At 36.0% G+C, this 54,641-nt stretch overlaps 4 protein-coding genes across 5 annotated transcripts; 2 read left to right on the top strand and 2 right to left on the bottom strand.

The window, feature by feature from the left end:
• Positions 1 to 13,128: 13,128 nt before the first annotated feature.
• LOC107765599 (multiprotein-bridging factor 1b) lies at positions 13,129 to 16,268 on the bottom strand. The gene is made up of 4 exons (XM_016584270.2): positions 16,073 to 16,268; positions 14,305 to 14,388; positions 13,605 to 13,687; positions 13,129 to 13,480 (listed from the first exon to the last, which is right to left on the bottom strand). Exons 1-4 carry the CDS (start codon positions 16,203 to 16,205, stop codon positions 13,361 to 13,363), a joined length of 420 nt encoding a protein of 139 aa, XP_016439756.1. The 5' UTR covers positions 16,206 to 16,268; the 3' UTR covers positions 13,129 to 13,360.
• A 3,339-nt stretch (positions 16,269 to 19,607) lies between these two features.
• LOC107765605 (uncharacterized) lies at positions 19,608 to 24,308 on the bottom strand. 2 transcript variants are annotated; one of them, XM_075227081.1, is made up of 6 exons: positions 23,357 to 24,308; positions 22,448 to 22,600; positions 22,263 to 22,343; positions 20,515 to 20,667; positions 20,307 to 20,411; positions 19,608 to 19,952 (listed from the first exon to the last, which is right to left on the bottom strand). In XM_075227081.1, exons 1-6 carry the CDS (start codon positions 24,164 to 24,166, stop codon positions 19,905 to 19,907), a joined length of 1,350 nt encoding a protein of 449 aa, XP_075083182.1. In that variant the 5' UTR covers positions 24,167 to 24,308; the 3' UTR covers positions 19,608 to 19,904. The 2 variants fall into 2 exon arrangements, with proteins under 2 accessions (XP_075083182.1, XP_016439760.1); XM_016584274.2 differs by having other exon boundaries at positions 20,307 to 20,408.
• A 698-nt stretch (positions 24,309 to 25,006) lies between these two features.
• On the top strand, positions 25,007 to 27,163 carry LOC107765614 (peptide-N4-(N-acetyl-beta-glucosaminyl)asparagine amidase A-like). The gene has a single exon (XM_016584282.2). The coding sequence runs from the start codon at positions 25,161 to 25,163 to the stop codon at positions 26,922 to 26,924; it is 1,764 nt and encodes a 587-aa protein (XP_016439768.1). The 5' UTR covers positions 25,007 to 25,160; the 3' UTR covers positions 26,925 to 27,163.
• Positions 27,164 to 29,311: 2,148 nt separating this feature from the next.
• Positions 29,312 to 34,934, top strand: LOC107765624 (uroporphyrinogen decarboxylase 1, chloroplastic). The gene is made up of 6 exons (XM_016584292.2): positions 29,312 to 29,428; positions 29,547 to 29,713; positions 32,028 to 32,410; positions 32,546 to 32,830; positions 33,125 to 33,360; positions 34,489 to 34,934. Exons 1-6 carry the CDS (start codon positions 29,400 to 29,402, stop codon positions 34,652 to 34,654), a joined length of 1,266 nt encoding a protein of 421 aa, XP_016439778.1. The 5' UTR covers positions 29,312 to 29,399; the 3' UTR covers positions 34,655 to 34,934.
• Positions 34,935 to 54,641: the final 19,707 nt, after the last annotated feature.

Genomic DNA, 54,641 nt, shown 5'->3' with positions numbered 1-54,641 from the left:
ATGAAATAGACAGAATATAAATATAAGAAGAGACACCGGTAGCTGCAGAACGGCTCAGAAAGGCAGCTCACCACTATGCCTCGGGATGACGTGGGTATGTGACAATAGGTCCTCCACTAGTACCTGTCTCAGATCCTTCACAAAAAGTGCAGCAAGTGTAGTATGAGTACGTAAACAACGTGTACCCAGTAAGTATCAAGCCTAATCTCGAAGTGGTAGAGACGAGATGGCCGACTTTGACACTCACTATAGGTCAATAATAATTGAAATAAAACTAGGATATTTAAATCAACATGATTTACAGAATTTACAATAATTTATTTAATCAGCGAAAATAATCAAATTCCTTCAAATGTAACAATTCTCTCAATATATTAATTAAATTCCTTCAATTCAAATAATTTCCAATTTATCAATTAAACCTCATTTACAGGAGTAACAATTAATTCCTTAACAAGCAAGAATAATAATTCATTAAATTCCAAGGATTTTTCAATTTATTAATTAGCTTCACAAGCTGAAATAAATTATTAAAGTATCGTGTAATTATTATTATTATTAAACACGATTTCTGCCGAGGACGTACATCCCGATCCAGAGTGTCGTGTACACTGCCGAGGGACGTGCGGCGTGATCCATAGATGCATCTATCCTGCCGAGGCGCTCGGCCCGCTCCACAAGAAAGGAGGATATTTTCTTATGTGCCTCCAGAAGGAGAGTATATTTATTATAAGGTAAATTTGGGAGGAGAATAATTTTTTTTAATAATTAATTGATTTAAACAGAAAATCAAGCCTATGAGATTTCCATCATTTAATATATTTATCTAACAATTCACAATATATTCATATAGATATCAATTAATATAAATAAATCAAAGAATACAATTTATACAAGTAAGGCATGCTTTGAGTCCTAAACTACCCGGACTTTAGCATTAATAGTAGCTACGCACGGACTCTCGTCACCTCGTGCATACGTAGCCCCCCACAATTAGCAACAATTATTTAATTTTAATCACCTATGAGGTAATTTTCCCCCTCACAAGATTAGACAAGAGACTTACCTCGTCTTGCTCCAATTTAATCCACAATTTTGCCTTTTCCATGATTATCCAACTCTTTCTGGCTCGAATCTAGCGAAAATAATTCGATACAATCACTAAAAATTATAGGAAATAAATTCTATAAGGAAATACTACATTTTTAATAAAAATTCCGAAATTAATTAAAAGTTCGCCCGCAGGGCCCATATCTCGGAATCCGGCAAAAGTTATGAAATCTGACAACCCATTCAATTACGAGTCCAACCATACCAGTTTCACTCAAATCCGACTCCGAATCGATACCGAAATCTCAAAATTTCGTTTCTATGAGATTTCTAATTTTTTTTTTCAAATTTCAATCTCAAAACACTAATTTATGGTGAAAACAATGATATACTTGTATATGTAGACCAAATCCGAGTTAGAATCACTTACCCCAATATTTTCCCTTAAAAATCTGCCAAAAGTCGTCTCTACTCAAGCTCAAGTTCGTCAAAAAATGGCAAATGGGACGAATGCCCTCTTTTTATAAAACTTTGCCCAGCAGCCTTAGGAACTGCTCCTCGAACTGGGCCTCGATCGGGGCTTCGATCACAGGCTCGAGCCTGGACCTCGGTCATGTCCTCGATCAGGGCATCGAGGTTGGGCCTTCGATCATAGCCTCAATCATGGCATCGAGCTTGAGCCTTCGATCAGGGCATCGAGCATGGGTCTCGATCCTAGTCCTCGAGCCTTACCTTCGATCATGCCCTCGAGCCTTGCCTTCGATCGAGGCTTCGATACTGAGCCTCGTCCCTGGCTTCGACTCAGGCCTCGATCGTGGGCTCGATATCTGGGTTCGATCTGGGGCTCGATCACAGCCCAGAATATACAGCAGAAGAGAAAATTGCAGTAGCTTTTTAAGTCCAACTTTTGATCCGTTAACTATCCGAAACTCACCCGAGGCCCTCGGGACCTCAACCAAATATACCAACAAGTCCTAAAACATCATACGAACTTAGTCGAACCTCTAAATCACATCAAACAACGCTAAAACCATAAATCATACCCCAATTCAAGCTTAATGAAACTAAGAGTTTTCAACTTCTACATTCGATGTCGGAACCTATCAAATCAACTCCGACTGACCTCAAATTTTACACACAAGTCATAAATTACATAACGGAGCTATAAAATTTTTTGAAATTGGATTCCGACTTCGGTATCAAAAAGTCAACTCATCGGTCAAACTTCCAAACTTAAATTCTTGTTTTTAGTCATTTCATGCCTAATTTAACTACGGACTTCCAAATAAAATTTCGAACACGCTCCTAAGTCCAAAATTACCATACGGAGCTGTTGGAATCATCAAAATTCTATTCCGGGGTCGTTTTCATAAAATGTTGACCGAAGTCAAACTTAGCACTTTAAGGCCAACTTAAGGAACCAAGTGTTCTGGTTTCATCCCAAACACTTCCAAATCCTGAACCAACCATCCTCGCAAGTCATAAATCATTATAAGCACCTAGAATCGATATTAATGTGATTATTGAAATGTGTTGAAAGTTATGTACACGAGGTGACGAGTGTGTACACAGGCTAAATATGAAATATTATATTTTTAAATTGTGTAGATCATTGTTGCGCATTTATTAAATTATTTTATCTTGTTATATTCTTCATCATTGATCTGAGATATATACCTTAAATTTGTTTGACCTTTTCCTACTAATTGTTATACCTGTTTAGTTGAAACTTGATTTCTTTTATTCTGTGCATTACTTGAAGGGTGATTTTCTTTAAATTAAACATTATTAATATGAAGTATTTGGCATTTTAAATTTGATATTGAAGCAACATATTAAAGATTTTGAAATATTAGTTTCCTGAATTATTTATTCTTGAATATTTTGTAAGATTTTTGTACTCGTTGTGATGGAGCCGTGAACTCTTTATTGTGGAAAACTATTATTGATGATTTATTTTGGCATGAGCCGTGAGCTCTTTATTGTGAAAAAATATTGTTGTTGAATTATTTTGGCAAGTTACATTATTTGAGCACTTGAGGTGCAAATTGTGATATACTGTAATATTGATACGCATGCGGTGGTATAAGGTCTGGGTGTGAAAACGCATGCGATGAGATAAGGGTGGCTTGATATGCGTGGCTAGTAGGAGGAACTACTAAAAGTCATGCGGTGCGATAAGGATGGCTAAAACGCGGGATGCTATTTCGGAAAAAATATTTTCTTTCAAATAAATTGTGAAGGCTCCCGCGGTGAGATAAGAAAATGAGATATTGTGAATTTGTTTATGATTTGGGACTACGAGGCGGTACCTCGAGAGTGCCCTTGTTGATATTGATTATGGACGCAGTTGCCTTGATAATTTGATGTGATTTTCTTAAAGTTGAAAGAAAATTCGGTTTTGTTTTCACGAGATATTATTTGCCATTATTTTGCTTAATTAAATGGTGACACACTACTTGATTCATTTCCAATGCCATTTTATTTTGCTATATTGTTAAACATTTTATCATGCCATTATTTTATTCCAGTAGGGCCTCACCTGACCTCGTCACTACTCTACCGAGGTTAGGCTTGGCACTTACTGGGTACCGCTGTGGTGTACTCATACTACGCTTCTGCACATTTTTTTTGTGCAGATCCAGGTACATCTTACCAGCCTAGACGCCAGTGAGTTACCTGCGCACAGAGACTTCGAGGTATATCTACCAGCGTCCGCAGACTCCGGAGTCCCCTTCTATCATTTTTATGTTGCTTCCTTATTTTTCTTTAGACCTTGATATATAGATACATTGAGAATAAATTCTTAGAAGCTTGTGACTTATTTCTATCGGGTTTTGGGAGTTGAAATTATTTGAATTGTAATTTATTTATTTCATATATTTATTATTCTTCCGCATTGATAGGCTTACCTAGTCTTAGAGACTATGCATTATTTACCTCTTATACCTAGGTTAAAGAGGTTATATGAATCAATGAGTTTTGCTCCTCATATGAGATGGCACTTTGAAAATAGAAGACCACCCGGTGTTATGTGTCATCCTTTAGATGGAGAAGCTTGGAAGCACTTTGATAGGACATATCCAGATTTTGCTAGTGAACTAAGGAACAATCGGTTAGGTCTGTGTGCAGATGGCTTCACACATTTTTCTATATCTGCGACACCATATTCATGTTGGCATGTCTTTCTTACACCTTATAATCTACCACCTGAGTTGTGTATGACTAATCCATATATATTCTTAAATTGTATTATCCCCTGTCCACGTAATCCGAAAAGTTTGATTGATGTATATTTGCAACCTTTGATTGATGAGCTAAAACAGTTGTGGTATGATAGTGTTGAATATATGACATATCAACCAAGCAGAATTTCAATTTGGGTGCTAATTTAATGTGGACTATTAACGATTTTCCTGAGTATGGAATGTTATTTGGGTGGATGACTGCTGGGAAGTTAGCTTGTCCTTACTGCATGTAAAATGGTAAAGCGTTCACTTTGAAACATGGCCGAAAGCAATCATGATTTGATTGTCACCGTCAATTCTTGCCTGGTGATCATGAGTTTAGAAAGATGAAAAATGCATTCAAAAAGAATAAATTGGAATATGATTCTCCACCTACGATACTTTCAGGTGAGGAAATTTGGGAAAGGGTCCAGAACTTCAGTAAATTTACTGAGGCTCCACCTTATAGATTCCCCGGATGTGGTGTTACTCATAATTGGATGAAACAGAGTATATTTTGGGAGTTGCCTTATTGGAAGGATAATCTTCTCCGACACAACCTTGATGTCATGCATATTGAGAAGAATTATTTTGGCAATTTGTTCAACACAGTGATGGATGTTAAAGGTAAGACAAAAGATAACCCGAAGGCTAGAATGGACTTACAAGAATATTATAGGCGGCCTGAATTATACCTGCAGATAGCAAACAATGGTAATGTGTTCAAGCCCAAAGCAAGTTATACATTTACTTTGGAGGAAAGACGACAAATTTGTGATTGGGTTACGAAATTGAAGATGCCTGAGGGTTATGCGTCGAATCTTGAAAAAAAGTAGATATGGAGGTAGGGAAGTTGAGCCATTTGAACAGTCATGACTGTCATGTTTTCATGGAGACCTTAGTGCCTATTGCATTTTATGGTTTGCCTGAAAGAATCTAGAAACCCATCATAGAGATTAGTTTATTTTTCAAAGACTTGTGATCTACCACATTAAGGGAAGAAAACCTACTTCGAATGGATCAAAACATTCGTGTAACTTCTAGTAAGATGAAAAAAATATTTCCATGTGGTTTCTTTGATGTGATGGAACACCTTCCAATCCACCTTGTACACGAGGCACGACTTGGAGGGCATGTTCAAAGCAGATGGATGTATCCCTTTGAGAGGTAATATTATAAGTTTGATATAATATTCTATTTTATTTGAATGTTCTTGGCTAACATGAGATTATGTAGGACAATTGGCAAATGCAAACAATTTGTTAAGCAGAGGAATAAGATTGAAGGATCTATATGCAAAGCCTATCTTGCAAAGGAAACTGCACATTTTTGTTCTTATTATTTTGAGAGTAACGCGCCATGTTCTAGGAATAGGCCCAATAGGCATACGGTCGAATGTGTGAATGCCATTATATCCACCAATGTCCATATTCAATCAACCAGGCCGATGTTCTAAGGATGTTAGAAAGAGAGGTTTGAGTGATATAGAGTACAAGTCAGCTACACTTCATGTGTTGCTAAATTGTCCCGAAGTTGCCATTTCTCAAGTAAGTATTGATTTATTAGTTATCAAAATGTAAAATTTACTGTGATTACATATTGATGCAACTACTAAAAATATTTGATGTGTCACAGTCACTTTGTGGGTCAATTTGGCCACGATGTTGTATATACGAGATTTGATATGTGGTTCAAACAGTTTGTAAGTTTATCCGGATAATGTTCTTCTAATGTTTCCTCTATAAAAATTAATTCATAAGTTGTGCTAACTTATGAATTTTTTTAATACTGTGTAGGTAAATAATCCAAATAATGGTGTAAATCAAAATTTGAAAGATATATCTTGGGGACCTGGGCTTCAGGTCACAACAATGTCTAAGTACATAGTGAATGGTTATAAGTTTCATATAGAGGATTGCTCCAAAAATAAAAATAGCAACAACAACGGGGTGTGGGTTCAAGGTGGTGATGGCAACCAAGTTGGAGATATTGATTATTATGGTATGGTCAAAGAAATATTATAACTAGAATATACAGGTTGGCCATATAAGAAATTGATACTCTTTAGATGCAAGTGGTTTGACCCAAATCCAACAAGAGGTACAAGAGTACACCACCAATACAACATAATTGAGGTTAATCATACGAGGGAGTATGATCGCTATGATCCTTTTATAATTGCACATAACGTTAGGCAAGTGTATTATGCTCCTTATCCATTGCGGCAGAATAAGTCCGATTGGTGGGTTGTAATAAAAACTAAGCATGTAGGTAGGGTAGAAGTCGAGAATGTGTTAGATGTTACATATCAAAACGATATCTCTAGTGTTCACCAAATAGTGAACGATCAGTTAGAAAATGATTTGGAACATCCTGAACGCATATTGGAAGAAGTTGATATAAATGAAGTAAAAATTATAGAAAATGAGGACGAAGAATCAACTGATGAAGCTTAAACAAGTGAGGGCGAAGAATTCTCGGACGAGGAACAATACGTCGATGAGGATTAAAAAGTTAGTTTTTTAAAGCACTCTCGTTTTATAGCTAGTATCTTATATGTTTCAATCTAAATGTGTATTTTATTATGCAGATGGCAGGCAAGGGTCAAGGTAACAATGACTCTACTAGTTCTCGGGGTCGAGAAAAGGGTAGGAAGGGAAAGAGGATGGTAGATAATAATAGTCCCCTCTTGTCCACCCTTTTTAGAGATACCTATGTCTTATCCTCCACTACAGGGCTATACTGAGCTGCCACAGCATCACGAGCCGTACACCTTCATCAAGACACCAGGTCTTCCATCACAGAGCCATAGGACTATACGTCCGACATACAGTCCAGTTGCCTCACAGCCATCTGCATCGCAGCCATCTACATCACATTCACATGGATCACATCCCTACATATCATAGCCATATGGATCGCATCCATCCATGTCACAACCACTCGGGTCACAACCATCAGTATTACAGCCACTTGGGTCGCATCCAGCTATGTTGCAGTCACAGGGATCGCAACCATCTTCATCATCGACTCCATTTATTTTAGGCCTTCGCCTGCGAGGCAGTAGCTCTGACCCGCCTACACCGTTTACACATGCCTCTGATACACATGCTTCGGATGATGATGACGAGGTAGTGCATTATGATCGATATGGCAGGATCATCATAGTCCCTGAGGGTGATGGGTAAGTGTTATTTGTTATTATTGCGTCTATTGTTTTGTAACATTTTTACTAAGATATTAATGTATTTTTATTATTAAATTGCAGATTCAGGCCGGGTAATAAGACTACGAAGATAATCACCAATGCCATCAGAAAGCTTTATGATGGCCCTTATGCGACTTGGACTGATTTTCCATTCTCGCTGAAGGAGCAAATTTTAAATCAATTTAAGGTATAAATGTTCTTTTAAGCAGTTTAATAATTTATATTTATGATGTTTCCATCTAATATTTAACTTTTGAAATACAGAGCAAGTGTGTATGGGAAGAACGCTATAGCGCAGAAGTGGCTGCAAATTTTCATCATAAAGCTCGCAAGAGATTGGCGGATGCTTTCTCGGATGCTAGAAAGAAGAACAAGAGACCTGGCTTATTACTTGAGAATTTGTGGAATGATTTGCAAAGGCAATGGCTTGCCGCGGAGTTCTTAGAGAAGAGCGAAAAAGGAAAGAAAGCTCGCGCATCCGAGAAGGGAGGCTCCTTGCACATTTAAGGTGCGATCAGCCTAGGGACAATAAAAAAAGATTGGTATGTAATATCTTAAATAATTTTACTTTTCTAAGTATATCTATTCTGTTTATTAACTCAATTAATTTATTTTCAGAAAAATAAGTATGGGCGTACACAGGGCCGGCTGGAGGCTAAGGCTACTCAAGTCATTGCCTTGGGCCCCAAATTCTAGAGGGCCCCAAAAATATTATACTATATTATTATGTAGAAAAATCAACCCAAATAGCCGTCCACCCAACTATTTAAATCAAAAATAGCCGATGAAGGTATAACATATGCATAATTTATATATTATATATGAATAATTGTGTATAATCAATGTATAATCTATGTATATGACTAGAAAAAGTAAATAGTGAATATGACCGGCTATTTGTGTAAAGATCCCTATTATTTATTAGTATATATCTTATGCGATTACTCTTAAGAGTCCAAATTTTAATATTTGGTTAAGAAGGCACAGATGAGTGAGTAAAGAGCGATAAATCTCCGTCTTGTTAGTAGTATATTTATTTTCCTCTTCCGTTCTAATTTTTCCTCCTTCTTTCACATGACTTTGAGATTTCGCTTTCCAATTTCAAGCTCTGTTTCTTTGATTTAGCTACTTTCTAATATTTAATTGACCCATTAATTAGAACGGAAGATCTTTTGTGTCTCACTGTTACATGAATTTTGTGAAATAGGCCTCTTAATACAATTTGGCTTTAGGCCACTAACTTCGTTGAGCCGCCCCTGGGCGTACAATGAGCCATGATGAGCTATTTAAGGAGACGCATATTGTAAAGAAGAAGAAATAGGGGGATCAAGATAGGTGGGTCGAGGATCGGGCCTCGACTGCATATGTAAGCTTTTAATTTTCTTTAAGTATTATAATTTACTTTTATAAGAATTTTAAAATACTGATTTAATTTAAAATAATATAGGGTTGCTACCAAAGTAACGTGGAGGAATTCATTCGTAGTCATCCAGCTTGTGAATCGGGCGAGCCAACCCAACCTTCGGACGAGGATGCTGAAAGAATATGGTTGGAGTTTGGTGGCAGTACAAAATGGGGGAAGGTATACGGGCTTCCTATTAAAAAATTCCATTGCTATAAGTGTGGAATGTAAGGAATAGAGACTTCCTCGCAAGGCGAGCAACTTAATAGGGAGAGCCTCTCCGCTATGCGAGAGAAAGTGACAAAGCTCACATCCGAGCTAGAAGCGGCCAAGGAAAGATAAAGGCTCAGAGATGCTTAATTCCTTGGCATGCAAGCTCATATCAAAACTCTCCTATCTACTGGAGCTTTTTCGTTGCCCCGGTCTCGTGAGTCATCGCCATAGGGTCCACCTCCACGTGATCGTTCCTCCCGTCCTACTCGTGATCGTTCCTCCCGTCCTCCCCGTGATCATTCCTCCCGTCCTCCACAAGATCGTTCTCTATACCGTCTTGTAAATGAAAGTTCATCAGACGGTGATAATGATGTTGTAGAAAATACCCCTTGACTTTTATATACTTTGAACTAGACAAATAGAACCATTTTTGAACTTGTTGTAATTAGTTTTAACTTGGTTTTGGATTGTTATGTTCAATTGAACTTTAATTTGTTAGTTTTAAAGTATATATTGAATATTTGGTTATTGTTGTGTTGTTGTTGTTGTTGTTGTTGTTGTTGTTGTTATTGTTATGTTGTTGTTGTAATTCACTTGTTAGGGGTATTGGTATGCTGGCAGGTGGTGTAGCTACCAAAACAGGCATTTTATGCCAAAATTAAACCCAGAAAACCGACCAAAGTTGGTCAATTTTTAATTAAAAAAAATTAATTGTAAATTACCGACCAAAGTTGATCGGTTAATGAACATTGAATTCCCAAAATTCAACATTACCGACCAACTTTGGTCGGTATTTTTCCTGCACTGTTGAGGTTACCGACCAAAGTTGGTCGGTAATGTTTAATTTTAATTATTTTAAAAAATATATATTTTCAATCACCGACCAAAGTTAGTCAGTTTTTTTAATTTTAATAATTAATAAAAAAACATAAATTAATTACACCGACCAACTTTAATCGGTAAAATTAAATTAATAAAATATGTTTCCGACCAAAGTTGGTCGGTAAATAATTTAAATTGTCAGATGGTCATTTAAAGCTACCGACCAACGTTGGTCGGTAAACTATTCCGACCATCAAAATACCGTCCACACCCAAATGGTCGCGTTTTGATAGGTAATTGGCCATAACCGATCAACTTTGGTTGGTTTTTAGCGAATTTCTAGTAGTCAGGGTTCGGGTTCGAGCCTTAGTATGACGACCTCGTCTTTGGTATGGAACACTTTATTACAGCAAAGTGGAACTTTTCGGTGTTTATACGGATTAATCAAGTACCAAAACGGGTACTGAACGCTGAATAAGACACTTAGCTTTTAGAAGGATATATATATATATATATATATATATATATATATATATATATATATACACACTTGAGGAATTAGACCAAATAAATACCTTAGGAAATAGCCAAACATACATAATAGACATAATTAATTCCAGTGAAAGACGTTTACTTATAATATATATGACAAAAAAATAAAATTAATTTTGTGGCACCTGAAGTACGACTACAGTACTACATAACGTTGACGATGATAGGAGGAGGAGGACGTTTTTTGGAGCCACAAATACCCATAATATATGGATGATAAATATATATGTGAAACAAAAATGAGATTTTAAGGGTAAAGATTGGTGCAGATAGAAGGAAGAAATTAGAGGGGAAGATATATAGAAGACAAGTTGAGTTGCAGAGACGGACCTTACCTATGTGTAATATTGAGGGGTAAACGGATTCCAGAAACTTCGACAGAAATTATATATGTATATGTATATATCTTAAAAATATATAGTTAATTAAAATAATTTGACACATTAAACACTATAAGTGCCCCGATCAAGCAGAGGCAGAATATTATGCCGGTGTTGCGTAAAAGTCTTGGGGTCCGCTTCTGCGTTAGGAGAAGATAAGTTATTACTCCTAGTAAAGTCATGCGCATGAGCAGGTCGATAACTTTAATTCAAACTCTATATTTAATTTAAGAGCTCACTAAACAAAATAAATAAATTATAGTTCAGAATTCATAAACTAAAAAATTTTGCTTTGCTCATGAGATAATTACATGAGCATACAATATTTTCATCGCACCTTCTAGCGTGGTGCTGCGTTGGTGGTAGGTGTTTACCTACTGATTATATAATTAAGACTTCCTTTTGTTTGTATTTAGTACTCCTATTTGAAGAGTCAAAATAGTGTTCTTCTTTGACCATGTGTCTTCAATATTATTTTAATTTTTTGAATTACCTATCATTTTGATCTATAGTATTTTTTATGTAAATTTTAAATATATGAATTTTATTTCCAAAAATTTGAAGAATTTATGTCCGTATTCACACAAAGAATTAAATTCTTTGGCCTCGTACCGAACCGTGTCAAATAAAGTGAAACAGAGGAATAGCAGTATGTAATAGTATGTATTATGTTAGAATTCAAGTTATATATATATATATATATATATATATATATAGCATAGTGATGTCTTATAATATAAATTTAATAATTTATTATAATAAATATTATCAATCAATATTTATTAACTAGAGTTACTTTGCATGATTTAACTATGTAAATAGTTTTAATATTATTAATGCACATAAATTAATTATGAGATCGCTTTATCGCCTTCCATAGTGCGATATAATTTTACAAAATTGTAGGTACTTTACCTACTGGCGCCTGTAGGCAACCTCTTGGTGATTACGGCCAGCTCTTATATTTGCTAAACTTTTAAAAGTTAGAAATGCTTTCTAAAAAAAGATATTATTTTGAAAATACCAAAAGAAGTGCTTTCTAAAAGCAGTAGAGTATTAAATGGACTTATTTTGAAGAGTTAAAGGTACTTCATCAATGGGGAAAAGGTATTTAATGATGATTTTGGAAGAAAAAAAAACGTGGATTCTTTTCTCTTCAGCCGTTGGAAGCATAATGTTCGCAACGGTATGCACTAAATTTGATGTCCTCAGAGGACTGCACGATACACAAAGTATTCCGCACTCACGCAAAGTTCGAAGTGGCTGCTTCCACAGCTCGAACCCGTGACTCATAAGCCACACAAAAATAACTTTACCTGCTCCAAAGCTAAACCCCATGGATCAGCAAAGGCTTGTTCTGGACCAGGAGCTGGTGTTCGATGGTGAACGAGAGATAGAGGAGCGCACTCTTCTAGGCCAATGGGTAGATCAATGGTTATGATGGCTCTCTTGGTATCACACCTCGGCATGGTCGGACACAGGGCCACGGACATAAGTCGCACCCCCGCCGGCTATCTTTGATTGTCTTGGTCGGAAAATTGGGGTCTTTTGAGCAAGTTGTCTCCTCTCTGATGATCTTTTCTAAAAGAAGTAATGAAAGGAAAGCTCGGGTCAAACTTCAACTAAATTTGATATCCTTGTTACTCTTTTTGCCTTGTTAAGAAGGGATTTTTAAGTTAAAATCTCGGTATGTTTACGTTGTTATATACCATGATATTGTTTATGTGGGCTGCTTTTTCCCAACAGTTCTCTATCCACGCAAATTAAACTCAACCTTATAGGTCACATCACAAGATAATTTACTCAATAAGTGATTGACACCACATTCACATAACACAGAGATAACACTTCCTAGGTTCAGAAACTACACTGAGCTTACTGACACTCAAATCTGTTCATATTGCACACCACATAATGTTCCACCTTCACTCGCATTTGGTCATTTCGAATTTGCAGAGCTTAGCATTTACATATCTACTAATAGTACTAGTAATAATTAAAGTATCAATATTCCAACAACATTGACATAAGCAAGGGGAATACAAGGAGAGAGTTTGATATACGCACACTTCATAAATGGTTTACATCTTTGTGAGAAGGCAATATAAGTGTCAGTGCTGTTATATGCACATGACCAACAGACGGCCCTTGGACGTTCTTCTTAATAGAAACCAGGCATGAACATCAACTCTTATGTAGAGTTGATTATAGAGAGAACAAACTCCCATTTTCGGAAGTGTAACCTCAAATAATTTTGCAAAAAAGAAGAGCTCATTTGAATGATAGAGTAATCCAATAAAGTGGTCAGGAACTAAAGCAGAAAAGAAATCCGTACAAGAGGAACTTCAAATTTTCACTGAAGAAACAGCTCATTCAACAACCATATTCATGAATCCAGGCACAACGATAAGCAACGCAGTGATTAAAGAAAAGTTCATGTACATGACCACATCTTGGATTCAACCAGACAGTGAGAATCCATAAGGTTCACTTGTGCCACTACGCTTTATTTCTTTCCTCGAAGTTTCGCTCCAAGAGCTCTCTCCAGTTTAGAGATAATCTGCTGGTTTGGAATTGCCTTTCCAGACTCATATTCTTGGATGATCTGTGGCTTCTCATTTATCAACTGCAAAACAAGGAAGTACTTATCAGATTTATTTTGCAACAAATGGACAATCTTCTCTGTCTGTGTCAATTTTTTCTTTTTCCTTTTTTGGGGATGGAGTCAAAAGTGAGACAAAGAGGCATACTTGAGCAAGTTGAGCCTGAGTCAGCTTCTTGTCTTGTCGTGCTTGCATAATGGCTTTCTTGAGTTCAGTTGGTACCTTTTCATCTAAAAACATAAATCAAGCTATCAACGGACGCTTTCAAAGGAGAATGGTATTGCGGTGCTCTAGGGACAAAATAACTGTAAAACGTAGGCATAACTGCAACACTCTGTGTGTGTGTGTGTTTGTGGGGGTTGGGGGGGGGGGGGGGAGAAAGTAGATTTAAGAAAGGTAACAAAGGAAATAAAAAAGAAAACAGGAGAAACAAATACATCGTTAAACACTATGCTCAGGAGAAACATCATAGAAATGAATAATGAATTAATTTATTCTTCCTTCTTTGTTTTATTTATTATATAGATTGTGAACTAGCCCTGTCTCTAAAGTGAGGTTGATGCAGAGAGAGCAACCAAAGGATGTCAGTGTGCATTATTTCCTCAATTGACTTAAGAGACCATTAGAAATCATTGAAAATTTCAAATGCAGAAGGGGTACACACTGTGCTTTGGGAAACGTATGCTCCTTAAGTATTTCAAAAGGAAGATAATGCACCCATGCCAGACATCAGAGCAATTGAGAAGTAACTATGCCTTTTACTCACAGATATATCAGCAATTAAGCATGGTAGTTATCCCCTAGTAGTTTCTCTAGTTATGTCGTAAAAGGAGTAGTTCAAACTTACGAGACAAATTCTCAGTGTCTTCATCAAGCTTCCTGGTGTTCAAAGATGTACTACTTGAGGCAGCCTTGTTTGAGCCCGCATTAGCTGCATCACAATATAGGTATCGTGAGAACAATTTATCACTATAAGCAAATTCCATGAGGATACAAAAGCAGGAACATGTGACTTGACAACAGTAAAGGGGGAACAAAGCATCTGAATGTTTCAACTGATAAGTGAGCCAAAAAAATAAAATAAAATAAGAAGAACTAAGCCAGAAAGAGAACACTCCAAACAGTTAATTGTGTTCACACTTGAATGAACCCTTGTTTACAGAAGTTTCCCCGCTAACAATGATGTTTCTATCTTTTAGCAATTCACCAATCTCGAAATTTACATGAAAGTACGTCAAATAAGACCAAAACTTATATAGGTGCAATTCTGGTATAAGACTCTAATAATAATAAGAAACGACATGAACTGCTCAAGTGAGAAGGAATTCCAAGAGAGCTCCAGTTGGCAAATTCAACGTTCAAATGAAGAAATTAGCCAACTTCAGTTATAATTTGAAAGGAATTTCTTTATAGAAAAAAAAATACTTGAAAGGATTTTAACATATTACCACTTTCTAACTTTTCCTGCTTTCTGTTTTCCTAGTAGCAAATATTGGAACAATAAACTCTGAATACAGAATTTACTCTACCAGCACACCGGGATAATGATATAAATGTCAATCGACACAAACTTAAGCAGTAAATGCATGTTTAGTATTTGCAAAGGTAGTCTGAACGACTGACATTCAGGAAAAATCGATCACGTTAAGTATAAAATGCACCTAAAGCAGAGCATTTATTCTAAAATACCGCCAAGATTAGCATAATCAAAACTATTTTTGATACAGATTATAGTCATAGATAAACTGACATTAGCAATCATAAGCACAAGAAACAAATTGATCATGGATAAACTGACATATGCAGAAATCAGCTGATAATCTAACATTCAATAAGGACAGAAAGAGAAGTAGCATACACACGTCATTATACAGGTAGGCAAATTAAAGTAACAAAATTGCAAGAAATAGCTACACACAGACTAATAACAACTACAATTACACCTTAATCCCAAACTAGTTGAAGTCGGCTATACGAATCCTCCATGTCCATTAAGTTATACACATACTATCAGAAAAAAAGAGAGAAAATCAAGCAATACAAAATAAGAGTTAGAGATGAAAACAAGTAATTGAGCCAATTGTGAAACAGACTAATGATTACAACTACAACTACACCTCAATTCCAAAATAGCTGAGTTAGTTGGGTACTTGAATTAAAAAGGGACTTTTGAGTCTTTTATTGAAGCGACTCAAGTTTTTTCTTTTCTTTTTTTGTTTGTTGGCTAGAAGTGACTCTTTCGAGATTAGTGTTAATGACACATTTTAAAAGCCTCCAAAGTTTTCTTATTTACAAAATAAGAAAAGAGCTAGAGATGATAAGATGAACACAACCTAACAACAACTACACTACAGTCTCAAACTAGTTGAGGTGAATTCTCCAATTTTCCTTATCAATTCACTGAATACCAAAAAAAGGAGACAGAGAAACAAGCAATACAAAACGAGCTAGGGATAGGGATAGTCAGAGTGATTTTTAATTTGAAAAAATGAGTTCAGAAATCTTACTTTACAAAAACAGCTCAACAAACACTTATTACAAAAAGTATTACTACTATGCAATGGTAAGAAGAGGAAAGCGTGTTAAGAGAGAAGAGAGATGAAAAAATAAGGTACATTTTTTGACAGTTTCGATCTCAGCGCCGGAGCGACGGGCGGCGTTGACGGCTTTCTCGTCCTTGCGAGCGGCGGCGGTAGGCGCTTTCTTCCGGATTACGACGGGTTCCCAATCTTGTGCTATTCCGCTCATCGTTTTTTCTTCTTTGAAAATATCTCTAATCTGTCGCTGGATTTTTTGTTTTTTGGCTTCTTCTCTTAAGACTTATATAGGAACCCGGCCGTCTAATTTGACGTGACACTATTCATATAATCAAAAATTAAGAAACTAATTTGATATTGTATATTAAAATAGTTTGATTAGAAGTAGTAGTAAAAATTTAGTTTAGAAGACAAATATCGAAAAGTAAAATTTGATTTGTGAAACAGTGTTTATTAATATTAAGATTTTTGAATTAAAACACACATTTAATTAAGTAAACAACAATAACATGCTCGTGTAACCTGAAATTTGTGGAGGGTAATATTTATCTTTAATCCTACCATGTGGAGCTATAGAGATTATTTTTAATAAACCCTCGGCTAAATGAATGCATGAGCGAAACAATAATGAATAAGAAAAAACGGTAGTGTAGAAGCCATAAATAAGAAATAAAGTAATAACAACAAGATAATAAGATGACTGTGTATCTGGACGTGAATACTAGATAATTTCTAAAAAGTTAAAAGCATTTTTTTGGGCTAACATCAAAAAATGTTTTTGAGTAAAAGTATTTTTTTTATCTGTTAAGAAGAAGTAATAAATTTCTGTAGAAAATTAATTTTTATTAAAAAATTATATTTACCAAACAACCTCTCAAAACCTTATATTTACAAACAACTTCTTTAATTTCTTCTCGTAGTTGCCTTTAAGGACTTTCTGGTTGCGAGGTTTCTTTCTACTTCCGACCGTCTAATTTGACTTGACACCATTCATATAATTATAGGAAAATTAAGACACTAATTGATTTGTACGTCAAGATTATTTTTTTCGTTGTAAAAATTCATTTTGAAGAAATAAATCAATAACTAAACTTTGATTAGGTAAATAGATTAAACCCCATTTGGTTTTATTAAGATTAAGATGTTTAAACTCGAGTAGGAAGGAAAATTAAAGATAACTTATATTACCGACCCCAACTACTTTAGGATTGAAGGGCAATTGATTGATTGATCGATCCATCAGAAGACCCGAATCCTCAATCCGTATTTTTTCCATAAAAAATAGAAGAATTGGTGTGAATCGATTCTACATTGAATATTCATTGATCAAATCACACACCTTCCCAAATTCGACTTCTTTCCCCGGAACAGCAGCAGGAAGAGTGGACTTGCCCAGCGAGGGCCGAGACCAATGCTATCAATAAGGGGTGAAATTCAAAAATAGTCAGATTTACAAGTGGTAATTAAAAAATAGTCACAGTTTCAAAAGTAATCGAAATTTAGCCACGTTTCATGTAAAGATAAATCTGAATGAAAAAACTGTTCAAAATCCGAAAAATATTCCAGCATAATATACTGGAGTTCGAATTTTTTATTTGTGAACTTCCAGCATAGAAGTTCATACACAGGTGCTCCAATCTCCAGTATATTATGCTGGAACTTTCCGTGTGCTAGAGTTCCAGCATAATATGCTAGAAGTTCATACACAGGTGCACCTAAGGCTGGCAAGTGGACCGGTCCAGGCCCGGGACCGCGGGCCAAACGGGCTAAACGGACCAGGACCGTTAGGCCCGATTTTAGTGGGCCTGGGCCGGTCTCGTGGGCCGGTGCTATGCTTTGCGCCAGCCAGGCCCGAGACCATTTGGCTCGCCAGGGACTGGCCCGGGACCGGACCGGTCCCTTAGCGGGCCAAACGGCTATATTTAAAAAAAAAGATTACTGATTTTAGTATGCCTTGGCCGGTCTCGTGGGTCGGTTGGGTTGTCAAAAATAGTCGTTGGCTATTTATAAAATAGTCATTTAACCCCTAAACTTTGTTTTAACCCCAAACTTTTTATAATTATATATTCCCTATTTTCAACTATAAATACCCCTCATTCTTTTATTTTTCTTACAAAATCATCAATCTATCACAATCTATCTCTAATTTTCTTCTATAATTGCTACTATTGCTTACTTTATTGTTACTAAGTGTATAATATATAAGCTATATTCGATAGACACATAGGAATAAGTAGATCCTGGATCAAATAGAACTGAAGCATCTCTATGGAAAACTAGAATAATACATATGATCACAGCATCAGATGACTCGGCCTCAGGCCTAGCTGGAAAAGCATAAAATCGGGCTGGGCCCCACCACTCTAAACTGTGTCCCTGTGACGGCCTCTAACTGGCTGACCTCCACCTCTAACGGTCTGACCTCTATATATATATATATTATACTATACTATACTATATGTACATCTTATATAGCTTATATACTATACACTTAGTATATATATACTTTTTAGTAGTAACATGAAATGACCAAAGTATGGTACTTTTTAGCTGGTATAAATATGGAATGATAGAAGATCAAGTTTTAGCTCAACTCAGATTACAGTTTCAACTCATTTCCCACTCTTAGATATATTATCCTCTTTATCGGCTAGCTACATTAGTAGCATAGCTAAATATAATGTCTTTTATAATCACAGCATAGAATTTGGTAGTTGGTAACCCCATTAGCCAAATAAAAGATGTACAATCTTATATCGTATTATACTATATATAATACGGCTAATGGGGTCACCGGCTGCCAAATTCTTTGCTGTGATTTTAAGCGACATTATATTTAGCTATGCTACTGGTGTAGCTAGCCGATAAAGAGGATAAATATATCTAAGAGTGGAAAATTAGTTGAAACTGTAATCTCAGTTGAGCTAAAACTTGATCTTTTATCATTCCATATTTATACCAGCTAAAAAGTATAATACTTTGGTCCTTTCATGTTACTATTAAAAAGTATATATATACTAAGTGTATAGTATATAAGCTATATAAGATGTATATATATCTTATCGAATATAGCTTCTATATATATATATATATATACTATATATACATCTTATATACTATATATATTCGATATTAAATATTGAATATTAAAATTTAGGATGTTAAATAAAATTTAGGTCACAATTCTATAATAAATTTTACAAAGCATTGCCTTAGATATTTTTTTTAATATCCTTTTGTCTCTAATATCTATTTAATTTTTTTTAAAAAAAATATATGTTGGGCCCATTTAGCCCATTTAGCCCGCGGGCCGGGACCGTTTAGCCCGGGACCAAACCGTCCCGGTCCCTACAAAAAGGCCGTTTAGCTCGGGACCGTTTGGCCCGTTTAATTTGGGATCGTTTGGACCGGCCCACTTGACCCGTTTAGGCCCGGGGCCGGCCCACTTGCCACCCTTACGTGCACCAATCTCCAGTATATTATGCTGAAACTTTCCGTGTTGCAGCAAAATAGTGGCTATCTTTCAATGACTTTGCAAACGCCGACTATTTTTCAATTATCAATCCGAAAACTGGCTAGCCCGTGTTATTTTTACATCAATAAGGCGAGACGGTTTCTACTCCCTCAAGAGGCGAACAAATCCTCAGGTTTTTTCCTTTGGCTTCATAGTCCTTTACATAATTTCAGTTCCACAATAAAGAGAAATATCAAGGTATCATCTCATTAACAGTAATTTTGTCTTCTTAAACAAACTGGTTTACCTAGATCACTAACCTAAAGATAAAGTTGTTCCTCATTCATCTAACAATCATTCTCTATCAAACGCATAAACCATTTCACCTTGCAATCTCAGAGTTCTCGACGATTGTTGTCACTAATGGTAGTTGTCTCTTTAGAAACATCATCCTTTTTAAGTACTTTCTCCCTCTGCAGCATTCGTTTCCTCTTGCAACGGTTCCTGTATGAGATAAATTATCCATGTTTCAGATAAAAAGTAGTGAAATTATATGGATTTGTTAGAAGTCTAAGAGGGTAAAAGGGAACTAGTAGCGAATAGCGATATACAACTGGGAGAGTACAAACCAGAGGAAGTGAGAAATTCATACTGAAAAAAAGAATTGTATGCCTATTTAGTAACTTTTTATAAGTAGTTAAGTACATGCTTATCAGATACTATTAAAAGATGGAAAAACTGAGTTTCTGCAACAGATACACACAACAAAAGTGGCAGTTCACAAATTATTCATCTGAAAACCGCAACATAAATATGGAACAGACTTTCTATGAAGAAGTGCCTGACCAAAAGCCTTACCTGACAATTGGATGCACCCTCGGCATTCCCCTTTGCTGTTTCCAGTATACCGATGCTAACATCTTCCAAGCTTCTAGTAGCACTGGCTTCAATCGGAGGATTCTGCTAAAGACAAAATACACATCAGCTGCCACTAACATAAGTGCATCTAATTCTGTCAAATTTGTAAGGTATCTGACCAAGTATATAGAAGCTGCAGAAAACTAACCTCTAATGCTGTGGAACGACCACCATTTTCTTGCTGGTTTTCAGTACTGAAAGACTCTTTTCGCTGAGATAATTCGTTGCTGCCAACATTTACAGTATCTGTGGTATTGCTTTGACCACTCAAACCATTTATAGCACCATCATTCTCATCCCCCTGCAATATTTCGAAATGCTTGCAGATTCATTTTATGAGGCAACGCGATAACATGAACAGCCAGTATGCCAGTTTGCTTGGCCGAATCAATACGAACTATAATGGTTTTGAGCTTATACCTTCATCGTCAATCACGTCGGCAACTTGACCACAATGATGTTAACTTATTTATGTAATAGGGTTTGTTATAACCATGTTTCCTTCCCCCCCCCCCCCAAAACCAAAACCAAAAGAAAAAAAAACAATAAAAAAAAACCACCAAAGACTCTCTTTATGAAAATGGTCTAAACTCTCAACATTGTCAGCATCTTGACATCCAGGCACATTTTATTCCAATGCATATAAAGACAAATTAGGGGTTCTCTAGTCACACTTATACCCTACAAGACCTCATGTAGCTATAACAACAACAATTATGCCGTAATCCCAATTGGTGATGACTATGTCCAATTAAACCTCAATTGCATATCAGTAAACAACCTGAATTATCAGACAATCACTTATTCACAAACTTCGTGTGGGAAAAATAATTTTCATTTTTCCTATCTCATGAAGACCCTTTTCGCTCCGCTTAGCCTTATCCCCCTCTAGGGGTATTTTAGAGCCTTCACGATTTATCAGAAGATTCATAAAGCTTATAACCTGCAGATAAAACAATGGACGGAAGCTTATTAATGTCCCATACAAGAATTTCACAAATGACTTGACCATAGCGCTATGTGTCCGCCTTTTGTTCGTGTTGGTTTAGCATTTGAATGCTGAACAAGAGCCACACTATCCTTAAACCTCTTCCTCCAGCTTTTCTACCCCACAACACACAAGACAACCAAATTCCGCAATATCACTGTTCTTGTGGTAGCACTCACTCAATGCACCATCCTCCGCAAAAAAAATTCACAAGAAGGTTTAATCTTGACACCCTTCATCCACCTCCCTCACATACTCATCAACATTTTCAGTATCATCATTGTCCTCAGCATTTTTTGAGTACTCAATTATTCAGATACAGCCTTTAAAACTTGTTGATGGGCATGCTTCGCCAGCGAAATGGGCCAAGTCTTCAGCGGTGGGAAAATAGGGTTGTGAATTGGATTTGTGGATAGCTAACAAGGTCCAAGAAGCAAACCTCTCCTCACAACCATATTCACCGGCCACCTAACTCCAAAATCTTTTCTAGAATTGACTCCTTTTTTGTGGTGAGCTATTTATCATTGACAGCCTACAGGTCTAACTTTAGAAAAGGCCTATTCACTGTGGACTGCTAACCAGGTTGTAGAACCAAACCTCTTTCTCACATCACACTCGCAAGTCACCCACCTCCAGAATCTTGACTAGGATTGACTAGTTTTTGTGATGAGCTATCTCTAATCCACAGATCTAACTTATATTGGAATTGTTTTTAAAATATTAGTTAAACAACATGTTTCTAAAATATTAACACTTGATATACTGAGTTACCGGGAGAGATGCTCACAACAAAGTGGTAGTTCACAAATTATTCATCTCAGAAGTGCAACATAAATAAGGAAGACAACCTAGAAATAGATTTCACGGAACAAACTTTCTATGAAGAAATACCAGACCGAAACCCTTACCAGACAAGATGCACCCTCTGCATTGTCTTTTGCTGTTTCAGGAATACCACTACTGACACTGGCTTCATTGAAGGATTTGTGCTAAAGAAAGAATACAAGTTAGCTACAACTGACATAATCTCCTCCAATACTGTCAAATTTAGTATGGTATCTAACCAAGCATATAGAAGCTGCACGAGACTAACCTCTAACGCTGTGGAGCCACCACCATTTTCTTGCTGGTTTTCAGTACTGAAAGACTCTTTTAGCTGAGATAATTCGTCGCTGCCAACATTTACAGTATCTGTGGTATTGCTTTGACCATTCAAACCATTTTTACCACCACCATTCTCATTCCCCTGCAATATTTTAAAATGTTTACACATTCAATTTATGAGGCAATGCAACAATTTGAACAGCCAGTATGCTGCTTCACTTGGCTACGTCAATACTAACTATAATGGTTTTGAGCTTATACCTTCATGGTTTAATCACGTCAGAAACTTGACCACAGTGATATTAACTAATAAATGTAAACTGAGACTATAAAAGAAATTTGTTATGATTCTATTTCCTTGTTCTGGCCTCCCCCCACACCCCACCCTTACCCAAAGAAAAAGAACCACCAAAGAACTATCTTCCTGAAAATGATCTGAACTCTCAACATATTCAGCATCGTAACATTCAGGCTCAAGAACTAATGAATCCTCCACTGTCAATTGGTGATGACTATCATTCAATCAATTAAACTCAATTACTTGGGTAGACAATATGAATTATTTATATGTTCCACTCTTTTTGGGGCACATCTCATTCCAGTACATGCAACAACTACAACTACTATGCCACAATGCTAAACACGTTGGCGTCGGCTATATGAATCCTCACTAATCATGTTACTCCACTTAACCTCATTTCATGTCAATACCTACAGTAAAAGTGAGAACATCTATTTCATTCCAAATACATATAAAGACCAATTAGGGGTTCTATAAACTAAAGATTCTCTATTCACTCTCATCCATATATTACATAACACAAACTATAACAACAACGATTATGCCTTGATTCCAATTGGTAATGAGTTCAAACCAAATGGAATAACAGTAAATTACCTGAGCTTCGACCGGTTTATCAGAAGATTCACTAGTCTTATTATCACCTGCAGATAAAACAATCGACGGAAGCCTATTAATATCCCATCCAAGAACTTGGCAAATGACCTGACCATAAGCCCTATGAGCTCGTCTCGTGTTCATGTTGGCTAAAGTAATAGAATGCTGAACAAGAGCCACACAATCCTTAAACCTCTTCATCCACCCTTTCTTACCAACCCCACAACACACAAGACAACTAAATTCCCCACCATTCTCTTTGTTCTTCTCATAGTACTCTCTCAATACACCATCTTCCCTAAACAATTTCGCGAAAAAGTTGTAATCTTTATCCCCCTCATCAGCCTCATCATCATTTTCACTATCATTATCATCATCCTCATCATTGGTTGAACCCTTTAAGTATTCAGATACAGCTTTCAAAGCATGTTGATGGGCTTGGTTCGAGGCGAAATGTGCCAGTTCTTGGGAAGTAGGCAAATGGGGTTGGGCATTTAACTGGGTTTTGAAAGTGGGCCAACCCGAATCCGTTACTAGAGGGGTTTCAGTTGGGGTTTTGGGACAAGGCCATTCAATACCAGAATCTGTAATTGTTTCTTTGAGCCTTTTGGATTTTTTCTTCTGTTTCTTAAATTGGGTTGAACTGGAGGGTTGTAGACTCACTGGGGTTGGTGTTGGGGTAGGGGTTGGGATAGGGAGGTAGGGGTGGGGGTGGGGTTGAGGAGGACCTTGATGCCAAAGAGAATGGAGGTAGAGAACTTCTTGAATTAGTCTTTGTTCATCGTATCGATCAGTTGGAAAACGTGACATTTTGAACTGCTATTGTGATAAACGGTAGAGAATAATCGCCGGAGAATTCAAGGGTTCCGGCGAAGGAAATGGCCGCCGGGAACTGAAAAGGGAACCGGATGGGTTTTGCGTTATTATGGGGTTATTTATTTTACTTATGCCTGTTTTGTATTTTTCCGCTGTTATGACATGTTTTTACATTTTTTGTGTTTGGAATAAGCTTTGAAATATTTTCTGAAAATTATTTTTCAGAAGAATCTAAACACTCTTTGAAATTTAGAAAATATTTTAAATGGATAAATGATGAAAATATAAATAAAATGGTTGGCAAAAAAGATTTTTTAAAGAATATTCTTCCCAAATTAACAACAATAATTAAATTTCAATCCCAAATTAAAACTTGCAAGTATAATACAGATAAAATTACTTATAATTGCAGGTTAAAACAAAAAGTAGATTATAGTATAACACTTGTATTTTCTTAAGTCTGCTTAGGTTTTCTATTTTTTGCTATTTGCAGTGGCGAATCTAGTAATATCGCAAAGGTTGTTTAAAATTTAATATATGCATATAAAAAATAAATTTTAACTTATATACACTGTATAATATTTTGATGAAAGATATTTGATTGACCACCCTTCAATATATCTGACTATATCACTGACTATTATTTATGTGTAAGGTAGCAAAATAACGGGTTAAGTTAATAAATGAGTCATGATCCCATTCTCTTAAAGTTTGCTTTAAAATGAGTCAAAAATAGAGTCATAATTCAGCTCCACCAATATAATGTAACTTTTCCAACGGTATGTCATTCTTTTGAAACGAAAGTATTTTATATAAATTGAAATGGAGTAACTATATTTTTCTAGCAACTAAACAACTAACAAAGTTGTGAATCTCAAGGCAATCATAGCAACAAAGCAAACCAGAAAATGACTTCATTGTTTAATACTTCATTCTTTACTCTTACATCTACACTATATCCACCTGCTTATGCTCAAAACTACCATCAATGGCTATTTCTTTAATTTTCTTAGCTTATTTCTTGCTACTCCAACAACCCTTTTTTTCCACAGCAAATCTCCACACTTCTTCTCTCTTTAGACCACAACTCATCACTCAGCTAAATTCTTTACCAAATAATTCCACTCCAACAACTTTTTTTGAAGTGACAAAACCTATAAAACTACCCAAAACCAAACGTTGTTCACACTTAATTCTTGAACATGACTTTGGTTTCACTTATGGGAAACCACCAATTCTTGCAAATTACACACCCCCTTTAAATTGCCCATCTCAGAAATTTTCCAAGATTGTACTAGAATGGCAAGCAACTTGTAAAGGAAGGCAATTTGATAGAATTTTTGGTGTTTGGCTTAGTGGTGTTGAGATTCTCAGAAGCTGTACTGCTGAACCAACTGCTACTGGGATTTTTTGGACAGTGAAAAAGGATATTACTAGGTATTATTCTTTACTTATGAAAAATCAAACACTTGCTGTTTATCTTGGAAATATTGTTGATAGCACCTATACTGGAGTTTACCATGTAAAAATTTTTGTTCACTTCTATAATGAGCTGAAATTGGGTAACTTTGATTCTGGGGCTGATTTGATTATACCCATTTCAAGAAATCTGAAGTTAAATGATGGTTTGTGGTTTGAGATTGAAAATTCAACAGATGCAAAGTCAAAGGAATTCAAGATTCCTCAAAATGTGTATAGGGCAGTATTGGAAGTTTATGTTTCATTTCATGAGAATGATGAATCTTGGTATGCAAATCCACCTAATGAGTATATAAAATCAAATAATCTTACTATCCCGGGAAATGGAGCTTTTAGAGAGGTGTTAGTTAGTTTGGATGATATGATAGTTGGTGCAGTTTGGCCTTTTACTGTGATTTATACTGGGGGTGCAAATCCCCTCTTTTGGAGACCGATTAGTGGAATTGGCTCGTTTGATCTTCCTTCTTACGACATTGAAATTACACCGTTGTTAGGAAAAATTTTAGATGGAAATGGTCACGAGATTTCGTTTCGTGTCACAAATGCTCTGAATGTGTGGTATGTTGATGCAAATTTGCATCTTTGGTTGGATGGGAGAAGTACAAAAACAGAAGGGAAGTTGTTGAAGTACAGTTACTCACCCCTTTGGTTTTTGCTGCTGAGTAATTTTACAGGTTTTGATGGATCCTTTATTACGAATGCTAGTCGGTCCATCACATTGACCGGATGGGTAAAATCGTCTTATGGAACAATCACTACTAAGTCGTCTCAACGTTTAAGTTATAGCAGCTATATGGTAATGGGAAATGAAGGAAACTTGCAAATAGTGGATCAGATAATTGATTCTAATGACACTGTCTATGCTACGACACCATCTTCTTCTGTTCACTCGCTTAAGTCCTTCAAAAAGTATGTATTTCAGTGGTATACTGACAATGTGGATCAAGGAAACGAAAGCTATGCCTCGATATCAAACTTGACATTGGGATCTGATGAAAAGAGGGTAAAAGATTTAGAGTATAGATCATCGGCCAGCTCTGTTAAGAATTTGCAAAAAGCGCAGGGTTATATGCTAGTAAAAGGCCAGTTAGTAGTCAAAGGAATTGGGAGTACTCAACAAGTATATAAATATAAGAAAGATTCGTTGTGCTACTCGAGGAACATAAGCAGCTCAAATTACACAATACTTTACGATAAAGTGAGCAATAGCTGCAGCAAAAGTACCAGGTCTCACTTTCCTTTGAGGGGTCTTTCTGCAATCTCATCTTGGTGATAATAATGTCGGTAACTGACTTTGTTCCATGCGATTATCTTTCACTCCTTTGCCGCTGGAGTTCCTCTACGTTGACTGTTATGATCGAAGTTGGCAACTGTCATGGTCTTCTAATTATGATGCAAATGAACTACTGCAATGTTTCTCTTATTCTAGCACTTGTTTAACTTCTTTATTTTGTTAATATTTGCTGTTTTGCTAACTGTTTATGGGTCTCGGAAATTTCACTTTTTTGCCTATTTATCTTTTGTTGTGTCTCTTTCTTTAAACACAGGGAAATTTTGCATCTTTGTCAAAGTTTACAGGGTTAACCATGCTGGTAAATATTTAGATCCCTTCCTTTTTGGTGTTTTCTCTTTTGCTCCTTTTCCGGTGATGGTAGCTACTCCATGAGAAAGACTAGAATTACGAATTCTTCCTTTTGTTCACCCTTCTACTGCCACTCCATTGGTTTTAGGGAGGGACGGGAGGAGGTTGAAGATTTGTGTAAAGCAACTTGTGTTTGTGTTTTCTATCTACAGCTATATGTTCATGAGAAAAATCGCCTTAAGCATCAATGATTTGGCATTTCGAGCATAATTTCATTGGCTGCTTGGTAGGGGCAGGCCGGCGCATGAAGCAACCCACATTCACGCAGGGTTAGGGGAAAGGGCCGCACTCCAAGGGGTGTAATCTAGGCAGCCTACCTTGATGCAAACATCAGTGGCTGATTCCACGGCTCGAACCCGTGACATTGGATGCTTGGTATTTGAGAAACTATACTTCCTTTCTCTTCCTATTGGTTCAAACGAAAATGCGTCTCGCTGAGAAGCATCAAATGCTATATTTTGGGACTTTATCTTCTCTATCCCATAAAGGTAGGGATAAGGTCTGTGTATACTCCACCCTTTCCAGACCCCACTTGTGGGGTCACACCGGATATGTTGTTGTGGTTGTATCTTTTCTTTAGCTTGAAGCTATATTCTGTTGAAAAATAGGGAAGGTACAGATAATAAGGTATTGTTTTAGAAACTTGCCAAATCTTGATCTAGTGGGAGCAAGTGTGATTTGTAATTTGATGTTCAGAATGAAAAGATCAGTTTTTCCCATGGATCAACTTTGATTCAAGTGTGGTCTAAATTTCAACTTGAGTTTGAAAAGAGTCTGGATTTTGTTAGTTCTGAAAAGGACTTCCTTTAATAAGTAGTTGATATTCAGAATACTTCAACAGTTATTATTTCATTGCACTTTGATAATATCTCTATATCAAGTTAGTTGAGGTCGGCTATATAAATATACTATACCTATTTAGCTCTATTTATATCTGAATTTAATAATCAGAGAACTAATCATAGTTAGACAGTTCTGTCGTTGGTTATCAACCTACCGCAACCCTCTACTTTTATTGAGTTTAGAACTGCAAGCTTTTATATTCACCTATGGGTTGTTTGGTTGGGAAACAAGTTATCCCATGATTAATTACCCCGGGATTAGTTATCCCACCCTCCCATAAGGATAAAAAATACTACAATTCCGAGATAATTAATCCTCGCGATTTTATTCCAACCAAATATGAGATAAACTATCTCAAATTTAATTCCGCGATTAATTATTCCTTATCCCTCGTACCAAACGAGCCCTTAATTAACGATTAACATACTAAGACAGTGAAAGTGGAACGGTAAGCATAAAAAAGTGGAAGGTTAAGTATATGATTAACAATTAGGTAGAACTTAAAAGACTCAAATGAATTTCCATCCCCTTTTTACCATTTTTCTTCTTGGTCAATGAAACATAAGTATATCTTATCTGTCTTGGTTCGTATAGTTTTATTGCTCTTTTGGAAATTAAACAGTTTTTCTATTTAAAGGAAAAAGTTCAAATTTATACCTATATTATTCGAAATTATTTAATTTTGTCATACATTATACTTTTAGTTCATTCATATCCTTGCCATCGACAAATCGTCTCATATTTGCCTTAATATTAATAGAGTTCCAGAATGAAATGGGTAGACTCCACGTGTCCAAATTATTCTAGAAAAAGAGTTTAAATTTATAATTCAACTTTAAACTATGTTCTAAAGTTACTCTCAAATTCAATTTCTGTTAGGGATCAAGGTTAAAAATGAGACTTTTTTCTAATCGATAGATGTCATATTCGACCAAAATTTTAACGTAAAAAGTTGGACGAAGTTACTCAATCTTGGATAGTGATTATTGTTTCACTTTAATTATTGTTTTTCAAATACTTTTAAATATCAATAAATTTAGTAATTTATAGTATTTGTTATGTATTACTTCTAATATATATACTAACAATTAAATACCTTAACCATTGTTTTTTTATTTATTTAAGTTTTAACCATTGCACTTAAAACCTGTTTCTTTTTTGGCCTTTTTTGGCAGTTAGCCAGTTTAAAAAGGGTGAGATTCGGTAGGAAAAAAAGAAAGATAAGGAGAGGGAGAAAACATCCGCTTCTCACTCTCTTTAGCCATGGCTTTCTCTCCTTTAACAACAACGAGGTCTGTGCTTTTACTCGTCCCTTTTTGCACATTTCCACTTCTCTGTAATTCGCTCTTTCAGTCAATCCTTTCTCTGTACATAATTTTAATTTTTTGCATTTCTGGGTTTTTTTTGCAGTGGATGTAGTAGTAATTATTGCAATCTTGGACTAAGCTGGAAATCATCTTCAAGCTGGTTTGTGCAATTAGGGTTTACTTCAAATGGGTCAAATGGGGTTTTTACTAAACCCACGAAGCTCAATTCTAGTAAAGTCTTTCGGGCTTGCTCCTCTTCTTCTTCCTCTGGTATATCTCTTTAACCCCTGTAGTTGACTTTTTCCTTTTTCATGTATTTTTATTCTTGATATACTAGTACATTTTCTTTACGTTGCTGAAACAAGCTGAATTTTTATAAGAACTCAGCTTGGGTTCAATTGAATCACCTTTGCCGAAAAATTACATTGTGTAAATAGGAAAAAATGTTTTTTTTTTGTTATGTAAAAGACTGTTGAATCCCTTGATAGAATATTCTGGTGCAATAGTAAAGGTGGTTGAAAATTTTCTTTAAATACTAGGTTCAAATCCTAGACGTGACATTCTAGTAATTTTTTTTTTGAATCCCCTTATATGAATTCCCGGCTCTGCTACTATCTGTACCAAAATAAATGATGGGGAAAGGTGTACTAGGGCGAAAGTATCTAATTTTCTGTGTGAATTCAGGCATGATTCCGTAATTTTTAAATAAAATTTACATATTTTGTAACTACATAAAGATACTACTATAAATCATAATTTTTTATAATATTTAAAAGATATTTGAAAAATGGTAGTCAAAGAGAACCTATTGACTATGTAAATAGTAATTGTGTCATGTAAAATAGGATGGAGGGAGTAACATTTGTTGACTATTTGGTATAAATTTTGCTAAGGTCCTCGCACATAGTAAAGTATGGTTCTGGTTTGATATAGAGTAAATCAGGATCTTGTATCTTACCAAATGTACCTAAAGGTGGATGGAATTGTGTATCGTGTTTGATGAATGGAACGGAATAAAGAAAGAGCTTTGTGCAGAATCAAGCTTCCTCGAGCTCAAGCCTTAAACTACTTTAGTCCAATTTGTGCGCGCACGATCATACTACCCTATTGCTTACTCTATGAAAAAGGTGAAAAGGTAGCGAAGTTGTTAGAAGATGGATCACGTTTGTTCAATTGTCTTAAAATAATTGTAACACGCAAGCTGCAACTTTTTTAGTCGTGAACGGAGTTTTGTTTTTGTTGGGAACATATTTTAGTCATGTTATGCTTTCGAGGAATCTTTTAGCCCTATTAGAGATTCTTATGCCAGAAGAAATATAGCGAATTTTAGTACTTTTCATTTTTATTTTTATTTTTATTTTGTGTAGTATTGGCTTGAAATGAATTTAAATGGGGTACATAGTCAGTGGGGATACATATAGCCAGCCACAACTTATTTGGGAGTGAGGTGGTGTTGCTGTTGATTCACTATGGAACATTGAATACTTTCTATTTTGTATTATGTTTCTTTGTGTGCCTATGACTGGGGTTTGAGGGGTTTGTTTGTATTGTGTCAGTCTGCCGGATTTACCATCTTAGGAAATATCAATTTGATCATTTTGGTAGCATTACATTTTCTCAAATACTTTCATCACTCTTGAAACTTGGTGTAAAAACTATAGAGTACCTTTACAATTATATCTTGATCACTATGACATGTATACTGATTATTTCATATTAGTACCTTCTTATCGAATAGGTAATATATTAGCAGACTCTTCCGTGAAAAACATTGATATAACTTGTTTTATCCCTCTGGATACTAGCTCATGATTGTTCATCTGGTATGAATATTCAATATTGTTCCTCTGGTATGAATATTAGATTATATTTTGTTGAGGTCGTAATCTTGAAGGAAGTGTCTTCGGAGTTGTAATTAATTTCTCTTTTTCTTGATAAACTTTGTACCTTCTTCAATAAATTTAACCTACCTTATCAAAATAATAATAATAAGGAAACAGTGTAATAAACTTAAAAAGGTGTGCACCCAAGTGTGTGGTGGTCAACAGAGTGGGGTTTAAATCTTGGAGATCAGGATTCACAGAGACAAAAAAACGAGGGATTTCTTCACATCTAATTAAGCCTTAGTGGACAGAGTTATCCGGTATCTGTGTTGGTGGGAAGTAGCAAGTACCCGACGGAATAGTTGAGGTGCGCAAAAGCTGACTCGAACAACATTGTGATAAAAGAAAACAAAGAAGAAAAGAGATAAACTTAAAAGGGTGCTCCCTTGACTCAAGGTGTTAATTCCTCGTAGTTGAACCTTGTTGCTGTATATTTTTTTGTTAAGAAGGTTAAAAATAGTGGAACCATGTTGCTATTGATTTACTTGGTCTCATCACGTCCAAATATTGCATAGTAGATTTGATTCCTTTTTCCCCTATAGCGTGCATGGTGTTTACAGGCCTACAAGCTCGCTCCTCCTTTGCGCTTGGGGGGTAGGGGTAGGTCGAGCTGTTAAGTTTTTGTGGCACTTTGCTTCAGCTCATCTTCCAGATTCGTTGTGGGGCACTCAACTTTGTGCTTCCAAATGTATGTGTTTCAGATCCACTTTTAGTGAAGGCTGCAAGAAGAGAACGGGTGAGTCGTCCGCCTGCATGGATGATGCGTCAAGCGGGAAGGTATATGGCTGTTTACAGAAAGCTTGCAGAGAAACATCCATCCTTCAGAGAGAGATCAGAGACAACTGATCTCATCGTGGAAATTTCTTTGCAGCCATGGGAAGCTTTTCATCCTGATGGAGTTATCATCTTTTCGGACATACTTACCCCTTTACCCGCATTTGGCGTCCAATTTGACATCGAAGACGTGAGAGGCCCAGTCATTCAGTCTCCCATTCGTTCCGAAGAGGGATTGAAAGCATTGCACTCCATTGACCTGGAGAAACTACAATTTGTGGGAGACTCTCTTAGGATTTTGCGGAAAGAGGTATCTTTGTTAATCCCATGCTATTTTTGCTGATAGGATATTTACTATGATATCTGAATTTATAGGCTTGGTGTAAAGTTTAATGAGAAAAGTAATAAAAGCTAAGGGACTTATTCCCCTCCCCCAAAATGCCAGGTTGGAGAGCAAGCTGCAGTTTTGGGTTTTGTTGGAGCACCTTGGACAATTGCTACCTACATAGTTGAGGGAGGTACAACTCGGACATATACGACAATTAAGGACATGTGCCATACCGCCCCACATGTATTGAGAGCTCTTTTATCTCATTTGTCAAAAGCAATTGCTGAGTATATTGTTTTCCAAGTGGAGTCTGGAGCTCATTGCATCCAGATATTTGATTCATGGGGTGGACAACTCCCACCTCATATGTGGGACTGCTGGTCAAAGCCTTATATTGATGAGGTAAGCTAGATTTTGTTTTGTTAGTCAGGGAACCTACCAACTGTCCTTCTGCCCTCCTAATCCCTTGAACCAAACAGCCCCTTAAAGTATTTGGTGGATTAGACTCGGAAATAAGGTTCATAAATACGGCCATAAGTGTAACAAATCATGGAGGATGTGTGGATTAGAGGAGGATTCTTTGAGTGCTTTAACAGTCCGTTGGTTGTGTCAGAATGTCATTGCTTTATTACTCATTATGTAAAAACTCTTTCGTTCTGCTTCCTTTTTGAACACCTCTCAGAGTTTTGAATGCAGATAGTAGCTACAATTAAAAGAAAGTGCCCACAGACACCACTTGTTCTCTACATTAATGGAAATGGTGGACTTCTTGAGCGGATGAAAGAAACTGGAGTTGATGTAATTGGACTTGACTGGACAGTGGATATGGCAGATGGAAGGAAGCGACTGGGAACTGATATCGGTATACAGGGGAATGTTGATCCCGCTAGCTTATTTTGTCCTCTTCCTTCATTGACAGATGAAATTGAAAGGTTTGTTGCATAACTGAACCTTAAACTGTAGTCGTTGCTTACTTAATAAGTTCGGAACTTAATGGGGACATAAAACCTCCAAAGATATGCTTCCTTTATCCAAGTGACTGATGGAAGTTGAGAAAACAAAGTTTGAATGAGTTATGATATTTGAGTTTATTTAAGGTAATAGCTGGAAGACGTGAAAAGGGCATAATAATGTGATTGATAATTTGAATTTTGAAGATTGTAGGTTTGGTTTTTAGAAAAGATGGCATATTTCTGAACTGATAAAAATAGAAAGCATGTCAATTGGAACGGGGCAAAGGGAGTACATTGTGCATAACGTCCTCGGGAACTAATGCTTACACGTGTTGTAATAATTGATTGATTCATTTATGTGCATGACCAACTGCTACTTGGTTAAAAGTGGTGCCAGATTGTTGCTGAAGATCTTTGACTTCGGTACAAATTATGAAGACTAGAATCAGTGCCTTTCTTTATATCTACTAACTTGCATGACTGTGCTAAGCACATTAACAGTTATGATTACTCTCATATGTACATACCCTATGGGTAATAGCTAAAGACTATTTTACTTGTACGACATGTCTAGAACTGCATGTTAATTAGAATGATTTTAAAATGATGATATTAATCTGCGGTGTTGAATGACCCGCAGGGCTTTGGTCTATTTATATAGCATACACACATTAATTCTTTCTAGATTTCAATTCTTTCGTTACTTGGCATGATAAAGGACAATCGTGTAAGTGGAGAAGGGTAGAAGGCGGGCTCATTATCCACTGAGTTACGTACCACACTCCACTAGCTCTGGGGTATTTCTTGGTTATAAAAAAAATAAAAATATATGTGTGTAGAATGTTACAATCATGGTTTCATATTTTATACATTATGAGGAAAGTATTGTTCTTCTTGCCTATCTATCCTTACAAGGTAGCGGTAAGGTCTGCGTACACACTAACCTCCCCAGACCTCATGGTGTGGGATAATACTGGGTATGTTGTTGTTGTTGAGAAAAGTATTGTTCTTAGTTTAATCATTCATAGGAGGGAGGTGGTTGGTTTTGAATTCAATATCTCAAGTTTTCTAGTTCCGGGAAGAAATCTGACTAGTTTTCTTGGGCAGGGTTGTCAAGAGTGCAGGGACCAGGGGTCATATCCTCAATCTTGGCCATGGTGTGCTCGTTGGTACGCCAGAAGAAGCTGTAGCGCACTTCTTTGACGTTGCTAAGAGCTTCAATTTTGACAAGGTTGAGGATCATATATCTGAGGCAAATACAGTTGCAGCTTGAAGACAGCAATTTTGTAAAGCAGACTGTGGAAGCCTTGTTGTACCAATAACTTGTCAATTCCATATAAAGAGCAGTCTTTTGGTAATTTTGTAGCTTTGCTAGGATGCTTGGGTTCTTTAAGTTGGGAGGGAAGAGACTAATGCTTGTGAATAAACTAGCATTGTTATTTAGTCCTATTCTTGAATTACTTAGAGCAAATTGATGTGTTATTATATATTCCATCATTCTCTATTGTTTCGACTAAATATAATGCTTCCATAGAGGCTCTTATTGGGGTCTATCGGAAACAGTCTTTTTTTTTTTTTTTTTTTTTTTTGGTTGTTAGAGGCTCCTATTGGCTTCAAGTAAGATAGAGGTTTCGGAAGTACAAACATCATACAGCTTCATCTCCATTCAATTGATTTGGACTTGTTCCACTTGCTCCTTTTTCATCTTGATCCAGTAGGTGGTTATAGCTCGCTCGTTGTCTACAAAATGAGCATTCAAGTGCTTCGATGGGCTACTATTGGACTTGTCAAAGCAGTTGTCAAATTCAGGTTTTTTTTACTTTTAGTTCGCGTCAGAAACTATTTACATTCGGTAGCCGAGAAAAATATATATAATTTATATATATATCTATCTATATATATATATATATATATATATATATATATATATATATATATATAAATATATATATATTTAAGCTATTATTTTAAGAGCGGTTATACAGTATCATTTTTCCACATGCAAAATGATTTGATTTTGCTGCGACTAGAATGTGCTTTTTCAATCAGCTGATGTCAAGAATTATAACAGAGTAGATTCGTACTACTTTACATGTATTTCAACTCTTGATGTCACTATGTAAATAAATTTTAAGAATTTTCAACTTCTTAAATATTTTAAAGATGTTTTTTGTTAAACGTGCTAATATAAGGATGTACCTTCCGTTTTAGGTACAGTTAAAGGATGTTTTTTTTTTCTTCTAAAACTCACGACTTATGCAAAATTGAATCTTACTTTTTCATGCTCTTACCAAGAAAAAAAGAAGTTATTGTACTATACATTGTAATTTGTATAAGATACGTGGGCCCCACTATACTAATCTTGAGAGAAAAGAAAACAAACTTAGTATAATACATATTTCTAGCGGCAAAGTTAGTATATCAATAGTAGCCATAAAATATTTCCTTATATAGCAGATCCCAACCAAAACTGTAACCCTAATCATATGCCTAAAATCATGCAGCGTATTAACTTAAGGATTTGTTCCTTATTTATCTCCTAAGCATCTCTTCTTTAATCCCAACCCAACTGATTCCTTAGTTTATATTTTTTTGGTTTATGTTTTTTTTTTTCATGTTTGAATATTTAAATCTTTAATGATAGTATATACTAAGTTTTATACTGTAGATATTTTACAAATATATTAAATATATATACTGGATAAGTGGATATATGCACAAGTTTTTTATTAGAAAAAAACATTTATGGTATATTCTAGTATAAATATTTTATATCTTACACATACCATGAATATACCAATTATTGTATACTAACTAACATAATTTAAAATTGTTGGAATTAACATTTATATCTTACACATAATTTGCAAGTATGATACATGTAATAATACTGGAATAATTTTATCACTTTTTTGTGTGTTTCACAGTGGAAATTGCTTTGAGTATATATTTTATATGCCTTGATGATACCATACGTATACATTTTATACATATTTAAATTTAAATAAATATAATTTAAAACACATAAGAGTATTATATAAGGTAAAAAATACCGGATCCTAGATACTAGGTTATAAAAATACACTGTATATATTTAAGGTATATATGCTCAAATAAAAAATATACATCAAATAAACAACTTGATACATTGTAAAAATACATAAGATAGGCATCAAATACATTTTAGAACACAATAACAATACATAAAATATTGGTCGGTGTAACGACCCGACTTGTCGTTTTGAACATTTACGCTCTTCAACAATTTGAAGTCTTGAATAACTTCATATGATTTATTATGACGTGTGTAGATTGTCAGTTTTGATGTTTCAGGATTAGTTCGGAAGAATAAATTTCATGTTAGAAGCTTAAATGAAAATGGTTGATCGGAGTTTGACTTTTGTGCAAACGACTCCAGAATGGAGTTTTGATAGTTCCAATAGATCCGTATGGTGATTTTGGACTTAGGAGTGTGTCCGGATATTTATTTTGAAGCCCGTAGTTGATTTTGGCTTGAAATGGCGAAAGTTGAAAATGAAAGGTTTAGAAGTTTGACCGGGAGATGAATTTATTGATATCAGGGACGAAATCCAGTTCTGAAAATTTTGATATGTCTGTTATGTCATTTATGACTTGCATGCAAAATTTGAGGTCAATCGGACTTGATTTGATAGGTTTCAGCATCGAACGTAGAATTTGGAATTCGGAAGTTTATAAGTTTCTTTGGCTTGAATCGATGTGTGATTAGTGATTTTCAGGTTTGGTACCTCGGAAAAAATCTTGAATAAATCTTGTGTGAAAGTGGTGATTGCCAAAATAACCTTGACCCGTACGAAATAGAAAAGATTTCCTATCACTAGCGCCTAGGGTAGCGTGGGGCGCTAGCCCTGGCGCTGGGAATTTTGAGGTTCTGGAAACAGGGGCCATAGGTAGCGTCTCACACTACCTGTGGCGCTCGAAATATTATATACTCATTTCGGGGTTCATTTTTTCCCATTCGTCTCGGCCAAATTTAGGGGGTTTCCTCCACCCTCTCAAAACCTCCAACTCCCCCCATCTTCAAGGTGAGTAATCCCTACTAATTTGGTGTTTCATTTCATCAATTCCACCCTAAAACTAACTCAATCCTCCATAAAACCCTTTGATCTTCAAGAAATTTCTTCAAGAACTCAAAAGAGGGTTTTGGCAAGGTTTCTTCAAAAAGGTAATCCTACACCCTTAGACTTATATGCATGGATTTATTATGAAAATATGAGTATGAATTAAGTATTGAAACTCATGGGATGGTGGTTGGAAGCCATAAGTTCCCAATTTAAATGCATAACCATTGTAGTGATTGAAAAGTGATTATTTGATGTAATTTTATTTGCTGGGTGTGAATGGTTGGTCACGCATGTGATGTTGGGAGTATAAATTGTTAAAAAATAATGGTGGGATAAATTATTGGTAAATGGTGGTAGTTGGATGAACTAATTCCATGGTTAAGAGGTGTAGAGATTTATGCCTACTAGGTGTTTGATAAAGTGTCTAAATGGCTTAAACTATAGAATTGGTTACTTATGTTGCTTCCATTGGATGTTGATATTGTAGATTAAAGTTGCTTAGTGTAGTGAATCGTTGTAGTATCATTAAGGGGTGAATTTCAGTTTTGGATCGTTGGCTTTGAATTGATGAGATAGGAAGGCGTTCAGAGGTGGATACGTGCGGAATGAAATTCCCGGAGCAGTTATTTAGCTTGCTCGACATTGGATTGGCTTGTTTGAGGTAAGTGTTTTGCCTAACTTTGTTGAGGAAATTTTTTCTACTAATTGTCATTGTTTGTTACATGCGGGGGTAATACATATATGAGGTGACGAGCATATATGCATGTGCCAGGGTCAATCATGCTCGAGGGTAAATTATACGATTTATTGTGCTTTGTAGAATTATGTGACACTCTTGTTTTATGTCTTCTTTGACTTCTAGATTTCTATGAATATGACATTAAATGCTAGAAACCCTAATTTGATTTATTATAATTTGATTAAAAATCTGACGGACTTTTATGAAAATTATTGATGTGCTAAATTCGATCGTTATTATACTTAATCACAAATACGACTCTACGTCCGTTATTCTTGTGATTTTGAATTCTATACATGAGTTGAAAATTATTTTGAGACTTGTTGAAATACTGGAATAATAAAGTACTTGAAGTTTATTGAATTGTTATTGGCTTGAAAGTCGTGATTGATGTTCAATTTGGAACATTCGTTTAAACACTCTCCTTGATGTTATTTATGCTTCCTACCTTGTTGTTAATGATATACATGTGCTTGGTAAGGAAGAGTGTAAAGCACGAAGGGTGATGTCATGCCATTTTATATACATTATCATGTGAGGGAGAGTGTAAAGCATGAAGGGTGATGCCGTGCCATTTCAGTTATATTATCATGTGAGGAAAAGTATAAAGCACGAAGGGTGATGCTGTGCCATTCATATACATTAATATGCACGAAGGATGATGCCGTGCCATTTTGTATATATTATCATGTGAGAAAAAGTATAAAGCACGAAGGGTGATGTCGTGCCATTCATATACAATATTATGCACGAAGGATAATACCAAGCCATTTCATTTACTCTATCATGTGAGGATGAGATTAAAAGTACGAAGGGTGATGTCGTACCATTATTTTTATATTATCATATGTTAATGGCACGAAGGGTGTTTCCGTGTAAGCGAGGACAAGATACATACATTACATTGTGATATCTTTTCGTTGTGTATACATTCATGCCTTTATCTTGAGCTGTTATTATGCACCTATGTTTTCTATGTGACTTGTAGTCGTTGTTCTGTCGGTGTCCTCTACCCCAAGTGTTGTTCTGTTATCCATGCCTTCTATCTGTTTAACTTGTATTGGCATTTCTCCCTCCTAGTTGGTACTGTTATATGTATGCTCGGTGAGAAAGAGATAAATGCACGAAGGGTGTTGCCGTGCCAATTGATTTGATCTACATATATATATTGGATGAGAATGAGACAAGTGCACGAAGGTATTACCGTTCCATTCGAATGAGACAAGTGCACGAAGGTATTACCGTGCCATTCGATGTGATATCTTGAATATATTCCTCACACCAGGAAAGTTATGAATTTAATGAGATAAATGCACAAAGGTGTTATCGTGCCATTTGATGTGATATCTTGAATATATTTCTCACACCAGGAAAGTTATGAATTTGCTATTATGATTTCTCATAGTAATCTTTTTCTGCCTCGCATAGTTATTTCATTGTACCCTCATCTGTTATGTTCTATAATTGTTTCTATTGTTAGTATACTGCACATGTTATAAGAGTGAGTATCTTTTTACTAAAAATCCTCGTCACTACTTCAACGAGGTTAGATAAAATACTTACTGAGTACATGGGATCGGTTGTACTCATACTACACTTATGCACCTTGTGTGCAGATTTTGGATATTGATGTTGCGGTGTATTGCGGGAGCTGGCATTGAAGACGTTTCTGCAATCTGGTCATAATTGCCTCTTACTCTTGGTAGATTTAGAATCATTAATCTGTTCATGTATATTTCAAACATATGATGTCTTTTATTTCATATCAGCTTTGCAAATTCTAAATCTTAGAAACTCATGAGTTGTACTACCAATCCTTGGGAAAAGTAGAAAGGTTCATTTATTTTATCATTTATTTTCCTCGATAAACCTAATTAAATTGGATTATAGTTAACTGGATTACCTAATAGGTTGGGTTAGGTGCCATCATGACTAGTCGGAGTTTGGGTCGTGACAGATTGGTATCAGAGCTCTAGGTTCATATGTTCTACAAGTCATGATCAAGTGTCTAGTATATTTTTGTGGATCGATATGATGGCGTCCATACTTATCTCCGAGAGGCTACATTGCATTTAGGATAATTTCCCATCTTTCTTTCTTTATCATGCGGAATTGCTTCAGTTTGAAACATAACTCTTGAATTCCTTCCACGCATTCGTGTGCGCATGAGAGCGCTCGTTATCAGCTGTGCATCACTGGCTTGTGATTTCATGAACGAGATTCGAGATGAGTATTCTGTGTTTTGCTGACGGGCCAGTCTGGAGGACTTGAGGCTAGGTTTGGGCCACAACTTAAGCTCGATAGTTTCAGTTGTATGAGCATGTGCTTTTGGACTTCTATGTCCAGTGGTGTCCATATGAGTGGGACTGGTGGCTCGGTGAGTGGTTGGATGGTGGTATGATGTGACTGCTAGAGTTGTTCAGATGGTTGGAAGGTGACAAGAAGGGTTCACTTGGGATGTAAAAAGGGCTATTGGGTGCTTGATTTCTTTGTGTGTATACGGTCTGAAGTTAGGAGGATTTTGAGGGATTATTTCATGTTATTTCATTGGTGGGGACGAAGTAGATTTTCATGCCTTGTTGATGAGTTCAAACTCAGGAAAGATTAAGAGATTGCGTAGTAGTAGTGGCTGTGAAAGGGTATAGAGAGATATCAGTTTGAGGCTAAGCAGGCGGTTATCACTTATGGGGTGCCCTGAGATTGTGTGATCCCTATATTGTTTCTGTGGAGAGTTTTCTCTTACTGGTGGGTTATATGTGTAGCAATTTGAGTTTGTATTGGTTGGGGAGGTTGACTTGACTTTCGGGAGGATGAATGCGATCTTAGAAGATGATTTGAGGTATTATATGGTTTGTGTCACATGAGCTCATGAAGGATTTAGTTGAATTTTGGTGCGATATTATAGCAGTAATAGAGTATGGGTATTGTGAGTTACCGAATGTTTTCTTCTATGGCTTTGAGCCAAGTGGGGACCCTGCTATTGACGATTTGATTTCACTGCTATGTGTTAAATACTAGTTTTGGTCTGAGGAATACTTGTGAATCGGTTAAGACTTGCAGAGGGTGAGGTCGAGGATGACTCGAGAAAGGAAATCTCTGGATATGGGTTATATTGTACTTTATGAGTATATGAAAATCATGGAATGATTAAGTTGTTATTTGTGAAGGATGTAGTGCGCAAGGAGTATGAAATTGATCGGTTGCATTAAGGTGAAATTTACTTCTTTGGGTGTTGTTATGATAATGGGGCACAAGTCGTTTGGTCGCTTGGGCGGTGCAATTGAGATTTGAGAAGAGTGGATGACTCTCGAAACGTTTCCAATGGATTCAAGATGTATATGTATCAATTGAGAATTTTCGGATTTGTATATGGCTAAGACCTGAGACTTGCATTTGATGGAGCCGGGACTTACGGTAATTCTGTATCACTATGGGTTCTACCCTTCAGTATCAGAAAGGTAAAAAAAAAAATTTTAAAATTAACATAAGGTCTATTCAGAGCGAGTGTCTCGGTTGTGGTACTTATGGGGTACTTAAGAAGGAATACAACGACTTATAGGCCTTAGGCGGTGTGTTTATATGCTAGGATCTCGTGAGTTGAGCTTTGGGTAAGAATTCTATCTAAACTTGGTTAAGGCACTAGTTGCCTGAATTCATTGTGATAGCCACGCGTTATGGGTGCACATATGTATGGGTCTGAGCTCATGATATGCCTAGAGTTGACTGTAAGGTTAAAGCTATAATATGTTCTCATAATTGCACCGTTGTTGTGAACTATTTGAGCCATACTTGAGGTTACGAAGAGGTTAACTCCTTGGGAAAAACAATTGTGGTGATTTAAAAATTTATGTGGTAACTTGCCGAGTTGAGCTATGATATCACACATTACACATGCCTACACTTTAGCATGTCATTTATACCAATCCAGGAGTATGAGAATCTTATTTCATTCATCACATACGTGTATACTTGTTTAACTGCTCCTATATGATATGTTCGGCTTGGAAACCTGTGACTATGCCGGGCGGATTATGTTATTATAGCACATGAGTTGTCCGTGCAGATCTAGATATTGTACTATAACATATGAGTTGTTTGTGCAGCACGTGAGTTATCCGTATGGTTGATATTGATGTGAGCTCTAGGAGAGCTGGTTATGGTTATTGGATCGGGTTGCGTGCTGCAACTGTATTATGATGAGATGTAATTCCTTATGCTTATTTCATGTGTTTTGCTCTTACTTCTATGAAAATAGTTCATAGGAAAATGTTAAAAATTTCCTTGATTGCTTAGCTTGTTTAGTAACCTTCTTATTAATTTTCTTACTATTATCTGTCATGTCTGAATTATTACTTGTTTGGTGTAAGGGATCGCATTGTGTGGGTTTTATATGACTTTTGGTGTGACTTGACAATTGGGCTACTTATATTGGTTGAGATGAGGTTTTTAGACCTGAGATTTTCCCTATCATATTGGGATAAGGAATGTTTGGAAGAATGATACCATATTTCTGCTAAGAATTTGGGGGAATGGCCCTGATTGGGTGAGTGAACTTCTCGGATTATTGATCAGATAAGTAGTTAATAGATTATGTGTGTTTCCTTCATCATCGACAATGTACGAAGGTTTTATTGATATGCGGTTTACTACTGGTATCAGATTTGCTTTGGGCTAAGCTATGGTAGTTATCAGTTATTGTTGTGAGTATCTGAGTAATGTGGTGTATCACGTGATTACATATTGAGTCATGGTTAAGGCTTGGCACGACTTGTTCAGACTTATACAGTATGTAAATGAGAGATTCGGGTCTTGTAAGGAATTTCAGATGTTAGAAATTGGGTTCCAACGGTTATTGGCTAAGACTAAATAGGTGATTTTTAGTTATGTGGTATTGTCAGGCCTATATGGAATAGAGTGACGTGGTATCACCCCCGGATATGTGTGTGATAAGGTGGAATAACAATTTGAAGGTTTAGGAACAACTCTTGGCACGTTCGAGGACGAACGTATGTTTAAGTGGGGGAGAATGTAATGACGCGACTTGTCATTTTGAACATTTAGGCTCCTTTCAACTATTTGAAGTTTTGAATAGCTTCATATGATATATTATGATGTGTATGAATCATCGATTTTGATGTTTCAGGTGTTTCGGGATTAGTTCGGAAGAATAAATTTTATGTTGGAAGCTTAAATGAAAAGGGTTGATCGGAGTTTGACTTTTGTGCAAACGAATCCGGAATAGAGTTTTGATGGTTCCAATAGCTCTGTATGGTGATTTTGGTCTTAGGAGCATGTCCGGATATTTATTTGGAAGTTCGTAGTTGATTTTGGCTTGAAATGACGAAAGTTGGAAATGAAAGGTTTGGAAGTTTGACCGGGAGATGACTTTATTGATATCGGGGTCGGAATCCAGTTCTAGAAATTTTGATATGTCCGTTATGTCATTTATTACTTGTGTGAAAAATTTGAGGTCAATCAGACTGGATTTGGTAGGTTTCGGCATCAAATGTTGAATTTAGAATTCGGAAGTTCATAAGTTTCTTTGGCTTGAATCGATACGTGATTTGTGATTTTGAGGTTTGGTACCTCGGGAAAATTCTTGAATAAATCTTGTATGAAAGTGGTGGTTGCCGAAATAACCTTGACCCATATGAAATAGATAAGATTTCCCATCACCAACGCCCAGGGTAGCGTGGGGCGCTAGCCCTAGCGCTAGGAATTTTGAGGTTCTGGAAACAGGGCCACAGGTAGCGTCCCACGCTACCTGTGGCGCTCTAAATATTATACACTAATTTCAGGGTTCATTTTCCCCATTCGTCTTGGCCAAATTTAGGGGGTTTCCTCCACTCTCTCAAGACCTCCAACTCCCCCCATCTTCAAGGTGAGTAATCCCTACTAATTTGGTGTTTCATTTCATCAATTCCACCCTATAACTAACTCAATCCTCCATAAAACCCTTAGATCTTCAAGAAATTTCTTCAAGAACTCAAAAGAGGGTTTTGGCAAGGTTTCTTCCAAAAGGTAATCCTACACCCTTAGACATACATGCATGGATTTATTATGGGAGTATGAGTATGAATTAAGTATTGGAACTTATGGGATGGTGGTTGGACGCCATAAGTTCCCAATTTAAATGCATAACCATTATAGTGATTTGAAATGTGATTATTTGATGGAATTTTGTTTGTTGGGTGTGAATGGTTGGTCACGTATGTGATGTTGGGAGTATAAATTATTAAAGAATGATGGTGGGATAAATTATTGATAAATGGTGGTATTTGGATGAACTAATTCTATGGTTAAGAGGTGTAGAGATTTATGCCTACTAGGTGTTTGGGTGTTGTTGTGCTAATGGGGCACAAGTCGTTTGGTCGCTTGTGCGGTGCAATTGAGATTTGAGCAGAGTACTCTTGAAACGTTTCCAATGGATTCAAGATGTATATGTAGCAATTAAGAATTTTTCGAATTTGTATATGGCTAAGACATGAGACTTGCATTTGATGGAGCTGGGACTTGCGGTAATTCTGTATCACTATGGATTCTACCCTTCAGTATCAAAAATGTAAAAAGAACAATTTTAAAATTCACATAAGGTCTCATCAGGTCGGGTGTCTCGGTTATGGTACTTATAGGGTGCTTAAGAAGGAATACAACGACTTATGGGCCTTGGGGCGGTGTGTTTATATGCTAGGATCTCTTGTGGTAAGCTTTGGGTAAGAATTCTATCTAAACTTGGTTGAGGCACTAGTTTCCTGAATTCATTGTGATAGCCACGCGCTATGGGTGCACATATGTGTGGGCCTGAGCCCATGTGCGAGCACCAAGGTATTTATTCATGCTCGGGAAATGCTCAGGCTATGATATTCCTAGAGTTGACTGTAAGCTTAAAGCTATAATATTTTCTCATAATTGCACCGTTGTTGTGAACTATTTGAGCCATACTTGAGGTTACGAAGAGGTTAACTCCCTGGGAAAAAATATTTTGGTGATTTAAAAATTTATGTGGTAACTTGCCGAGTTGAGTTATGATATCACACATTGCACATGCCTACACTTTATCATGTCATTTATACCAGTCCAGGAGGATGAGAATCTTATTTCATTCATCACATACGAGTCTACTTGTTTAACTACTCCTGTATGATATGTTCGGGTTCGAGGCTTGTGACTATGCCAGACGGATTATGTTATTATAACACGTGAGTTGTCCGTGCAGATCTCGATATTATACTATAGCACATGAGTTATTCGTGCATCACGTGAGTTGTCCGTGTGGTTGATATTGATGTGAGCTCTAGGAGAGCCGGTTATGATTATTGGATCGAGCTGCGCGCCGCAACTGTACTATGATGAGATGTAATTCCTTATGCTTATTTCATGTGTTTTGCTCTTACTTCTATGAAAGTAGTTCATAGGAAAATGTTAAAAATTTCCCTGATTGCTTAGCTTGTTTAGTAGCCTTCTTATTAATTTTCTTACTATTATCTGTCATGTCTGAATTATTACTTGTTTGGTGTACGGGATTGCATTGTGTGTGGCTTTATTTGACTTTTGGTGTGACTTGACAATTGGGCTGCTTATATTGGTTGAGATGAGGTTTTTAGACCTCAGATTCGCCCTATCGTATTGGGATAAGGAATGTTTGGACGAATTATACCATATTTCTGCTAAGAATTTGGGGAATGGCCCTGATTGGTTGAGTGAACTTCTCGGATTATTGATCAGATAAGTAGTTAATAGATCATGCGTGTTTTTCTCATCACCGACAATGTACGAAGGTTTTATTGATATGAGGTTTACTACCGGTATCAGATTTGCTTTGGGCTAAGCTATGGTAGTCATCCGTTATTGTTGTGAGTATCTGAGTAATGTGGTGTATCACGTGATTACATATTGAGTCATGGTTAAGGCTTGGCACAACTTGTTCAGACTTATACAGTATGTAAATGAGAGATTCGGGTCTTGTAAGGAATTTCAGATGTTAGAAATTGGGTTCCGAGGTTTTTTGGCTAAAGCTAAATTGGTCATTTTGAGTTATGTGGTGTTGTCAGGCCTATATGGAATAGGGTGATGTGGTATCACCCCCGGGTATGTGCATGCCCCCGAGTATGTGTGTGGTAAGGTGGAATAGCGATTTGAAGCTTTAGGAACAACTCTTGGCACGTTCGAGGACGAACGTATGTTTAAGTGGGGGAGAATGTAATGACGCGACTTATCATTTTGAACATTTACGCTCCTTTCAACTATTTGAAGTCTTGAATAGCTTCATATGATGTATTATGATGTGTGTGAATAGTCGATTTTGATGTTCCGGGTGTTTCGGGATTAGTTCGGAAGAATAAATTTTATGTTGGAAGCTTAAGTGAAAAGGGTTGACCGGAGTTTGACTTTTGTGCAAACGAATCCGGAATAGAGTTTTTGATGGTTCCAATAGCTCTGTATGGTGATTTTGGTCTTAGGAGCATGTCCGGATATTTATTTGTAAGTCCGTAGTTGATTTTGGCTTGAAATGACGAAAGTTAGAAATGAAAGGTTTGGAAGTTTGAACGGGAGATGACTTTATTGATATCGGGGTCAGAATACAGTTCTAGAAATTTTGATATGTCTGTTATGTCATTTATGACTTGTGTGCAAAATTTGAGGTCAATCGGACTTGATTTGATAGGTTTCGGCATCGATTGTAGAATTTGGAATTCGGAAGTTCATAAGTTTCTTTGGCTTGAATCGATGCGTGATTTGTGATTTTGAGGTTTGGTACCTCGGGGAAATTCTTGAATAAATTTTGTGTGAAAGTGGTGGTTGCCGAAATAACCTTGACCTAGACGAAATAGAAAATATTTCCCATCACTAGCGCCCAGGGTAGCGTGGAGCGCTGGGAATTTTGAGGTTCTGGAAACAGGGCCACAGTTAGCGCCCCACGCTACATGTGGCACTCGAAATATTATATACTCATTTCGGGGTTCATTTTTTCCTATTTGTCTTGGCCGAATTTTGGGGGTTTCCTTCACTCTTTCAAGACCTTCAACTCTCCCTATCTTCAAGGTGAGTAATCCCTACTAATTTGGTATTTTATTCCATCAATTCCACCCTAAAACTAACTCAATCCTCCATGAAACCCTTAGATCTTCAAAAAATTTCTTCAAGAACTCAGAAGAGGGTTTTGGAAAGGTTTCTTCCAAAAGGTAATTCTACACCCTTAGACTTACGTGCATAGATTTATTATGGGAATATGAGTATGAATTAAGTATTTAAACTCATGGGATGATGGTTGGAAGCCATAAGTTTTCAATTTAAATGCGTAACCATTGTAGTGATTGAAAAGTAATTATTTGATGGAATTTTGTTGGTTGGGTGTGAATGGTTGGTCACACATGTGATGTTGGGAGTATAAATTATTAAAGAATGATGGTGGGATAAATTGATGGTAAATGGTGGTAGTTGGATGAACTAATTCTATGGTTAAGAGGTGTACAGATTTATGCCTACTGAGTGTTTGATAAAGTGTCTAAATGGCTTAAACTATGGAATTTGTTACTAATGTTGGTTCTATTAGATTTTGATATTATAGATTAAAGTTGCTTAGTGTAGTGGATCGTTGTAGTGTCATTAAGGGGTGAATTTCAGTTCGGATCGTTGGCTTTGAATTGATGAGATAGAAAGGCGTTCAGAGGTGGATACATGCGGAATGAAATCCCCGGAGCAATTGTTTGAGGTATTAGATTGGCTTGTTTGAGATAAGTATTTTGCCTAACTTTGTTAAAGGAATTTTTCCTACTAATTTCCATTGTTTTTTATATGCGGGGATGATACATATATGAGGTGACGAGCATATATGCATGTGTCGTGGTTAATCATGCTCGGGGGTAAATTATATGATTTATTGTGCTTTGTAGAATTATGTGACACTCTTGTTTCATGTCTTCTTTGACTTCTAGATTTCTATGAATATGGCATTAAATGCTAGAATCCTTGATTTGCCTTATTATAATTTGATTAAAAATCTGACGGACTTTTGTGAAAATTATTGATGTGCTAAATTCGATCGTTATTATACTTAATCACAAATACAACTCTACGACCGTTATTCTTGAGATTTTGAATTCTATACATGAGTTGAAGTTTATTTTTGAGACTTATTGAAATACTGGAATAATAAAGTACTTGAAGTTTATTGAATTGTTATTGCCTTGAAAGCCGTGATTGATGTTCAATTTGGAACATTCGTTTAAACACTCTCCTTGATGTTATTTATGCTTCCTACCTTGTTGTTAATGATATACATGTGCTTGGTAAGGAAGAGTGTAAAGCACGAAGGGTGATGTCATGCCATTTTATATACATTATCATGTGAAGGAGAGTATAAAGCACTAAGGATATTGCCGTGCCATTTTAGTTATATTATCATATGAGAAAAAGTATAAAGCACGAAGGGTGATGTCGTGCCATTCATATACATTAATATTGTCACACCCCTTTTTTCACCTCACTAACCCTTCTTTAAATAGAATAAAAAGGTTTTTAAAACTCAAAAGGATTTTCAATTTGAAAGTGACAAAATTGATTGTTTAAAAGGGATTTTCTCAGAGTCACCACTTGGCATAAATCTCGATGTGCCAAGTCAACATTTAAAAAGTAATTTTCCCTTAAAAACATATTTGACTCCAAAACAGAGTCTACACCATAAATTTAAGTAAGGAGTTTCATTTGACTTGGGGAGAAGGTGTTAGGCATTTTCCAAGTCCCGTAACTAGTACAGTTGTATACATGATCAAGTCGGCTTTAAAGGATATTCTAGTTGAAGTTAAAGCACACAAAAGAAAAATAAACACACGAGGGGTTCGAGGTTGTCCCCTACCTAAATAAAAGAAAAGCAAATAAGAATGAAAACAAAATAAAAAGACTAAAATTCTAGTCTATGTTTCCTCCTGTCGTCCCACCTTTGGTCTTTCATTTACATGTACTTTTCATTTACATGTACTTCGGGGCATTCTCCAGATAAAATAATAGACTAAGGGACAACCTCTATCCTCAAAAACTAAAACAAAAACGTCCTAAAAATTGACTACCCAGGTGTGGTTGGCCTAAACATGATACTAGCGAATAATAAAATAAAATAAAGCAAATAAAAAGAACTAACTAAACCATGCTCAAAATTACGTTTTATTTTATGTATTTGGCCAAGCTCAATTCCTAAGGCATGTAAACAATTTAATCACTAATGAGCTCGGTCTTTCCCCACTCCCACGACCCAATATCATTCAAACAAGTATCGATCAACCAAAGAAAATAAGCACCCAGAACACATAAGCTAGAATAAAAATACAAATAGCAGTTAAAAGAAATATATGGTGGATCCAAAATGATAAGAGCCTTTTAAAATCCCCATTAAACCCATCCCTGCCTCTCATTCCTATGCTAATTTTAAAATCCCCATTAAACCCCATTGACTACGATGCAACTAGAAACATTAGGGAATCACGATAAACCTTTCAAACTCAAATCGAACGTGTCAAAACATAGCATCTAGATATGAAGTAACACCTTAAAATACTGAGACAGATTTATGTATAGCATAGAAATATACTCAAATCAAATCTAAATTAATCCCTACACTCAAACCTCAAACACCTCTCAAATGGCTTTTATCATACCTCAACAAACACCAAAAACAAAAGCAGAAAGGGAGAAAAGATGAGCCTGAATGAAATTTTTAATTAATTTGATAAAGAGTGCAATTACAAGCAGAACTGGCGTCAAAATCGTCAATCCGAGAAACACCAATGAACTTCAAACCGGAATCGCTGGATTTAAAGCCCCGAACGACAACAAACAGAAGCAACGAACTTGAAACAAACTCGACTCAAACAAGCTCCATCGATGAAGATCAAAAGCAAAAATCCGAAATGAAAAGAATCTAAAATATTTTGTGTTTTTGATTTTTTGAAAAGAGAAAACAAAACTTTTTGAATAAAATCTAATTCAAGCTATCTTTTCCGTATATTCATTCTTAGAATTTTCGAAGGAGTTTTAGAGATCAATCCCAGAACTTAAACAAGAGCTCCAGAGAAAAGAAAGAAGTCCCTAGGGTTTCTGCCCATTTTTTTTTTATTTCTCTCTCCAAAAAATCCTCCTTCCCAAAGCGGAAAGATCAGAATATATAGCTCTCTCCAGAAGCTTCTCCTACTTCCTCCCCAAGAAAACTGAAAATTTTCCTCTAAAATCGATTTTTTTCCTCTTTTCGTACCAAAATCGGATAAATGGAAGTCTAGGATCTTAATCTCCATAGATCCTACGGCTCCCATTTACCCAAATTTGTCCAAGAGATAGAAAAACGCGTGAGGGAGTAAAAGAATATTCGGATGTCAGAAGTTTGTTACGGTTTGGGTGACGTGGATGTGAGAGAGGACCATGGGATGACACAAGCGAGTGGAATCACCCGATTTGGGCGTGAATCCGGCGAGTTGTGAGTGATGAGGCGGCGGTAGAGAGGCGTGAGGAGATGGGGTGGTGCGGCTGTGGTTTGGGATTAGATCTAGGGTTTTTGTGAAATGTTATTAGGTTTATATGTGGGGTAAGGGAATTAATAAGGGTTGTTGGATTAGATGGGATAAAGGGTGCAGCTTAAAAGAGGAATTGGGGCGGGTCAGCGGGTCGACTGGCGGATTAAGGGGCCACGTGGCACGATTTCATTGAGTCGGATAGGAGGTCATGGATCGCCAAGGTAGGAAGAGAGGGGTTGGACCTAGGTCAGATTTTGGTCTTGGGCTTGTGTAGTGGGCTGTTTTTATTTAATAAATAACCATTTCACCTTTGGTTATGAAATTGCAATTGTAGCCTTTTAGTCTTTAACCCTATTATAATTAATTTAAATAAACTTAAATAATTTTAATAAATTGTAGTAAAAATTATGATCACCAAATATACTACTAATTACTGTAATTAGTTAATTAATTATTAAAAATCTTATTTTTTATTTGTATAAAATAAAGAAGAAATGATCTAAGAGATGAAATTATTTTTGTGTTTTCAAATTTATGTTTCTAAAATTAAAAATAGACTAAAATTCTATTAAAATAACTAAAGTAAATATATTTATTTTTTTTAAGAAAAGTAAAACATCAAAATATGAAAACTAATTTTAAAAATTGGGCAGGTAAAAAATTACGTGCTTACAAATATGCACGAAGGGTGATGTCGTGCCATTTCGTATATATTATCATGTGAGAAAAAGTATAAAGCATGAAGGGTGATGCCGTGCCATTCATATACAATATTATGCACGGAGGATAATACCGTGCCATTTTATTTACACTATCATATGAGGATGAGAGTAAAAGCACGAAGAGTGATACCATGCCATTATTTTTATATTATCATATGTTCATGGCACGAAGGGTGTTTCCGTGCAGGCGAGGACAAGAGACATACATTATATTGTGATATCTTTTCGTTGTGTATACATTCATGCCTTTATCTTGAGCTGTTATTGTGCACCTATATTTTCTATGTGACTTGTAGTCGTTGTTCTTTCTGTGTCCTCTACCCCAAGTGTTACAGCGTGCAACCAGCTCTCACATTATATTCACATTCAGTTCTGTTACATCGTGCAACCCGCTCCTCCAATATATTCATTTTAATCAAGTCTGTTGCGGCGTGCAACCCGATCCCCCAATATATATATATATATATATATATATATATATATATATATATATATATATATTGGGTGAGAATGAGACAAGTGCACGAAGGTATTACCGTGCCATTCGATGTGATATCTTGAATATATTCCTCACACCTGGAACGTTATGTATTTAATTAGATAAATGCACGAAGGTGTTACCGTGTCATTTGATGTGATATCTTGAATATATTTCTCACACCAAAAAAGTTATGAATTTGTTGTTGTGATTTCTCCTAGTAATCTTTTTCTGCCTCGCATAGTTGTTTCATTGTATCCTCATGTGTTATGTTCTATAATTGTTTCTATTGTTAGTATACTGCACAGGTTATAACAGTGAGTATCTTTTTACTAAAAATCCTCGTCACTACTTCGACGAGGTTAGACAAAATACTTACTGAGTACATGAGGTTGGTTGTACTCATACTATACTTCTACACCTTGCGTACAAATTTTGGATGTTGATGTTGCGGTGTATGGCGGGAGCTGGCATTGAAGATGTTTCCACAATCCGGTCATAGTTGCCTCTTGTTCTTGGTAGCTTTAGAATCATTAATCTGTTCATATATATTTCAAACAGATGATGTATTTTATTTCATATCAGCTTTGTAAATTCTAAATCTTAGAAGTTCATGAGTTGTACTACCAATCCTTGGAAAAAGTAAAAAAGTTCAATTATTTTATTATTTATTTTTCTCGATAAACCTAATTAAATTGGATTGTACTTAATTGGTTATCTAATGGGTTGGGTTAGGTGCTATCATGACTGGTCAGATTTTGGATCGTGACAGGCGGTTGTGCACAATATCAAAAAATTCCCAACTCCATGAGACTTTCAAATGCCTTGTTATAAAAAGGAATAATAAAGAAACCTTCACATGATCCCTACAATTTTGAGAAAAAGAACGAAAAGGGAGGAAGTTTTGGGTTCGTGGTGGTAGAGAGATTAGTGGATAAATAATCTCTACAGTTTTGAGATTTTGGTTGAATATGGGAGATTTTTAAGCTCTAACGGATGATCCCTTAAATCATGGGACAGTTTTAAAAAATAAAGAATCTGATGGTAACATATTAAAATATGCTATTTATGTAAATGAATTTTCTCTTTTTGAAATAAATCAAAAATACTATTTTTTTTTTATATAATACTTGCTTACTAATTGCTCTACTGAGTAAAAATCTCTTTAAAAAATAAAGAATCTGATGGTAACATATTATTTTTAAAATATGCTATATATATATAAATGAATTTGCTCTTTTTGAAATAAATAAAAAATACTATTGTTTATATAATATTTGCTTACTAATTACTCTACTGAGTAAAAATCTTTTTAATGAATTAGAAATAGGTCGCTTTTTGTATCAGCGCCCTACTGAGACCTTTTTTCCCCCTTACTTTTTTTTCAACTCCTATTCTGACCTATTAATCTTTGCTCTTAGAGTATTGTTTTAATGTCTAGTCTGTATAGCATCGTAGTTAACCTTTTCTTTTAATTAGAATTAAAGTTATCAAAGATGTGGCAGTACACGAGATATATAGTGAAATTGATGTTCTCTTGGACTAAAATTTAACAATAATTTTCTCTCTGTCGTTATTTATTTAATTAATTTTGTTTTACCTTTAATGTCTAATTTCTTGTACCCAGTCACATAGTATTAAAATCATAACTATCCAACAGAGCAAAGTGAGAATATGCATTAATCAATCATATTTAACTTTTAATTGATAGAAATCTATGTACAAACACATGAATATATCTATTAGTTTGGTGGTAAACATTCGGTGTGAGTAAGTTTTTACCTTCGAAACTCCTTCATATTAATCAAATGTCTCAAATATGAGTCAGAATTAATAGATTTCTATATCACATTAAAAAAGCAAAGAGATTTATGTCATTGCTGTTTAAAGTTTTTTATTACGATGTATATATGCCTTACAAATGTTTGACCAAATATAAAAGAAAAAGGCCCCCCAATCTAGTGCTTGTTCCTCTCATTACTTTTCTTTATTCGTGTACAAATCACTATTATATGGTGCTGTATACGGGTGAAACCGAGCCCTTTGGACGCTTCGGTTCCCGATGAGGTAAACAGAGCAGAGATGTGACTGTAAGGAATCGAAATCGGTGTAAGGAGCCCCTCAAGTCGGGGTCCTGGCAAAACACCTGCCCTCGGAAGAATCGAGGCCACGTCCCCCAGGTCCTATTCGAACCCCAAAACTTCGGAGAGCATTACCAGATAATCGAGCACGACAAACAAAGGGTCGTGATATCCGTGCCCGGCCGGATGTTACGGCGTGAATCTCGGCACGTATCGGCAGAAAATCAGTGATTAGTAAAACGGAAATTTTTTACCTCTTTTGGAATTGTACTTACGAGTAAAACTCCCCTACTATATAAATGGGGAGTCTAACTATTCATTAGAGATCATTGTAACACGCATATCAAGACAATATACTCTTATTTTCTCTGTTATTCAAAGTTCTTACATGTGTTCATTAGTTCTTCATTATCGTGAGCCCTAGATCGAAGGCAGACATTTCATTAAAGTTGTTACTGAGTCCGGGATCACTCCCCTTAATTGGTTTGACAATTTATTACGTCCTTTATCTGTTTAATCTAACGCAATTTATCATTTACATTGAATTAATCCGCGTATCCTTAAAACCACATATAAATTTAATTATTATCCAGTTTTTAGGGTAAACGGGTGCATCTAGCATAATAAGAACATAAAG

This window comes from Nicotiana tabacum, chromosome 12, assembly GCF_000715075.1.
Source record: "Nicotiana tabacum cultivar K326 chromosome 12, ASM71507v2, whole genome shotgun sequence".
NCBI lineage: Eukaryota > Viridiplantae > Streptophyta > Magnoliopsida > Solanales > Solanaceae > Nicotiana > Nicotiana tabacum.
This window is presented reverse-complemented; position numbering and strand designations above follow the sequence as displayed.

What these genes read in the sequence shown, in the direction of transcription:
- LOC107765599 (XM_016584270.2), bottom strand. Translation starts at nt 16,205, where the DNA reads ATGAGCGGAATAGCACAAGATTGGGAACCCGTCGTAATCCGGAAGAAA. An exon ending in GATCGAAACTGTCAAAAAAT is followed by an intron (nt 14,389 to 16,072) that starts GTACCTTATTTT and finishes ATTGTGATGCAG; the next exon opens with CTAATGCGGGCTCAAACAAG. An exon ending in AGACACTGAGAATTTGTCTC is followed by an intron (nt 13,688 to 14,304) that starts GTAAGTTTGAAC and finishes TTATGTTTTTAG; the next exon opens with ATGAAAAGGTACCAACTGAA.
- LOC107765605 (XM_075227081.1), bottom strand. Translation starts at nt 24,166, where the DNA reads ATGTCACGTTTTCCAACTGATCGATACGATGAACAAAGACTAATTCAA. An exon ending in GTCGTTCCACAGCATTAGAG is followed by an intron (nt 20,412 to 20,514) that starts GTTAGTTTTCTG and finishes TTTTGTCTTTAG; the next exon opens with CAGAATCCTCCGATTGAAGC. An exon ending in AGGGTGCATCCAATTGTCAG is followed by an intron (nt 19,953 to 20,306) that starts GTAAGGCTTTTG and finishes TATCTCATACAG; the next exon opens with GAACCGTTGCAAGAGGAAAC.
- LOC107765614 (XM_016584282.2), top strand. Translation starts at nt 25,161, where the DNA reads ATGGCTATTTCTTTAATTTTCTTAGCTTATTTCTTGCTACTCCAACAA.
- LOC107765624 (XM_016584292.2), top strand. Translation starts at nt 29,400, where the DNA reads ATGGCTTTCTCTCCTTTAACAACAACGAG. An exon ending in CTCCTCTTCTTCTTCCTCTG is followed by an intron (nt 29,714 to 32,027) that starts GTATATCTCTTT and finishes TATGTGTTTCAG; the next exon opens with ATCCACTTTTAGTGAAGGCT. An exon ending in CAAAGCCTTATATTGATGAG is followed by an intron (nt 32,831 to 33,124) that starts GTAAGCTAGATT and finishes TTTTGAATGCAG; the next exon opens with ATAGTAGCTACAATTAAAAG.